Genomic DNA, 65,588 nt, shown 5'->3' with positions numbered 1-65,588 from the left:
TACCAAATAGGGTTATCTTATGTTTACCACCCCTACATTTTATACCACCCCTATCTTGTCACAACGCAACTGATTGGCTCAAACACAAAAAGAACACAAATGATCTTTTAACAAGGGACACTTGTTAATTGAAATGCATTCCAGGTGACTACATTTACATTACATTTACATTTAAGTCATTTAGCAGACGCTCTTATCCAGAGCGACTTACAAATTGGTCCATTCACCTTATGACATCCAGTGGAACAACCACTTTACAATAGTGCATCTAAATATTTTAAGGGGGGGGGGGGGTGAGAAGGATTACTTTATCCTATCCTAGGTATTCCTTAAAGAGGTGGGGTTTCAGGTGTCTCCGGAAGGTGGTGATTGACTCCGCTGTCCTGGCGTCGTGAGGGAGTTTGTTCCACCATTGGGGAGCCATAGCAGCGAACAGTTTTGACTGGGCTGAGCGGGAACTGTACTTCCTCAGTGGTAGGGAGGCGAGCAGGCCAGAGGTGGATGAACGCAGTGCCCTTATTTGGGTGTAGGGCCTGATCAGAGCCTGGAGGTACTGAGGTGCCGTTCCCCTCACAGCTCCGTAGGCAAGCACCATGATCTTGTAGCGGATGCGAGCTTCAACTGGAAGCCAGTGGAGAGAGCGGAGGAGCGGGGTGACGTGAGAGAACTTGGGAAGGTTGAACACTAGACGGGCTGCGGCGTTCTGGATGAGTTGTAGGGGTTTAATGGCACAGGCAGGGAGCCCAGCCAACAGCGAGTTGCAGTAATCCAGACGGGAGATGACAAGTGCCTGGATTAGGACCTGCGCCGCTTCCTGTGTAAGGCAGGGTCGTACTCTGCGGATGTTGTAGAGCATGAACCTACAGGAACGGGCCACCGCCTTGATGTTAGTTGAGAACGACAGGGTGTTGTCCAGGATCACGCCAAGGTTCTTAGCGCTCTGGGAGGAGGACACAATGGAGTTGTCAACCGTGATGGCGAGATCATGGAACGGGCAGTCCTTCCCCGGGAGGAAGAGCAGCTCCGTCTTGCCGAAGTTCAGCTTGAGGTGGTGATCCGTCATCCACACTGATATGTCTGCCAGACATGCAGAGATGCAATTCGCCACCTGGTCATCAGAAGTGGGAAAGGAGAAGATTAATTGTGTGTCGTCTGCATAGCAATGATAGGAGAGACCATGTGAGGTTATGACAGAGCCAAGTGACTTGGTGTATAGCGAGAATAGGAGAGGGCCTAGAACAGAGCCCTGGGGGACACCAGTGGTGAGAGCGCGTGGTGAGGAGACAGATTCTTGCCACGCCACCTGGTAGGAGCGACCTGTCAGGTAGGACGCAATCCAAGCGTGGGCCGCGCCGGAGATGCCCAACTCGGAGAGGGTGGAGAGGAGGATCTGATGGTTCACAGTATCGAAGGCAGCCGATAGGTCTAGAAGGATGAGAGCAGAGGAGAGAGAGTTAGCTTTAGCGGTGCGGAGCGCCTCCGTGATACAGAGAAGAGCAGTCTCAGTTCAATGACTAGTCTTGAAACCTGACTGATTTGGATCAAGAAGTTCATTCTGAGAGAGATAGTGGGAGAGCAGACCAAGGACGGCACGTTCAAGAGTTTTGGAAAGAAAAGAAAGAAGGGATACTGGTCTGTAGTTGTTGACATCGGAGGGATCGAGTGTAGGTTTTTTCAGAAGGGGTGCAACTCTCGCTCTCTTGAAGACGGAAGGGACGTAGCCAGCGGTCAGCGGTTGATAAGCGAGGTGAGGTAAGGGAGAAGGTCTCCGGAAATGGTCTGGAGAAGAGAGGAGGGGATAGGGTCGAGCGGGCAGGTTGTTGGGCGGCCGGCCGTCACAAGACGCAAGATTTCATCTGGAGAGAGAGGGGAGAAAGAGGTCAGAGCACAGGGTAGGGCAGTGTGAGCAGAACCAGCGGTGTCGTTACACTTAGCAAACGAGGATCGGATGTCGTCGACCTTCTTTTCAAAATGGTTGACGAAGTCATCTGCAGAGAGGGAGGAGGTGGGGGGAGGGGGAGGAGGATTCAGGAGGGAGGAGAAGGTGGCAAAGAGCTTCCTAGGGTTAGAGGCAGATGCTTGGAATTTAGAGTGGTAGAAAGTGGCTTTAGCAGCAGAGACAGAGGAGGAAAATGTAGAGAGGAGGGAGTGAAAGGATGCCAGGTCCGCAGGGAGGCGAGTTTTCCTCCATTTCCGCTCGGCTGCCCGGAGCCCTGTTCTGTGAGCTCGCAATGAGTCGTCAAGCCACGGAGCGGGAGGGGAGGACCGAGCCGGCCTGGAAGATAGGGGACATAGAGAGTCAAAGGATGCAGAAAGGGAGGAGAGGAGGGTTGAGGAGGCAGAATCAGGAGATAGGTTGGAGAAGGTTTGAGCAGAGGGAAGAGATGATAGGATGGAAGAGGAGAGAGTAGCGGGGGAGAGAGAGCGAAGGTTGGGACGGCGCGATACTATCCGAGTAGGGGCAGTGTGGGAAGTGTTGGATGAGAGCGAGAGGGAAAAGGATACAAGGTAGTGGTCGGAGACTTGGAGGGGAGTTGCAATGAGGTTAGTGGAAGAACAGCATCTAGTAAAGATGAGGTCGAGCGTATTGCCTGCCTTGTGAGTAGGGGGAAGGTGAGAGGGTGAGGTCAAAAGAGGAGAGGAGTGGAAAGAAGGAGGCAGAGAGGAATGAGTCAAAGGTAGACGTGGGGAGGTTAAAGTCGCCCAGAACTGTGAGAGGTGAGCCGTCCTCAGGAAAGGAGCTTATCAAGGCATCAAGCTCATTGATGAACTCTCCGAGGGGACCTGGAGGGCGATAAATGATAAGGATGTTAAGCTTGAAAGGGCTGGTAACTGTGACAGCATGAAATTCAAAGGAGGCGGTAGACAGATGGGTAAGGGGAGAAAGAGAGAATGACCACTTGGGAGAGATAAGGATCCCGATGCCACCACCCCGCTGACCAGAAGCTCTCGGGGTGTGCGAGAACACGTGGGCGGACGAAGAGAGAGCAGTAGGAGTAGCAGTGTTATCTGTGGTGATCCATGTCAGTGCCAAGAAGTCGAGGGACTGGAGGGAGGCATAGGCTGAGATGAACTCTGCCCTGTTGGCTGCAGATCGGCAGTTCCAGAGGCTACCGGAGACCTGGAACTCCACGTGGGTCGTGCGCGCTGGGACCACCAGATTAGGGTGGCAGCGGCCACGCGGTGTGGAGCGTTTGTATGGTCTGTGCAGAGAGGAGAGAACAGGGATAGACAAACACATAGTTGACAGGCTACAGAAGAGGCTACGCTAATGCAAGGAGATTGGAATGACAAGTGGACTACACGTCTCGAATGTTCAGAAAGTTAAGCTTACGTAGCAAGAATCTTATTGACTAAAATTATTAAAATGATACAGTACTGCTGAAGTAGGCTAGCTGGCAGTGGCTGCGTTGTTGACTTTGTAGGCTAGCTGGCAGTGGCTGCGTTGTTGACACTACACTAATCAAGTCGTTCCGTTGAGTGTAATAGTTTCTACAGTGCTGCTATTCGGGGGCTAGCTGGCTAGCTAGCAGTGTTGATTACGTTACGTTGCGATAAAAGAACGACAATAGCTGGCTAGCTAACCTAGAAAATCGGTCTAGACTACACAATTATCTTTGATACACAGACTGCTATGTAGCTAGCTATGTAGCTAGCTACGATCAAACAAATCAAACCGTTGTGCTGTAATGAAATGAAATGAAAAATGTGATACTACCTGTGGAGCGAAGCGGAATGCGACCGGGTTGTTGAGTGCGGAAGTTCTATTCAGTAGACGTTGGCTAGCTGTTGGCTAGCTAGCAGTGTCTCCTACGTTAAGGACGACAAATAGCTGGCTAGCTAACCTCGGTAAATTAAGATAATCACTCTAAGACTACACGCTCTAAACTACACAATTATCTTGGATACGAAGACAACAAAGACAACTATGTAGCTAGCTAACACTACACTAATCAAGTCGTTCAGTTGAGTGTAATAGTTTCTACAGTGCTGCTATTCGGTAGACGGTGGACGTTTGCTAGCTGGCTAGCGGCTGGGCAGATAGCAGTGTAGACTACGTTAGGACGACAAATACGAAGTTGCAATAGAAGTGCTGACTGTTTCACTTTGTTGTCCTCTTTCTTTTCCTTTTTCTTCTGTCCTTCTTTTGTCCTTATTTTGTCTTCCTTTCTTCTGTTAACTAGATATTTTTTGTTGTTATTCTTTGTAAGCTAGCTAGCTTCTTCCAGGAGAGTCCCTAGCAACTGCTTAGCAACAAGTAAACAATTCTGCTAGCAATTCAGCTAGCTAAGATAACTGTACAATTTTATGAAAAATAGTTAATTTTTCAAAAGCCTGTCTTTTTTGATTTGTTCCTTGTTTTGTCTTCTATTGAGTCTTGCAGTTTTCTCTTGATTTTTTCGATGTACTTCACTCTAAAAAAACATTTAAATCTCAATATATACAGGAGCTCATTTTTCAGCAGCTGCTCAATTTAGAACTCCGGAACAGACTACCTCATGAAGCTGGTTGTGAGAATGCCGAGAGTGTGCAAATCTGTCATCAAGGCAAAGGGTGGCTACTTTGAAGAATCTCAAATATAAAATATATTACTTTTTTGGTCACTACATGATTCCATGTGTGTTATTTCATAGTTGTGATGTCTTCACTATTATTCTACAATGTAGAAAATATTTTAAAAGACAGGTTACCTTACAGGTAAATAGGATGCTTTATGGTTATATACCGTACAGTGTAGTAAAGCTAACAGGTAAATATGATACTTTATGGCTATATACCGTACAGTGTAGTACAGCTAACAGGTAAATAGGATACTTTATGGTTATATACCGTACAGTGTAGTACAGCTAACAGGTAAATAGGATACTTTATGGCTATATACCGTACAGTGTAGTACAGCTAACAGGTAAATAGGATACTTTATGGCTATATACCGTACAGTGTAGTACAGCTAACAGGTAAATAGGATACTTTATGGTTATATTGTCATGTTTTGTCTTAGATTGTCTTGTCATTTTGCTTTTCCCTCTGTTCATTTTCCCCCTGCTGGTCTTTTTAGGTTCGTTCCCCTTTTTCTCTCTCCCTTCCTCTCTCTCTTCTCTCTATCGTTCCGTTCCTGCTCCCAGCTGTTCCTATTCCCCTAATCAATCATTTAGTCTTCCCACACCTGTTCCCTATCTTTTTCCCTGATTAGAGTCCCTATTTCTCCCCTTGTTTTCCGTTTCTGCCCTGTCGGATCCTTGTCTATTGTTCACCGTGCTGTGTCTGTGTATCGCCCTGTCGTGTCGTGTTTCCCTCAGATGCTGCGAGGTGAGCAGGTGTCTGAGTCTGCTACGTTCAAGTGCCTTCCCGAGGCAACCTGCAGTTCTTGATCGAGTCTCCAGTCTGTTCTCGTCATTACGAGTGGAATTATGCCTTATGATTGTAGATTTACTTTACTGGATTAAAGACTCTGTTTTCGCCAAGTCGCTTTTGGGTCCTCATTCACCTGCTTAACAGAAGGATCCGACCAAAGAATGGACCCAGCGACTACAGACGCTCGTAACACTGCCGTCGAGATCCAAGGAGCCATGCTCGGCAGACACGAGCAGGAATTGTCTGCTGCTCGCCATGCCGTGGAGAACCTGGCCGCTCAGGTTTCCGACCTCTCTGGACAGTTCCAGAGTCTTCGTCTCGTGCCACCTGTTTCTTCCTGGCCTGCCGAGCCTCCGGAACCTAGGGTTAATAACCCACCTTGCTACTCCGGGCAGCCCACGGAGTGCCGCTCCTTTCTCACCCAGTGTGATATTGTGTTCTCTCTCCAACCCAACACATACTCTAGCGAGAGAGCTCGGGTTGCTTACGTCATTTCACTCCTTACTGGCCGGGCTCGAGAGTGGGGCACAGCTATCTGGGAGGCAAGGGCTGATTGTTCAAACAATTACCAGAACTTTAAAGAGGAGATGATTCGGGTTTTTGACCGTTCAGTTTTTGGTAGGGAGGCTTCTAGGGCCCTGGCTTCCCTATGCCAAGGTGATCGATCCATAACGGATTACTCTATAGAGTTTCGCACTCTTGCTGCCTCTAGTGACTGGAACGAGCCGGCGCTGCTCGCTCGTTTTCTGGAGGGACTCCACGCAGTGGTCAAAGATGAGATTCTCTCTCGGGAGGTTCCTTCCAGTGTGGACTCTTTGATTGCTCTCGCCATCCGCATAGAACGACGGGTAGATCTTCGTCACCAAGCTCGTGGAAGAGAGCTCGCGTCAACGGTGTTTCCCTGCTCCGCATCGCAACCATCTCCCTCCTCTGGCTCAGAGACTGAGCCCATGCAGCTGGGAGGTATTCGCATCTCGACTAAGGAGAGGGAACGGAGGATCACCAACCGCCTGTGCCTCTATTGCGGATTTGATGGACATTTTGTCAATTCATGTCCAGTAAAGGCCAGAGCTCATCAGTAAGCGGAGGGCTACTGGTGAGCGCTACTACTCAGGTCTCTTCATCTAGATCCTGTACTACTATGTCGGTCCATCTACGCTGGACCGGTTCGGGTGCTACATGCAGTGCCTTGATTGACTCTGGGGCTGAGGGTTGTTTCATGGACGAAGCATGGGCTCGGAAACATGACATTCCTTTCAGACAGTTAGACAAGCCTACGCCCATGTTTGCCTTAGATGGTAGTCATCTTCCCAGTATCAGATTTGAGACACTACCTTTAACTCTCACAGTATCTGGTAACCACAGTGAGACTATTTCTTTTTTGATTTTTCGTTCACCTTTTACACCTGTTGTTTTGGGTCATCCCTGGCTAGTATGTCATAATCCTTCTATTAATTGGTCTAGTAATTCTATCCTATCCTGGAACGTTTCTTGTCATGTGAAGTGTTTAATGTCTGCCATCCCTCCCATTTCTTCTGTCCCCACTTCTCAGGAGGAACCTGGCGATTTGACAGGAGTGCCGGAGGAATATCATGATCTGCGCACGGTCTTCAGTCGGTCCCGAGCCAACTCCCTTCCTCCTCACTGGTCGTATGATTGTAGTATTGATCTCCTTCCGGGGACCACTCCTCCTCGGGGTAGACTATACTCTCTGTCGGCTCCCGAACGTAAGGCTCTCGAGGATTATTTATCTGTGTCTCTTGACGCCGGTACCATAGTGCCTTCTTCCTCTCCGGCCGGGGCGGGGTTCTTTTTGTTAAGAAAAAGGACGGTACTCTGCGCCCCTGCGTGGATTATCGAGGGCTGAATGACATAACGGTTAAGAATCGTTATCCGCTTCCCCTTATGTCATCAGCCTTCGAGATTCTGCAGGGAGCCAGGTGCTTTACTAAGTTGGACCTTCGTAACGCTTACCATCTCGTGCGCATCAGAGAGGGGGACGAGTGGAAAACGGCGTTTAGCACTCCGTTAGGGCATTTTGAGTACCGGGTTCTGCCGTTTGGTCTCGCCAATGCGCCAGCTGTTTTTCAGGCATTAGTTAATGATGTTCTGAGAGACATGCTGAACATCTTTGTTTTTGTCTATCTTGACGATATCCTGATTTTTTCACCGTCACTCGAGATTCATGTTCAGCACGTTCGACGTGTTCTACAGCGCCTTTTAGAGAATTGTCTCTACGTGAAGGCTGAGAAGTGCTCTTTTCATGTCTCCTCCGTTACTTTTCTCGGTTCCGTTATTTCCGCTGAAGGCATTCAGATGGATTCCGCTAAGGTCCAAGCTGTCAGTGATTGGCCCGTTCCAAGGTCACGTGTCGAGTTGCAGCGCTTTTTAGGTTTCGCTAATTTCTATCGGCGTTTCATTCGTAATTTCGGTCAAGTTGCTGCCCCTCTCACAGCTCTTACTTCTGTCAAGACATGTTTTAAGTGGTCCGGTTCCGCCCAGGGAGCTTTTGATCTTCTAAAAGAACGTTTTACGTCCGCTCCTATCCTCGTTACTCCTGACGTCACTAGACAATTCATTGTCGAGGTTGACGCTTCAGAGGTAGGCGTGGGAGCCATTCTATCCCAGCGCTTCCAGTCTGACGATAAGGTTCATCCTTGCGCTTATTTTTCTCATCGCCTGTCGCCATCTGAACGCAACTATGATGTGGGTAACCGCGAACTGCTCGCCATCCGCTTAGCCCTAGGCGAATGGCGACAGTGGTTGGAGGGGGCGACCGTTCCTTTTGTCGTTTGGACAGACCATAAGAACCTTGAGTACATCCGTTCTGCCAAACGACTTAATGCCCGTCAAGCTCGTTGGGCGTTGTTTTTCGCTCGTTTCGAGTTTGTGATTTCTTACCGTCCGGGTAGCAAGAACACCAAGCCTGATGCCTTATCCCGTCTGTTTAGTTCTTCTGTGGCTTCTACTGATCCCGAGGGGATTCTTCCTTATGGGCGTGTTGTCGGGTTGACAGTCTGGGGAATTGAAAGACAGGTTAAGCAAGCACTCACGCACACTGCGTCGCCGCGCGCTTGTCCTAGTAACCTCCTTTTCGTTCCTGTTTCCACTCGTCTGGCTGTTCTTCAGTGGGCTCACTCTGCCAAGTTAGCTGGTCATCCCGGTGTTCGAGGCACTCTTGCGTCTATTCGCCAGCGCTTTTGGTGGCCGACTCAGGAGCGTGACACGCGCCGTTCGTGGCTGCTTGTTCGGACTGCGCGCAGACTAAGTCGGGTAACTCTCCTCCTGCCGGTCGTCTCAGACCGCTCCCCATTCCTTCTCGACCATGGTCTCACATCGCCCTAGACTTCATTACCGGTCTGCCTTTGTCTGCGGGGAAGACTGTGATTCTTACGGTTGTCGATAGGTTCTCTAAGGCGGCACATTTCATTCCCCTCGCTAAACTTCCTTCCGCTAAGGAGACGGCACAAATCATCATCGAGAATGTGTTCAGAATTCATGGCCTCCCGTTAGACGCCGTTTCAGACAGAGGCCCGCAATTCACGTCACAGTTTTGGAGGGAGTTCTGTTGTTTGATTGGTGCGTCCGTCAGTCTCTCTTCCGGGTTTCATCCCCAGTCTAACGGTCAAGCAGAGAGGGCCAATCAGACGATTGGTCGCATACTACGCAGCCTTTCTTTCAGAAACCCTGCGTCTTGGGCAGAACAGCTCCCCTGGGCAGAATACGCTCACAACTCGCTTCCTTCGTCTGCTACCGGGTTATCTCCGTTTCAGAGTAGTCTGGGTTACCAGCCTCCTCTGTTCTCATCCCAGCTTGCCGAGTCCAGCGTTCCCTCCGCTCAAGCGTTTGTCCAACGTTGTGAGCGCACCTGGAGGAGGGTGAGGTCTGCACTTTGCCGTTACAGGGCACAGACTGTGAGAGCCGCCAATAAACGTAGGATTAAGAGTCCAAGGTATTGTTGCGGCCAGAGAGTGTGGCTTTCCACTCGCAACCTTCCTCTTACGACAGCTTCTCGTAAGTTGACTCCGCGGTTCATTGGTCCGTTCCGTGTCTCCCAGGTCGTCAATCCTGTCGCTGTGCGACTGCTTCTTCCGCGACATCTTCGTCGCGTCCATCCTGTCTTCCATGTCTCCTGTGTCAAGCCCTTTCTTCGCACCCCCGTTCGTCTTCCCTCCCCCCCTCCCGTCCTTGTCGAGAGCGCACCTATTTACAAGGTACGTAGGATCATGGACATGCGTTCTCGGGGACGGGGTCACCAATACTTAGTGGATTGGGAGGGTTACGGTCCTGAGGAGAGGAGTTGGGTTCCGTCTGCAGATGACTTCGTCAACCATTTTGAAAAGAAGATCGACGACATCCGATCCTCGTTTGCTAAGTCAAACAACACCGCTGGTTCTGCTCACACTGCCCTACCCTGTGCTCTGACCTCTTTCTCCCCTCTCTCTCCAGATGAAATCTCGCGTCTTGTGACGGCCGGCCGCCCAACAACCTGCCCGCTCGACCCTATCCCCTCCTCTCTTCTCCAGACCATTTCCGGAGACCTTCTCCCTTACCTCACCTCGCTCATCAACTTATCCCTGACCGCTGGCTATGTCCCTTCCGTCTTCAAGAGAGCGAGAGTTGCACCCCTTCTGAAAAAACCTACACTCGATCCCTCCGATGTCAACAACTACAGACCAGTATCCCTTCTTTCTTTTCTCTCCAAAACTCTTGAACGTGCCGTCCTTGTCAGCTCTCCCGCTATCTCTCTCAGAATGACCTTCTTGATCCAAATCAGTCAGGTTTCAAGACTAGTCATTCAACTGAGACTGCTCTTCTCTGTATCACGGAGGCGCTCCGCACCGCTAAAGCTAACTCTCTCTCCTCTGCTCTCATCCTTCTAGACCTATCGGCTGCCTTCGATACTGTGAACCATCAGATCCTCCTCTCCACCCTCTCCGAGTTGGGCATATCTGGCGCGGCCCACGCTTGGATTGCGTCCTACCTGACAGGTCGCTCCTACCAGGTGGCGTGGCGAGAATCTGTCTCCTCACCACGCGCTCTCACCACTGGTGTCCCCCAGGGCTCTGTTCTAGGCCCTCTCCTATTCTCGCTATACACCAAGTCACTTGGCTCTGTCATAACCTCACATGGTCTCTCCTATCATTGCTATGCAGACGACACACAATTAATCTTCCCTTTCCCCTTCTGATGACCAGGTGGCGAATCGCATCTCTGCATGTCTGGCAGACATATCAGTGTGGATGACGGATCACCACCTCAAGCTGAACTTCGGCAAGACGGAGCTGCTCTTCCTCCCGGGGAAGGACTGCCCGTTCCATGATCTCGCCATCACGGTTGACAACTCCATTGTGTCCTCCTCCCAGAGCGCTAAGAACCTTGGCGTGATCCTGGACAACAAACTGTCGTTCTCAACTAACATCAAGGCGGTGGCCCGTTCCTGTAGGTTCATGCTCTACAACATCCGCAGAGTACGACCCTGCCTCACACAGGAAGCGGCGCAGGTCCTAATCCAGGCACTTGTCATCTCCCGTCTGGATTACTGCAACTCGCTGTTGGCTGGGCCCCTGCCTGTGCCATTAAACCCCTACAACTCATCCAGAACGCCGCAGCCCATCTAGTGTTCAACCTTCCCAAGTTCTCTCACGTCACCCCGCTCCTCCGCTCTCTCCACTGGCTTCCAGTTGAAGCTCGCATCCGCTACAAGACCATGGTGCTTGCCTACGGAGCTGTGAGGGGAACGGCACCTCAGTACCTCCAGGCTCTGATCAGGCCCTACACCCAAATAAGGGCACTGCGTTCATCCACCTCTGGCCTGCTCGCCTCCCTACCACTGAGGAAGTACAGTTCCCGCTCAGCTCAGTCAAAACTGTTCGCTGCTCTGGCTCCCCAATGGTGGAACAAACTCCCTCACGACGCCAGGACAGCGGAGTCAATCACCACCTTCCGGAGACACCTGAAACCCCACCTCTTTAAGGAATACCTAGGATAGGATAAAGTAGTCCTTCTCACCCCCCCCCCTTAAAATACTTAGATGCACTATTGTAAAGTGGTTGTTCCACTGGATGTCATAAGGTGAATGCACCAATTTGTAAGTCGCTCTGGATAAGAGCGTCTGCTAAATGACTTAAATGTAATGTAAATGTCTCGGGACGTGCTGGACCGTTCACTTATTGATGATTTCCTCCGTTGCCGCCAGGATTCCTCCTCGAGTGCGCCAGGAGGCGCTCGGTGAGTGGGGGGGTACTGTCATGTTTTGTCTTAGATTGTCTTGTCATTTTGCTTTTCCCTCTGTTCATTTCCCCCCTCCCTCTCTCACTCTCTCGCTCTCTCTTCTCTCTATCGTTCCGTTCCTGCTCCCAGCTGTTCCTATTCCCCTAATCAATCATTTAGTCTTCCCACACCTGTTCCCTATCTTTTTCCCTGATTAGAGTCCCTATTTCTCCCCTTGTTTTCCGTTTCTGCCCTGTCGGATCCTTGTCTATTGTTCACCGTGCTGTGTCTGTGTATCGCCCTGTCGTGTCGTGTTTCCCTCAGATGCTGCGAGGTGAGCAGGTGTCTGAGTCTGCTACGTTCAAGTGCCTTCCCGAGGCAACCTGCAGTTCTTGATCGAGTCTCCAGTCTGTTCTCGTCATTACGAGTGGAATTATGCCTTATGATTGTAGATTTACTTTACTGGATTAAAGACTCTGTTTTCGCCAAGTCGCTTTTGGGTCCTCATTCACCTGCTTAACATATATACCGTACAGTGTAGTACAGCTAACAGGTAAATAGGATGCTTTATGGTTATATACCGTACAGTACAGCTACAGCTAACAGGTAAATAGGATGCTTTATGGTTATATACCGTACAGTGTAGTACAGCTAACAGGTAAATAGGATGCTTTATGGTTATATACCGTACAGTGTAGTACAGCTAACAGGTAAATAGGATTCTTTATTGTTATATACCGTACAGTGTAGCACAGCTAACAGGTAAATAGGATGCTTTATGGTTATATACCGTACAGTGTAGTACAGCTAACAGGTAAATAGGATGCTTCATGGTTATATACCGTACAGTGTAGCACAGCTAACAGGTAAATAGGATGCTTTATGGTTATATACCGTACAGTGTAGTACAGCTAACAGGTAAATAGGATGCTTTATACTGTATAGTGTATACAGCTTATTGCAGCATGTATTATCAACTAGTTTCATTTTTATCTTTCTCCCCCTCTCTCTAGTCCTGTCTCCCTGACCTCAGGTCAGCTACCCCAAAGCCCAAAAGGTTTTCACAGCTATTACTCTGAACAGTATCAGTTCTGCAGCTTCAGTTCCTCCAAGGTTCCTTCAATATTACACATTTTCCCTGGCCAACCAACCTGACTCAAACTGTTCGCTTTAAGAAAGCTGATATTTTTTTCTTTCTTTCTTTTGAAAAGATGTCATTAATGAGGCTCTTGCTGCTAACCTTGACTAGGCAGAGATGGAATGGGAATGATGCATCAAACTGACATTCCACAGATGGTCCTCATCATGTTGTGTTTTTCATTATCTCAGGTGTGGCTCCCACCTCCCCAGGCCAGTTCATTAGCAGTAAAAAACAATTGCAGGCAGACCCACATCGGTCACACACACTGAGACACACTCATGCACGTACGCTCAGACACACACAGACGTAAGCATGCATGCTCACACACACACACACACACACACACACACACACACACACACACACACACACACACACACACACACACACACACACACACACACACACACACACACACACACACACACACACACACACACACACAAAGGGGGACTTAGTCTGAGTAGGGGCTGGAGGATAAGGCTTGATTGTCCCTTGCCTCTTTGAACCAACAGCAGTCATTCGACAACCCTCTCCATGTTCTCAAAAACAACAGATCCGATTCCCTCAGGCTATAGCAGGTTAAAGCTTGCGGGGTACAACGTAATCACACGATGGAAAACAAGACCGTCGTGCCACATACTGTGTTCTACATTGCACGCCATATAGAATGATTACATCCTTCTGCGAGCCTGAAAACCAACAGTTAAATCATGAACTTTGACAACAGGCACCCACTACTGTAGACCTAGAGCGGTACAAGGTGAAATGAAACCGTCGTCCCTAAGCTATGATAGAACGTTGGGGGGTTCATCTCCAGAGGGGAATCAGTCTGTGATGCAGACAAATCAGGCTTTAGAGATTTCACATCCACAGTGAGGGGAATGGAGGCGCTGGTACACTGGGGACGGTAGATAGATGCAGTTGAAGTCGGAAGTTTAGTCAAATATATTTAAACTCCATTTTTCACCATTTCTGACATGAAATCTAGTAAACAATTCCCTGTTTTAGGTCAATTAGGATCACCACTTTAATTTAAGAATGACTAATACCAGAGACAATTATTTATTTCAGCTTTTATTTCTTTCATCACATTCCCAGTGGGTCAGAAGTTTACATACACTCAATTAGTATTTGGTAGTATTGCCTTTAAATTTTTGGGTCAAACGTTTCGGGTAGCCATCCACAAACTTCCCTCAATAAATTGGGTATATTTTGGCCCATTCCTGCTGACAGAGCTGGTGTAACTGAGTTAGGTTTGTAGGCATCCTTGCTCGCACACACTTTTTCAGTTCTGCCCACAAGTATTCTATAGGATTGAGGTCAGGGCTTTGTGATGGCCACTCCAATACCTTGACTTTGTTGTCCTTAAGCCATTTTGCCACAACTTTGGAAGTATATGCTTGGGATCATTGTCCATTTAGATACCCATTTGCGACCAAGCTTTAACTTTCTGACTGATGTCTTGAGATGTCGCTTCAATATATCCACAATGTTCCTACCTCACGATGCCATCTATTTTGTGAAGTGCACCAGTCCCTCCTGCAGCAAAGCACCCCCACAACATGATGCTGCCAGCCCTGTGCTTCATGGTTGGGATGGTGTTCTTCGGCTTGCAAGCCTCCCCCTTTTTCCTCCAAACATAACGATGGTCTTTAAGGCCAAACAGTTCTAGTTTTGTTTCAACAGACCAGAGGACATTTCTCTAAAAAGTACAATATTTGTCCCCACATGTAGTTGCAAACTGTAGTCTTGCTTTTTATGGCGGTTTTTGAACAGTGGCTTCTTCCTTGCTGAGCGGCCTCCCAGGTTATGTCGATATAGGACTCGTTTTACTGTGGATATAGATACTTTTGTACCTGTTTCCTCCAGCGTCTTCACAAGGTCCTTTGCTGTTGTTCTGGGATTGATTTGCACTTTTCGCACCAAAGTACGTTCATCTCTAGGAGACCGAACGCGTTTCCTTCCTGGGCGGTATAACGGCTGTGTGGTCACATGGTTTTAAAACTTGCATACTATTGTTTGTAAAGATGAAGATGGGACCTTCAGGCATTTGGAAATTGCTCCCAAGGATGAACCAGACTTGTGGAGGTTGGCTAATTTATTTTGATTTTCCCATGATGTCAAGCATAGAGGCACTGAATATGAAGGTAGACCTTGAAATACATCCACAGGTACACCTCATTTACATTACATTACATTTAAGTCATTTAGCAGACGCTCTTATCCAGAGCGACTTACAAATTGGTGCATTCACCTTATGACATCCAGTGGAACAGCCACTTTACAATAGTGCATCTACATATTTTAGGGGGGTTAGAAGGATTACTTTATCCTATCCTAGGTATTCCTTAAAGAGGTGGGGTTTCAGGTGTCTCCGGAAGGTGGTGATTGACTCCGCTGTCCTGGCGTCGTGAGGGAGTTTGTTCCACCATTGGGGAGCCAGAGCAGCGAACAGTTTTGACTGGGCTGAGCGGGAACTGTACTTCCTCAGTGGTAGGGAGGCGAGCAGGCCAGAGGTGGATGAACGCAGTGCCCTTATTTGGGTGTAGGGCCTGATCAGAGCCTGGAGGTACTGAGGTGCCGTTCCCCTCACAGCTCCGTAGGCAAGCACCATGGTCTTGTAGCGGATGCGAGCTTCAACTGGAAGCCAGTGGAGAGAGCGGAGGAGCGGGGTGACGTGAGAGAACTTGGGAAGGTTGAACACTAGACGGGCTGCGGCGTTCTGGATGAGTTGTAGGGGTTTAATGGCACAGGCAGGGAGCCCAGCCAACAGCGAGTTGCAGTAATCCAGACGGGAGATGACAAGTGCCTGGATTAGGACCTGCGCCGCTTCCTGTGTGAGGCAGGGTCGAATTCCAATTGACTCAAATGTCAATTAGCCCACCAGAAGCTTCTAAAGCCATGACATCATTTTCTGGAATTTTCCAAGCTGTTTAAAGGCACAGTCAACTTAGTTGATGTAAACTTCTGACTGGAATTGTGACGCAGTGAATTATAAGTGAAATAATCTGTCTGTAAGCAATTGTTGGAAAACTACTTGTCATTCACAAAGTAGATGTCCTGATCGACTTGCCAAAACTATAGTTTGTTAACAAGAAATTTGTGGAGTGGTTGAGAAACGAGTTTTAACGACTCCAACCTACGTGTATGTAAACTTCTGACTTTAACTGTATGTAGAAAGTCAAAGCCATAGACTGTCTGCTCTGAGGGAACTATAGAGTTATTAACAGTGTAAAGTCTAGGGGGAATTCGTGTCACTCTGAACTTATCCATCTGTGATTTTGAGATTCAAAATTGACTGTGGGTAGAAAGGGAAATGTGAGATTTGACTGCATACCAGAAATTAAATTAAATTGTAACTCTGTACTCCAGTTTGGATGTAGGCCTATTCAACCTGTTTAAATGTAAGACATACTGTACGCACACACACACACACACAGATGGTTCCCTGCTTTTTAAACCTCTTAAGGATCGGACACATTTTAAACATTTTCGCCTAAAATTACATACCCAAATGTAACTGCCTGGAGCGCAGGACCTGAAGCAAAGATATGCATATGCTTGATACCAGAGATGGAAACTCGAGTCTGAGACTCGGATTCGAGTCGCACTTAAGTTGCAAAGAAAATTACTTGCGACTTGGCGTAGACTTGTGATCAATTGACTCTCCTCAAACAAAAGCATGATATTTTTTCACTGTAATAGCTACTGTAAATTGGACAGTGCAGTTAGAATAACAAGACTTAAAGCTGCTAGGCAAATAGAAAATATAAGGCAAATAGAAATCTAATATGGATGGTGTTAAGAGATAGATGGGGAGGGGTTGATAGAGCTGAAGGTTGGTACTAATAACAACAAGATAACTAATGTAAACCATACTGTTTCTGTCAAATTTACACCACTGTTCAAAAATTTGGGGTCACTTAGAAATGTCCTTGTTTTTGAAAGAAAAGCACTTTTTTGTTCATTAAAGTAACATCAAATTGATCAGAAATACAGTGTAGACATTGTTAATGTTGTAAATGACTGTTGTAGCTGGAAACGGAAGATTATTAATGGAATATCTACATGGGCGTACAGAGGCCCATTATCACCAACCATCACTCCTGTGTTCCAATGGCACATTGTGTTAGCTAATCCAAGTTTATACAAAAAATATATGGGTGATTGGAAGTGATGCAGACAATTACATTAATGGAAGCTACAATCTATCTGCAATATTAAAGCTGATCAATCCCCTAAGAAAAAAAGAAAAACATTTTGGTTCCTTTAGTGAAGACCTGGCTCTGTTGGTGACAGTAGGAAAAGGTCATCTGCGTAGAGCAGGAGTCTGACCTCATCTTTTAAGGTGAGTCCCGGGGCTGCAGATGAGTCCAACAACACTGGTTCTTTGATGTAGATGTTAAACAGGGTTGGACTTAAACTACACCCTTGTCTCACCCCTTGCCCTTCTGCAAAAAACGTAGTTATTTTATTGTTCAGTTTAAACTACATGTGTAAATATATTTTATTATATCGTATACTTTACCCCCAACACCGCTTTGGAGGGTTTTGTAATACAATCAATCCATCATATAATCCATCCCTGTCTCTCTCTCTCCCTTCTCTTTATCCTCTCTCCCCTCTCTCACTCTCCCTTCTCTTCTCTCTCTCTAAAATTATGTTTGCTTTATTGGCATGAAATACAATTTGTAGATATTGCCAAAGCAGTATAATGGTACATCATTTCAGTGAATACAGTACAATTACAATGAGGTTGTGTCACGCCTTGGTCATTGTATTTTGTGTTTTCGTTATATGTTTGGTCAGGCCAGGGTGAGACATGGGTTTATATGTTGTGGTTCATATTGGGTTTTTTGTATTATTGGGATTACGGCTGAGTAGGGGTGTTGCATAGGCTTGGCTGCCTGAGGCGGTTCTCAATCAGAGTCAGGTGATTCTCGTTGTCTCTGATTGGGAACCATATTTAGGTAGCCTGAGTTTCGCTTTGTATTTCGTGGGTGATTGTTCCTGTCTCTGTGTAGTGTTCACTAGATAGGCTGTAATAGGTTTCACGTTCCGTTTGTTGTTTTGTATTTTGTTAGTTATTCCATGTGTCACTTTTCCATTAAAGTCATGAGTAACCACCACGCTGCATTTCGGTCCGACTCTCTTTCGACAAACGAAGAACGCCATTATAGGTTGATTATTTATTTTTATTATTATTTTTAAACTTTATTTAACCAGGCAAGTCAGTTAAGAACAAATTCTTATTTTCAATGACGGCCTAGGAACAGGGGGTGAACTGCCTGTTCAGGGGCAGAACGACAGATTTGTACCTTGTCAGCTCGGGGGGTTTGAATTTGCAACCTTCCGGTTACTAGTCCAACGCTCTAACCACTAGGCTACCCTGCCTAAATAATAATAGGACATGTGATCATGCACACAGTACAACACTACTGCTGTTGTATTGTGTAATCTTTGGTCAATTTTTAAATATAATGAACAAAAATATAAAAACAACATGCAGCTATTTCAAAGGTTTTACTGAGCTACAGTTCATATGAGGAATCAGCCAACTGAAATGAATTCATTAATGATGTGATCTTCCTGTCTGGGTTGGCGCCCCCCCCCCCCCCCCCTTGGGTTGTGCCGTGGCGGAGATCTTTGTGGGCTATACTTGGCCTTGTCTCAGGATGGTAAGTTGGTGGTTGAAGATATCCCTCTAGTGGTGTGGGGGCTGTGCTTTGGCAAAGTGGGTGGGGTTATATCCTTCCTGTTTGGCCTTGTCCAGGGGTATCATCGGATGGGGCCACAGTGTCTCCTGACCCCTCCTGTCTCAGCCTCCAGTATTTATGCTGCAGTAGTTTATGTGTCGGGGGGGCTAGGGTGCAGCCATGGGTGGACCTTGGAGGGCATAGACCAAACCACTGACCCACTGGGGAGCCAGGCCCAGGCCCAATCAGAATGAGTTTTTCCCCACAGACAGAAATAATCCTCAGCACCCCTCATATCCGGTACAATTACTTTTATTAATGTAAACTGTCTACATTTTAAGAGGAAATTATTTTGATTTAAATAGCGCCTGATGTGCTTTCTTTCATTCACGTATGGACTAATGAACAAGGGAGTCTCTTCAAATAATGTGAACATCACAGCTTGATACAATTTGAAAGGAAACACTTTGAAGTTTGTGGAAATGTGAAATTAATGCAGGAGAATATAACACATTAGATCTGGTGAAAGATAATTTGCAAGAGAAAGGCCATAATATAATTTTGTAGTTTAAGTTACATTTAGATTTTGGCCACTAGATGGCAGCAGTGTGTGTGCAAAGTTTCAGATTGATCCAGTGAAGCATTGCAATACTGGACAATATTTTGTATCAAGTCTGCCCAAATGTGCCGAATTGGTCAATTGATACATTTTCAAGTACATAACTATAGAGAACATACACAAATAGTATGGTGATACAAAATGTAAGTGTACACACTCCAAGGAATGTCATACATGATTGATCATTAGGGGGTTGGTGTGGAGCTAGAGACAGCAGGGGTTCAAACTGTAGAAACTAGTTCCTACATTTGAATATAAAAATGGATCTATGCTACGATTGATCTCTGGGACCCTCAGGAGGACAAATCAGAGCAAGATTACTGAATGTAAGTACATTATTTACCTTCAGATGTAAAAAAGTTTTTATTGTTGTGCACTCTCCTCAAACAAAAGCATGATATTTTTTTACTGTAATAGCTACTGTAAATTGGACAGTGCAATTAGATTGACAAGACTTAAAGCTTTCTGCCCATATAACACATCTCCGTGTCCTGGAAAGTTTGCTCTTACTTACAACGTATGATATAATTTCCCAACATAACTATAAATAATGATGTATCGCCATGATGTATCGCTCCCTGCACAGATGATTCATAGATCCCCTGGTGAAGGAAGACTACTGACATGTAACTGGCTCCCACACCTGACAGCTAGAGTGGTGGACGCTGCCTCAACCTCAGCTGGGGCTCAGACTGGCCCCCAGCCTCAGCCCAGGCTTCAGCCTCTGCCTCAACCCCCTCAGGCCCAGCCTCTGCCTCAACCCACAGCTGCAGCTTCAGCCCTACCCTATCTTCCCAGCCACATCCCCGACCCTATACCTCATCCCCAGCCTCAGGTGGCGTATCCGCCCATCCCTTTTTGAGCCGAGGAGAGCACAGCTGCAGCCCAACAGGCTGTTGATACCGCTGAGTTGTCCCGGCCGACAGCCATGTGAAGGTTGCAAGGCTCTGGGCCAGTAGAAGACAAAAATGAAAAAGGCAGTAGTTCAGACTCAGGGTGTGTCCAAAATGGCACCCTATCCCCTCTACAGGCTCTGGTCGAAAGTAGTGCACGATATAAGGAATAGAGTGCCATTTGGGATGCATGCTGACTCAGAGCTATGGAATGACTGACCTACAAACCTGTCTGTCTTCTCTCCGCAAAGAAATATCCACCACAAAGTATTTTCATCTGTTTATTAGTTATTATAGCACTGGTAAAAATAATCAACATATTAATGACATAACATTAGGTGTATTATGTCATGGGTGCAAGAATAGCATAACGGCTTGAATGAGTAGCTGCAATAATCTTTGGTTGTATAGTATTGGAGAATGAATAGTGTTTATTATTGCTGAGCTGTGTGGTTGGTGGGTCAGATCATGGCAGCAGATGTCTCTCCTGAGGGAGAGCATAGCATGTGTTTAGTGGTTGAGAGTCTGGGTCTGGCTCAGACCTGGGTTCAAGTAGTATTTGGTTTCTGTCAAATGCTTTGAGCAGTTTGATCGAGCCTATCTGGAGTGCCAGATGGTTAGATGCACACGTTTGGAACTACCCCAATCGGTTCAATTGCGCCGCGCCAGCTCAATCAAGTGTAGCTTAAACATTGAAAGAAAACAAATACTATTTGAATCCAGGTCGTCTAGCTCATCGAGCAGTCATCAAACCCTGCCTGTTGTGTGGAAACTTTAACATTGTCTGACAAAAGAAGTGGGGGAACGAGAAACACATTGAAGGATTTTCAGAGACACTGTGTGTGCAGGAAATCAAATTAGAGTTGCTGAACACTGTGAATGCATTAGATTAAATAAGGAGTAGTGCTAATTAAAATCTGAAAGAAATAGTTTCCCATCCAGTAAGTTTTATTCAACAAATATACTCAAATTTAGGTGTACATTGTATTACATAAAATAAAAAGCAAAAGCATTTCCCTATTGTAGATTTCCTCTTTCTTTAGTTAATTATATTTACTCACCAACCTGGTTAGAAGTAGTTTTAACTATAGTTATATGGAATGGCTGTTGTCGAACATACTGAGGTACATGCAAGCTCTGAGATTAAGTAGCATGTCAAATGGAAATCCTGTCATTCAATTTAGTGCAGCCAGGTAACACAAAGCAGCTCCCTGTTCTGAATGACACCTGTCAAACCCCATTACACCTGGACATGGTTGGGTGGTTGGTAAAGTTTTACGTCTCTACATGAGGTCACAACCTTCGTAAGACCCAAACAGGAAAGAAGTGAGAAATGTAATCAGTTCTGAGATGTTTCTGGACCTTTCTGGATGAGGTAGAACACACGTTGAGCAGGTGGGCGTTGTGATGAAGGTCTTTCTGAAAGGTGAGGAGGTCACCAAGAATTTTCCACTGATCTGCATGGTTCTGTTATCTCTATGATTCAAAGGCTGTTTCTACAACATGACAGATTTATGGAGAGTTTACCTTGGCCTCTGTAGCGACTTATGCTTCTTCACAAAAATCACATTGCTCTTGCATACTCAGACTTGCAGACGGGCTCTGCAGACGGGCTCTGACTTATATAGAGTTTTGAGTGTCTGAAGAACGGTGTCCTTTGTTAAAGTTAACTTAACGCATGGAAGGACCTGCCCCGGTCAGACCTGGGTTCAAATATGATTTGAAATCTTTCAAATACTTTCAGCGTTGGCTTCAGCATGGCTGGAGAGCGACTTTTCTATTGTTTTCATTGCAACAGGCAAGCTCAATCAAGCACAGCTTTACAGTGCTGAACCAAGGTCTTGTTTCAACCATACACAAGGTCTTTCTCTGAAAATCTACTTCAAGACTTGAAGGATAGCACAGGTCATAGATCCCTTTCTCCCCTGTCAACATCATGACATTGGAACAACTAAAATGTATGAGACTGCAGAATGCAGGATTTCATGTCTCTTTCCAAGCATTCGCATCCTACCCTTCTCCCCTGGTGTTTGTGAGATGTCCGAACTCAATCCAAACACTCAGTAGCCTCGAAGAGAATTATTCTGCTCTAACAAGCCAACATCTCACCCTATTACCTATAGTGCGCTACATTTGGCCAGCGCCTCTGAGAGACTTCTAGTTCTAACAGGCTTTTTCCATGCATGTCCAAAACATGCTGTGTCCAAAACATCACCCTATTCCTAAGGCCTATGCTCTGGCCAAAATATCTGCACTGCTCTGGCCAAAAGAAGTGCACAATATAGGGAATAGGGTGCCATTTCAGACACGCGGCCAGTGAGATACAAAGATTTCTTATTTCTGAGTAGTTCTGAATAGTGTATCTAGGACACATGCGAGAGCCATATGTCTCGGTGAAAAAGACACTCCCCCTTGGTTTATTTTCTCGGATCGTTCGTCATGGTGCCTTGTTGGGTACAGTACGCCCCGCTCATTCACTGTACCTCTGTGTATCCGGCCACACTGCTGCCATGGCGAGGAACGAGGAACTAGAATAGTCTGGCATCCATTGCATCCTGACTCTCTCTGTGAGTCTATTCAACACACATTAAACACAGTCATGGTGTATGACTGGTCTAGCTCAGTTGACCTCTACGCCCCTATGGGTATCTACCAGGGTGAGGCAATCAATTCCTGTACTTTTTTTATGGCCATCGTATGGATGGAGTTTATTTTTTACCCATTGCTGGCTCCGTGATATGTGGACAAAGAAGAAGTCGAAACTGATTTTAATTCAGTCAAATCAGGAAGTGAACAATTCCAAGACAACAGAACATACATGAGAACCACTTCACATGCCTGACAGTACTGTATTGTCCAAAATGGCATGGACAAAAACGTATTGGTTGTCAGTCTGCCTCGATTGGTAAGCTTGATTAATTCATTATAATGCTATAAGGCTAATCATCCCACTGGGCCTAATGATAGTATATAAAGGCCTTTAAGTTGGCTATTGGGTTTTCTTCCTCAACAAAGCTATAGATTTCCCCTCTCCTTAATGACAGCTTTGTTATTCTATAATTGTCCATCATTAAAGCTTTCCTAAAGGGTTTATGGATTCTGTCTCAGGGTAGATGTTGATGTTTACTCAGCTAACTGAATGCCTGTTGTGGTCGATGAGAGAGAGAGAGAGAGAGAGAGAGAGAGAGAGAGAGAGAGAGAGAGAGAGAGAGAGAGAGGGAGATTAAACACTGTAAACACAATTAACCCAAGTACATTGGTTTCTTAAATAAACACATTTATTGTAATTAAACAAGCAAAATACCTTTCTACAGGAAACTTCTTTGTGTATCGTAAATACAGTGTGTTTTCTTCACCTTCTGCATAGCGCTGCATCATAATATAAAAATGCCAAATACAAGTTATGAGTTTTAATTATGCTGTATCTGAACCTACACTAGAAAGCCAAAAATAATATTAATGGCATGTTAAGAGATAACACTTTGTAGTGACTTGCAAAAGACAAAGTAATGCAAGTGCATAGCCATAATTCACAATATCTTTCCACTCTTGGCAAAGGGTATGGAACCAGTAATTATTCTATGAGGGGAAGGTATCATTTTAATGGCATGCATATTCGCCATCAATCAAGTATTTCCGATATTAATTTCACAATATATTTCTCCTCTTCTTTTACAGATCTCCAGAGTGGAAATCCCAGAGCATTAACCCTCATCAAATGAAATCTACTATATGTCTATGTATGCCCATTAGAGGATATCTTGCACAAGCTATCTGACTTTTGGGCCAACTTGTCAAGAAGACGCAATGTGTGTGGTACTTGACTGAGTTGACTCTGTACTTTAGGCCCCCCTTCTTGGCACTTTGATATTGGCCGCACCTACATGTGGCTTTGGTGCAGCTGTGTGCTATTGGCTGTTGAAGTGACATGGTGATGGATGTCAAGGACAGGATCACAGTCTGACGCATCTCAGGCGTTTGGTTGAACACACAGGCTTCTCAAGCTCTCTGACCCCCTGGGAAACTGAATTCTTCGCTCCTCAAGGTTGACATGATCACACACAGCAGGTCAATAGGGTCCACTGCCTCCCTTAACCACAAGGCATCCCACTGGTGGGTTAAAGGACTATTGTGAGGTCAGTCCACAGGGGTCAGGTTTTCTGAGCTTTTATATAGACCTCACCCTACAAGCACACACACACAGACACACACACATACACACTTGATCTGATTTAGAGGGACCAGTGTAACAGACTGTTTGTGGTTCCTGGAATGCTTGCAAATGACACATGTGCTTGCTGATACAGTACTGTGTGTGATAGAGGGGGAGATGTTAAATGACAGGGCTGTAAAACCAACATAAACTTTACATTGGTCTGTCTGCTCCCTTCACTTAGTAGGTTACCTCACATGACGGTCTACAGCAGAGAAGTACAACAGAGAAAAGGAGTAGGCTACTGGTATCTCCCTCCACAGCAGATAAGTATAATTTTTTTTAAATATTAGGCAAGTCAGTTAAGAACTAATTCTTATTTTCAATGACAGCCTAGGAACAGTGGGTTAACTGCCTGTTCAGGGGCAGAACGACAGATCTGTACCTTGTCAGCTCAGGGACTTGAACCTGCAACCTTCTGGTTACTAGTCCAACAATCTAACCACTGGGCTACCCTGCCGCCCCAAATAGAGAAAAGGAGTAGGCTACTGGTATCTCCATCCACAGCAGAGAAGTAGAATAGAGAAAATGAGTAGGCTACTGGTATCTCCCTCCACACCTGAGAAGTAGAATAGAGAAAATGAGTTGGCTACTGGTATCTCCCTCCACAGCAGAGAAGTAGAATAGAGAAAATTAGTAGGCTTCTGGTATCTCCCTCCACAGCAGAGGAGTAGAATAGAGAAAAGGAGTAGGCTACTGGTATCACCCTCCACAGCAGAGAAGTACAACAGAGAAAATGAGTAGGCTACTGGTATCTCCCTCCACAGCACAGAAGTAGAATAGAGAAAAGGAGTAGGCTATTGGTATCACCCTCCACAGCAGAGAAGTACAACAGAGAAAATGAGTAGGCTACTGGTATCTCCCTCCACAGCAGAGAAGTAGAATAGAGAAAAGGAGTAGGCTACTGGTATCTCCATCCACAGCAGAGAAGTAGAATAGAGAAAAGGAGTAGGCTACTGGTATCTCCCTCCACATCACAGAAGTAGAATAGAGAAAATGAGTAGGCTACTGGTATCTCCCTCCACAGCAGAGAAGTAGAATAGAGAAAATGAGTAGGCTACTGGTATCTCCCTCCACATCAGAGAAGTACAACAGAGAAAAGGAGTAGGCTACTGGCATCTCCCTCCACATCAGAGAAGTAGAATAGAGAAAAGGAGTAGGCTACTGGTATCTCCCTCCACAGCAGAGAAGTAGAATTGAGAAAAAGAGTAGGCTACTGGTATCTCCCTCCACAGTAGAGAAGTAGAATAGAGAAAAGGAGTAGGCTACTGGTATCTCCCTCCACAGCAGAGAAGTAGAATAGAGAAAAGGAGTAGGCTACTGGTATCTCCCTCCACATCAGAGAAGTAGAATAGAGAAAAGGAGTAGGCTACTGGTATCTCCCTCCACAGCAGAGAAGTAAAATAGAGAAAAAGAGTAGGCTACTGGTATCTCCATCCACAGTAGAGAAGTAGAATAGAGAAAAGGAGTAGGCTACTGGTATCTCCCTCCACAGCAGAGAAGTAGAATAGAGAAAAGGAGTAGGCTACTGGTTTCTCCATCCACAGCAGAGAAGTAGAATAGAGAAAATTAGTAGGCTACTGGTATCTCCCTCCACAGCAGAGAAGTAGAATAGAGAAAATGAATAGGTTACTGGTATCACCCTCCACAACAGAGAAGTACAACAGAGAAAATAAGTAGGCCACTGGTATCTCCCTCCACATCAGAGAAGTAGAATAGAGAAAAGGAGTAGGCTACTGGTATCTCCCTCCACAGCAGAGAAGTAGAATAGATAAAAGGAGTAGGCTACTGGTATCTCCCTCCACAGCAGAGAAGTAGAATAGAGAAAAGGAGTAGGCTACTGGTATCTCCCTCCACAGCAGAGAAGTAGAATAGAGAAAATGAGTAGGCTACTGGTATCTCCCTCCACAGCAGAGAAGTAGAATAGAGAAAAGGAGTGGGCTACTGGTATCTCCCTCCACAGCACATAAGTAGAATAGAGAAAAGAAGTAGCCTGTGGTATCTCCCTTATTTTTAAATAAATGAATTCTTTCATTTAGTGAAGATAAAGTCTCAAAGCAGCGATTCTTGTAAGTGGCCAACCGTCAATGTGAACGCACAATGATTATGCACGTAGTTGAATGGAAAAACGATATCCTTATTGTAACGACCTACTGTAGCCGACTTCGCAGTTGCCAGTCTCTTACCTCTATCTCACTTTGTCACCCCTCACTGGGTCCTTCTGCTTCTCCAAACTGACTGTATGTTGGAAACGATTAGCCATTCACTCACCCCTTGCTGTCGGTGGAAGGCGCATCCTGCACTGTAAAGTTTTGGGCAAAAGTGTAATTTTCTTTACAAAGTTTCTCAAGGGCTACACACGAAACAAAACGGATACTTCAAACAGTCTATCGAAGCCCTGTGCGCATTTCTGTCTACGGATTTTACATCGGAATTTCTTGTAACTATGTTATTCTTTGGGGAGTTTGTCATTATGGGACTTTATAACTATGGAGTTCTGCGCTTCATGAAGAATGGCATTGAGGAGAAGCCAAAGCCATGGTAAAATGGGATACATTGAGTCTGGATCTAAATTAAGGTTAATACAAATTATAAGGTGAGATGTTTAACATTTTCCTTTCGGTTCAGGTCAGACCATGTTTGATGTGCGTAACGATGCGTCCATACAGTGGTCCCTAATTTCGCGCATAGTCTATCGATTTTCTCTACTGTGAAGTATTTTGTCAGAGAACATATTTTCATTTGTATTTGGGTACTACTGAAATAGGCCTATAATGAATCTGTAACCCTCGACCAGCTCCAGTGATAGGAACACTTTGTGGTGGATGGATGCGCAGCTGAAGATGGCCCGTCCCGCCGCATTCATATTGATACTGTCCATGCTGATCGTGCCAGTTACAAGTCTCCCCTGCCCGCGCCAGTGCACGTGCCCTCAGGCCACAGAGGTGCACTGCACGTTCCGTTCCCTGCTCGCGGTGCCCGCTGGCATATCCAGACGAGTGGAGCGCATGAACCTGGGGTAAGCCTGGTGGATTGGCTTTATTCAATGACCCGCAATGAGACCGTAGGGCTAAAAAACAAGCATCATGCACAATAATTTATACCGATAGACGTACAGTATGGGTAAAATGTGAAGTGCATAAAGTATACGATTTTTATTTATGCATGTGCATTGTAGACCACTAAAAATAAATAATGAGCAATCAAAAAGTCACTTTTCATTAGAGGCCTTTAGAATTGTTTACAATTAAGTACTTGTTCAAATGTGTTTAGCATGTGACTGAAATTAATCTCTGCAACTCACAAGTAAATGTGCATAATGCAATATGCCTACAGTGAAGTCTGATGTAATCTTATTATATGCTTATTATATACCCCATGCTTTTTACTGAGTCATTTCACTTATGAGCTTGAGCCATTTCTTAAAAAGAACAGAGAAGCCCACCCACTGTGTATGTTCCCAAATACAATACCACTTTTAATTGACAATGTTTTGATCACGGAGGTCTTAAGTTCCGTCTGGTCTTTAACACTGTCTCCTCACACCGTCAGAAATGAAGGCACTTTGCTCCACAAAGAACAAGTCAAGTAAGTTAATAGTCAGTCATGAATTGCTTGTGTCATTGTTGTTTCTTTTAGGTTTAACACCATACACCATGTGACTCAAACTTGTCTGGCTGGGTTGAGGAAGCTGGAGCTTCTGATGATGCATGGGAATGATCTCTACAACATTCCCAACGGGGCCTTTAGGGATCTCATGTCCTTACAGGTACAAATCAAATCAAATTGTATTTGTTACGTGCGCCGAATACAACAGCCCTTAAACAACAATGTTTAATTTTTTAATAAAAAATTGTGTTGAGTAAAAAAAAAGATAAGTAAACATTTTTTAAATAAAATAACATATAATGAAAAGGCAGCAGTAAAATAACAGTTGCGAGGCTATATTTTTATTTACCTTTATTTAACTAGGCAAGTCAGTTAAGAACAAATTCTTATTTTCAATGACGGCCTAGGAACAGTGGGTTAACTGCCTGTTCAGTGGCAGAACGACAGATTTGTACCTTGTCAGCTCGGGGGTTTGAACTTGCAACCTTCCGGTTACTTGACCAACGCTCTAACCACTAGGTTACCCTGCCGCAGGGGGTACCAGTACAGAGTCAATGTGGAGGCTATATACAGGGGGTACCGGTACAGAGTCAATGTGGAGGCTATATACAGGGGGTACCGGTACAGAGTCAATGTGGAGGCTATATACAGGGGGTACCGGTACAGAGTCAATGTGGAGACTATATACAGGGGTACCAGTACAGAGTCAATGTGGAGGCTATATACAGGGGGTGCCGGTACAGAGTCAATGTGGAGGCTATATACAGGGGGTGCCGGTACAGAGTCAATGTGGAGACTATATACAGGGGGTACCGGTACAGAGTCAATGTGGAGGCTATATACAGGGGGTACCGGTACAGAGTCAATGTGGAGACTATATACAGGGGGTGCCGGTACAGAGTCAATGTGGAGGCTATATACAGGGGGTACCGGTACAGAGTCAATGTGGAGGCTATATACAGGGGGTACCGGTACAGAGTCAATGTGGAGGCTATATACAGGGGGTACCGGTACAGAGTCAATGTGGAGGCTATATACAGGGGGTACCGGTACAGAGTCAATGTGGAGGCTATATACAGGGGGTACCGGTACAGAGTCAATGTGGAGGCTATATACAGGGGGTACCGGTACAGAGTCAATGTGGAGGCTATATACAGGGGGTACCGGTACAGAGTCAATGTGCGGGGGCACAGGTTAGCCGAGGTAATTGATGTAATATATACATGTAGGTAGAGTTAAAGTGACTATGCATAGATAATAAACAGAGAGTAGCAGCAGTGTAAAGGGGGGGGGGGACAATGCAAATAGTCTGGCTAGCCATTTGTTTAGCTGTTCAGGAGTCTTATGGCTTGGGGGTAGAAGCTGTTGAGAAGCCTTTTGGACCGAGACTTGGCCCTCCGGTACTGCTTGATGTGCGGTAGCAGAAAGAACAAGCAGCGAGACCATTTTTAGGGCTTTCCTCTGACACCGTCTGGTATAGAGGTCCTGGATGGCAGGAAGCTTGGCCCCAGTGATGTACTGGGCCATTTGCACAACCCTCTGTAGTGCCTTGTGGTCAGAGGCAGAGCAGTTGCCATACCAGGCAGTGGTGCAACCAGTCAGGATGCTCTCGATGGTGCAGCTGCAGAACTTTTAGAGTATCTGAGGACCCATGCCAAATCTTTTCAGTCTCCTGAGGGGGAATAGGCTTTGTCGTGCCCTCTTCACAACTGTCTTGGTGTGTTTGGACCGTGATAGATTGTTGGTGATGTGGACACCAAGGAACTTGAAGCTCTCAACCTGCTCCACTACAGCCCCATCAATGAGAATGAGGGTGTGCCTGGTCCTCATTTTTCTGTAGTCCACAATCATGTCCTTTGTCTTGATCACGTTGAGGGAAAGGTTGTTATCCTGGCACCACACGGCCAGGTCTCTGACCTCCTCTGTATAGGCTGTCTCATTGTTGTCGGTGATCAGGCCTAACACTGTTGTGTCATCTGCAAACGTAATGATGGTGTTGGAGTTGTGCCTGGCTATGCAGTCATGAGTGAACAGGGAGTACAGGAGGGGACTGAGCACGGACCACTGAGGGGACCCCGTGTTGATGATCAGATGTGTTGTTACCTGTCCTTACCACCTGGGGGCGGCCGGTCAGGAAGTCCAGGATCCAGTTGCAGAGGGAGGTGTTTAGTCCCAGGGTCCTTAGCTTAGTGATGAGCTTTGAGGGCACTATGGTGTTGAACGCTGAGCTGTAGTTAATGAATAGCATTCTCACGTAGGTATTCCTTTTGCCCAGGTGGGAAAGGGCAGAGTGGAGTGCAATAGAGATTTCATCATCTGTGGATCTGTTGAGGCGGTATGCAAATTATGGTGGGTCTGGGGTTTCTGGGATAATGGTGTTGATGTGAGCCATTAACAGCCTTATTAAGCACTTCATGGCTACAGACGTGAGTGCAATGGGTCGGTAGTCAAAATGTCAGTGAAGACACTTGGCAGTTGGTCAGCGCATGCTCGGAGTACACGTCCTGGTAATACGTCTGTGAATGTTGACCTGTTTAAGGGTCTTACTCACATCGGCTACGGAGAGCATGATCACACAGTCGTCCACAACAGCTGATGCTCTCATGCCTGCTTCGGTGTTGCTTGCCTCAATCGAATATAGAAGTAATTTTGCTCATCTGGTAGGCTCGTGTCACTGGGCAGCTCGTGTCTGTGCTTCCAGTAATAAACAGGAAATGTTGATTAACATGAAATATCACCTCAGTACTGTACAGTAGGATATATAGTACCAGGCAATTGTTCCATTCTATTATTATATTCTACTCTATTCTACTATGCTCTATTCCAGAGTTTCCCAAACATGGTCCTGTTTTGGTTTTGGTTTTTGCCCTGGCACTACATAGCTGAATCAAATAATCCAAATTTGACGATGTTTTGGTTATTTGAAACCCTGCTCTATTCTATTAGGATGATAACTCACTCCCCTCTGCCTTTCTCCCCCTCAGATGCTGAAGATGAGCTATAACAAACTGAAGGAGATCAACAGACACACTCTCCAGGGTCTGTGGTCTCTGACCAGACTCCACCTGGACCACAACCGTCTGGAGTTCATTCACCCAGACACCTTCCAGGGCCTCACCTCCCTACGTCTCCTACAGCTGGAGGGGAACAGACTGCAGCAGCTCCACCCCTCTACCTTTTCCACCTTCTCCATGATGGGACACTTCCACGTCTCCACCCTCAGGTGAAGCCTAGCATGAGGAACTACAGTACCAATAATGCTCTGGACAATATTTGGTTTTATCTTAGTATCGGGCGCTTTCTCAATTCGTCTTTCGTAGATTATTTGCGTCCTCTCTCCTCACCGCCTTCTCAAAACCCATTGTAGAAGAAGGTCAGAGGGGCGGGACCTTGTACCTTCTCTAAAATGAAAATGAGGCAAGGAAATATGATGTGAGGAATCACAGAAAGAGGAATTGAGATGGAGACAAGATGTTCCTGAAGCTAATGTTATAATGTCCCTCCTGTCTCTTTATCGATACATCAGGCACTTGTACCTGTCGGAGAACAGGCTGACCTCGCTACCCCAGAAGCTGCTGGGAGGAATGCCCCAGCTGGAGAACCTCTTCCTGCATGGGAACCCCTGGACATGTGACTGCAGGATGAAGTGGTTCGCCGACTGGGAAAAAAACTCACCAGGTTATGTAAACTCAGCTAAAAAAGAAACATCCTCTCACTGTCAACTGAGTTTATTTTCAGCAAACTTAACATGTGTAAATATGTGTTTGAACATAACAAGATTCAACAACTGAGACATAAATCTCCTCCTCATGGACTACACCAGATTTGCCAGTTCTTCCTGTGAGATGTTACCCCACTCTTCCACCAAGGCACCTGCAAGTTCCAGGACATTTCTGAGGGGAATGGCCCTAGCCCACACCCTCCAATCCAACAGCTCTCAGACGTGCTCAATGGGATTGAGATCCTGGCTCTTCGTTGGCTATGGCAGAACATTGACATTCCTGTCTTGCAGGAAATCACGCACAGAACGAGCAGTATGGTTGGTGGCATTGTCATGCTGGAGGGTCATGTCAGGATGAGCCTGCAGGAAGGGTACCACATGAGGGAGGAGGATGTCTTCCCTGTAACGGACAGCGTTGAGATTGTCTGCAATGACAACAAGATCAGTCCGATGATGCTGTGACACATCGCCCTAAACCATGACGGACCCTCCACCTTCAAATCGATCCCGCTCCAGAGTACAGGCCCCGGTGTAACGCTCATTCCTTTGACGATAAACGCGAACCCGACCATCACCTCTGGTGAGACAAAACCGCGACTCGTCAGCGAAGAGCACTTTTTGCCAGTCCTGTCTGGTCCAGCGACGGTGGGTTTGTGCCCATAGGCGACGTTGTTGCCGGTGATGTCTGGTGAGGACCTGCCTTACAACAGGCCTACAAGCCCTCAGTCCAGCCTCTCTCAGCCTATTGCAGACAGTCTGAGCACTGATGGAGGGATTGTGCGTTCCTGGTGTAACTCAGACAGTTGTTGTTGCCATCCTGTACCTGTCCCACAGGTGTGATGTTCTGATGTACCGATCCTGTGCAGGTGTTGTTATACGTGGTCTGCCACTGCAAAGACGATCAGCTGTCCATCCTGTCTCCCTGTAGCGCTATCTTAGGCGTCTCACAGTACAGACATTGCAATTCATTGTCCTGGCCACATCTGCAGTCCTCATGCTTCCTTGCAGCATGCCTAAGGCATGTTCACACAGATGAGCAGAGACCCTGGGCATCTTTCTTTTGGTGTTTTTCAGAGTCATTAGAAAGGCCTCTTTAGTGTCCTAAGTTTTCATAACTGTGACCTTAATTGCCTACGGTCTTTAAGCTGTTAGTGTCTTATTGACCGTTCCACAGGTGCATGTTCATTAATTGTTTATGGTTCATTGAACAAGCATGGGAAACAGTGCTTAAACCCTTTACAATTAAGATCTGTGAAGTTATTTGGATTTTTACGAATGATCTTTGAAAGACAGGGTCCTGAAAAAGGGACATTTCTTTTTTTGCTGAGTTTATTTGATTTACTAGCTACTCAGTGAATGTACCTATTCGTCAGTGATGTCAGATACAATTGGATCAATGCTCAAAGCATAATGCAGCTGTCATTTTACACATTTGTTCCTTGAAAATGTATGTCCAAACCCTAACCAAACTTCACATTTGGAATTTCAAACATTGAATAATGATGCTAATGTTCCCTCTCCTCTTCCTTTCTTCGTAGGTGTGCTGAAGTGTAAAAAGGACAGGGCCTACCCAGGAGGTCAGCTCTGCTTTATATGTTACTCCCCAAAGAACTTACGAATGAAAGAAGTCCTGGGCCTGGACACACTGGTCTGCTCCAGCCCCGTTATCACCTCCCCTGATCGACCTACGACCCAAGAGGACACCGAGACCGAGGTCATGACCCTGGAGGAGTTCAAGGGGTCGTTCGGCAACATTACCCTAGGCCTGACGGACGAGCATGGGAACAAAGTGGATCTGGAGTGCAGCATCGGAGAGCCCCGCAGGGAGTCGTCTAAGGTCAGCTGGGAGCAGGTCAACCCTCTGCAGCTGGCCTATAATGTGAGTATCTCCGTGGATCTGGAGTGTCCCATCAACAGGGACAATTATGAGAGACTCTGGAGGCTGATTGCCTACTATAGCGACACGCCCGCTCACCTGCAGAGAGAGATCATGCTGACTAAGGAGCCGGTGCCCAGCTACAGGTAGGCTGGATTAAGAAAACGCTTTTTAATTTATCATTATGGGCCAAATTCCAACTTCTACTTGAGTAACATTTTCACTTAGTCATGCAATGAGACCAATGCACGTGAACATTTGTGGAAGTTAGGATTTGCCCATATGTGATTATTATGTGATTTTATGTGTTCATTTTAGAGTGGTCCTCGATACAGGGCACGGTTGTCAAACTAATTTTCCCCAAAGGCCGCATTCGGTTTTCACCGAGGTCCGGAGGGCCACACTTATGATGAATTGTATTTCCTCGCCATCAAAATGTGCAAATAATTGTCCTCACTCCATTTTTTGATGCTCCCTGACTGTCTATCTTTCGTTTCGATGACTGTTAGCTAGCTAGACAGAGTGAAGAGACTGTAAATGTGGGTCCATTATCATTTCTACACAGTCTTGATTTGGTTTTAGTCATTTAAATGTTGATTGAGATCGTTTTTTCCCACAAAAAACTAAATACATATACAGTACCAGTTAAAGGTTTGGACACACCTACTCATTCCAGGGTTTTTCTTTATTTTTACTATTTTCTACATTGTAGAATAATAGTGAAGACAATCAATTCTATGAAATAACACATATGGAATCATGTAGTAACCAAAAAAGTGTTAAACAAATCAAAATATATTTTATATTTGAGATTCTTTAAAGTAGCCAAATCAAATCAAACTTTATTTGCCACATGCTCCAAATACAATAATTGTAGACTTTACTGTGAAATGCTTACTTAGAACATATTTACCAAGTAGGCTAAAATAAAAAGTAATAATAAAAAGTAACACAATAAAAATAACGAGGCTATATACAGGGGGCACCGGTACCGAGTCAGTGTGCAGGGGTACAGGCCAGTTGAGGTAATCTGTACATGTAGGTGGGGGAAAAGTGACTATGCATAGGTAACAAACAAACAGCAAGTAGCAGCAGTGTGCAAAAGGGAAGGGGGGTCAATGTAAATTGTCCGGTTGCGATTTTTAGGAATTGTTCAGCAGTCTAATGGCTTGGGGGTAGAAGCTGTTGAGGAGCCTTTTGGTCCTAGACTTGGCGCTCCGGTACACCTTGCCGTGCGGTAGCAGAGAAAACAGTCTATAACTTGGGTGACTGGAGTCTCTGACAACCCTGGCTTTCCTCTGACACCGCCTATTATATATGTCCTGGATGGCAGGAAGCTTGGCCCCAGTGATGTACTGGACCATTCGCACTACCCTCTGTAGGGCCTTACGGTCAGATGCCGAGCAGTTGCCATAGCAGGCGGTGATGCAACCGGTCAGGATGCTCTCGAAGGTGCAGCTGTAGAACATTTTGAGGATCTGGGGACCCATGCCAAATCTCTTCAGGCCCCTGAGGGGGAATAGGTTTTGTCGTGCCCTCTTCACTACTGTCTTGGTATGTTTGGACCATGATAGTTCATTGGTGATGTGGACACCAAGGTACTTGAACTCTCGACTCACTCCACTACAACCCCATCAATGTTAATGGGGACCTGTTTGGCCCACCTTTTCCTGTAGTCCACAATCAGCTCCTTGGTCTTGCTCACATTGAGGGAGAGGTTGTTGTCCTGGCACCACACTGCCAGTTCTCTGACCTCTTCCCTATAGGTCGTCTCATAATTGTCGGCCTCCCACTGTTGTGTCGTCAGCGAACTTAATGATGGTGTTGGAGTCGTGTTTGGCCACGCAGCTGTGGGTGAACAGGGAATACAGGAGGGGACTAAGTATACACCCCTGAGGGGCCCCAGTGTTAAGGATCAGCGTGGCCGAAGTGTTGTTGCCTATTCTTACCACCTGGGAGCGGCCCATCAGGAAGTCCAGGATTCAGTTGCACAGGGAGGTGTTTAGTCCCAGAGTCCTTAGCTTAGTGATGATGGTGTTGAATCCTGAGCTGTAGTCAATGAACATCATTCTCACATAGGTGTTCCTTTTGTCCAGGTGAGAAAGGGCAGTGTGGCATGCGATTGAGATTGTGTCATCTGTGGATCTGTTGGGGCGGTATGCGAATTAGAGTGAGTCTAGGGTGTCCGGGAGAGTGTGTTGATGTGAGCCATGACCAGCCTTTCAAAGCACTTCATGGCTACCGATGTGAGTACCACAGGGTGGTAATCATTTAGGCAGGTTACCTTCACTTCTTTGGGCACATGGACTATGGTGGTCTGCTTGAAACATGTAGGTATTACAGACTCGGTCAAGGAGAGGTTGAAAATGTCAGTGAAGACACTTGACAGTTGAGCTTTGAGTACACGTCCTGGTAATCCATCTGGCCCAGCGGCTTTGTGAATGTTGACCTGTTTAAAGGTTTTGTTCACATCGGCTACCGAGAGCGTTGTCACACAGTCATTCAGAACAGCTGGTGCTCTCGTGCATGCTCAGTGTTGCTTGCCTCGAAGCGAGCATAAAAGGCATTTAGCTCATCTGGTAGGCTCGTGTCACTGGGCAGCTCGCGTCTGGGTTTCCCTTTGTAGTCCGTAACATTTACATTACATTACATTTAAGTCATTTAGCAGACGCTCTTATCCAGAGCGACTTACAAATTGGTGCATTCACCCTGTAACAGTTTTCAAGCCCTGCCACATCCGACGAGCATAGAGTCGGTGTAGTAGGATTCAATCTTAATCCTGTATTGACGCTTTGCTTGTTTGATGGTTCGTCTGAGTACATAGCGGGATTTCTTATAAGTGTCCGGATTAGTCTCCAGCTCCTTGAAATCGGCAGCTCTAGCCTTTAGCTCGATGTAGATGTTGCCTGTAATCCATGGCTTCTGGTTGGGATATGTACGTACAGTCACTGTGGGGACGATGTCATCGATGCACTTATTGATGAAGCCGATGACTGAGGTGGTGTATTTCTCAATGCCATTGGATGAATCCCGGAACATATTCCAGTCTGTGCTAGCAAAACAGTCCTGTAGTGTAGCATCCGCGTCATCTGATCACATCCGCATTGAGCGAGTCACTGGTACTTCCTGCTTTAGTTTTTGCTTGTTAGCAGGAATCAGGAGGATAGAATTCTGGTCAGATTTGCCAAATGGAGGGCGGGGAGAGCTTTGTATGCATCTCTGTGTGTGGAGTAAAGGTGGTCAGGGTTTTTTTCCCCCTGGTTGCACATGTGATATGCTGGTAAAAATTTGGTAGAACTGATTTAAGTTTGCTTGCATTAAAGTCCCCGGCACACTAGGAGCGCCGCTTCTGGGTGAGCATTTTCTTCTTTGCTTTTGGCCTTATAGAGGTGGTTGAGTGCGGTCTAAGTGCCAGCTTCGTTTTGTGGTGGTAAATAGACGGCTACGAATAATACAGATGAGAACTCTCTTGGTCGATAATGTGGTCTGCAGCTTATCATAATGTCCTCTACCTCAGGCGAGCAATACCTCGAGACTTCTTTAATATTAGACATCGCGCACCAGCTGTTATTGACAAAAAGACACACTTCTCCACCCCTAGTCTTATGAGAGGTAGCGCCTCTGTTCTGCTGGTGCATGGAAAATCCCGCTAGCTCTATATTGTCCGTATCTTCGTTCAGCCACATCTTGGTGAAACATAAGATGTTACAGTTTTTAATGTCCCGTTGGTAGGATAATCTTAATGGTAAGTCATAAATTTTATTTTCCAACGATTGCACGTTAGCAAGAAGAATGGAAGGCATTGGGAGTTTACTCTCTCGCCTCCAGATTCTCAGAACGATCCCCAATCTGCGTCCCCTTTTCCGGTGTCTTTTCTTCACGCATAAGGCTTGGATCTGGACCTGTTCCAGTGAAAGCAGGATATACCTCTTGTCGGACTCGTTAAAGGAAAAAGTTTCTTCCAGTCCGCGGTGAGTAATCGCTTTTCTGATGTCCAGAAGTTATTTTCGGTCATAAGAGACGGTAGCAGCAACATTATGTACACAATAAGTGAAAACATAAGTTACACCAAACGGGAAATTAATTAATAAAATGGCACAATTGGTTGGGAGAATGTAAAACGTCAGCCATGTTCTTTGGTGCCCTTTGCCTTGATGACAGCTTTGCACACTCTTGGCATTCTTTCAACCAGCTTCATGAGGTAGTCACCTGGAATGCATTTAAATTAACAGGTGTGCCTTGTTAAAAGATAATTTGTGTAATTTCTTTCAATCTTAATGTGTTTGAGCCAATCAGTTGTGCTGTGACAAGGTAGGGGTGGTATACAGAAGATAGCCCTATTTGTATCAGGAATCAAGGTAAGACCCAGATGCAGACACGTCGAATGAACAATGGTTTAATAATCCAACAGGGGCAGGCAATAGACAGGTCAGGGCAGGCAGGGGTCAGTAAACCAGAGGTGGGGCAACGGTACCGGACAGACGGCAGGCTCAGGGTCAGGGTAGGCAGAGGTCAATAATCCAGAGGTACGGCAAAGGTACAGGTCGGCGGTCAGGTGTTGGCAGGCAGGTGGGCTCAGAGTCAAGACACGCAAGGGGTCAAAACCAGGAGTGCGAGAAAAGAGAAACTGGGGACAAACAAGATGAACTGGCAACGGACAAACAGAGAACAAAGGTATAAATACACAGGGGATCATGGAGAAGATGCGCGACAACTTGAGGGGAGTGGAGACAATCACAAGGACAGGTGAAACAGATCAGGGTGTGACAATTTAGTAAAAGACCAAGCCAATATTATAGCAAGAACAGCTCAAATAGGCAAGAGAAACGACAGTCCATCATTACTTTAAGACATTAAGGTCAGTCAATTTGGAAAATTTCATGAACTTTTAAAGTTTCTTCAAGTGCAGTTGGAAAAACCATAAAGCACTATGAAGAAACTGGCTTTCATGAGGATTGCCACAGGAAAGAAAGACCCAGAGTTACCTCTGCTCCAGAGGATAAGTTCATTAGAGTTACCAGCCTCAGAAATTGCAGCCCAAATAAATGCTTCACAGAGTTCAAGTAACAGACACATCTCAACATCAACTGTTCAGAGGAGACTGCGTGAATCAGGCCTTCAGGGTTGAACTGCTGCAATGAAACCCCCACTAAAGGACACCAATAATAAGAAGAGACTTGCTTGGGCCAAGAAACACGAGCAATGGAAATAGACCGGTGGAGATCTGTCCTTTGGTCTGATGAGTCCAAATTTGAGACTTTTGGTCCAACCACCGTGTCTTTGTGAGACACAGAGTAGGTGAAAAGATGAGTGTGGGGGTGCTTTGCTGGTGACACTGTCGGTGATTGATTTAGAATTTAAGGCATACTTAACGAGCATGGCTACCACATCATTATGCAGTGATACGCCATCCCATCTGGTTTGCACTTAGTTTGTTTTTCAACAGGACAATGACCCAAAACACACCTCCAGGCTGTGTAAGGGCTATTTGACCAAGAAGGAGAGTGATGGAGTGGTGCATCAGATGACCTGGCCTCCACAATCACCAGACCTGAACCCAACTGAGATGGTTTGGGATGAGTTGGACCACAGAGTGAAGGAAAAGCAGCCAAGAATTGCTCATCATATGTGGGAACTCCTTCAAGACTGTTGGAAAAGCATTCCATGTGAAGCTGGTTGAGAGAATGCCAAGAGTGTGTAAAGCTGTCATCAAGGCAAAGGGGGGCTACTTTGAAAAATCTCAAATATAAAATATATTTTGATTTGTTTAACACCTTTTTGGTTACTACATGATTCCATATGTGTTACGGAATTGTTTTGATGTCTTCACTATTATTCTACAGTATAGAAAATAGTAAAAATAAAGAAAAATTAGTAGGTGTGCCGAAACTTTTGACTGGTATTGTATATATTAATAATAATCAAACCACCCGCAGGCCGGAATGAATGGGGCTTGAGTTCAATACGTGATATAAAGCATGTAATTTCATACTGCTATGTTATGTTTTATGTTATGTGTTTTTTCCTTCTTGATCTCCAGGTACAGACAGGACCTGGAGAGAGATGCATTGTACTACACAGGGGTTAAGGCTAACATGGTAGCTCAACCATCCTGGCTGATGCAGAGCTCTGTGGACCTGCAGTTGAACAGGCCCCAGTCCACTGGGAAGAGCGTCAAGCTGATCCTCAGCACCCACCTCACACAGACCGTGGAGCCTGAGCTGGAGCGCAGACACCGTAGGACATGGGTCATGATAGAGAACACAAACACTACTAGGACAGTGCTGAGTGTTGTAGTGGGCAGCCCTGCTGTGATGGACTGTAATGTGTTGAGCTCAGGAGACACTGCGGTTCGATGGATGCTGCCAGACGGGACCCAGCTGGAGGCACCGTACAGCAGCCCAGACAACAGGGTGTCAGTGTTGAGCACCGGTAGATTGGATATTAAAGCTGTAGGACACTCAGACTCAGGGATATATTACTGTATCGCCCAGGTCTCTGACGACCTCACTGTCCTCCCTTTCCGCCTGACGGTCGAGGAGTCCTCCAGTCCTCCCCCTCTTGTAGGGGATGAGATGGCGCCTACCCTCGTGGAGGGGTTCACCGGTGTCCCTCTCACTCTGAACTGTGTCGTGTCTGGCTCTCCTGACCCTGAGATTAACTGGATCCTTCCTGACAGCAACATAGTGAGTCACAGAGCCAACTCTTCTAGAGCGCTGGTGTATTCCAACGGAACTCTGAGAGTCCCAGAGAGTCGACTGACAGACAGTGGATATTATAAGTGTGTGGCCATGAACCAGCATGGTGTGTATTCCCTGGCTACTAAGGTGACTCTCACCAGACAGTTAGGAGCAGAGATACGACCACTGAGGAGAATGAGGCCACAGTCTGCTTCAGGGGTCAACACCAGGGTCAAAGCTCCCATGGAGGACACTGAGGAGGTATCAGGGAACGATGAGGACACACAGGAGGAAGTCCCCTCCTCGCCTTCCTCCTCATCTTTCTCCTCCTCCTCATCCCCGAGCCGTGTGGAGCTAATGAAACGGAGGAGAGGTCAAAGTTCAAGCAGGGGTGGTGGTCATCCATTTAGAAACACGTGGAGGCGACCTGCTGTACCAAGAAAACCAACCATGACAGGGACAAAGGATAAAGACAAGAAAAACACAGTGGAGATGAGAAGGAGGATTAACGTGGCAAACAAAAATATAGACCCGGAGAAGTGGGCGGACATTTTGGCCAAAATCCGTGACAAGAACGGACAGGGTAACACTAACATAACACCCAGCTCAACTCACCTCACCACAAGGAAGAAGCAGGAGTCAACAACAACAGCTAGCGCTAAGCAGACACAGTCTCCGGACAACATAGAGGGATCAACAGACAACCTACATGAGGAAGAGGAGGAGGAGCTATACACACCCACTACTGTACCGCATATATCCACACGACACACTACTTACACTACAGACTCAGATGTGGATACAGCCACAAATCATGCACTTTTCACGCAGCCGGTCACAGAGCCTGTCACATCTGTTCCCCAGCAGCTCAGTAACACTGTCACACACACAGACACAGAAGGCAGGCACACCGTCACACACACACACTCCCAGACCCTGGGTCAGCTGCATGTGAATGTCTGGACCAGTTCTTCGCACAACAACTCTTTACAAGGAGAAAATCAAAGCACCACCACCACTGCATTAACTACAGATGTTGACGCGGTTACAGATGTTGACGCGGAGTCTGATATCTCACCCACGTCTGAGGATAATCAGGGGGCGAAAGACGCTAACGGACCCAGTGTTGTTAACAGCTTTAATGAAGGAAGTGACGCATATTTAGACAGAGCTGAACTTGACCCATCCCTCGCCACCACCACAGTTCGAGGGTACTCTGAATCGGAAACAGAGAGAGAAGAATTTGATCACTCTCTCACCGAGACTCAGAGCACAACTGCTAAACCAGACACACATACTCAGCTAAAGCAGCATTCAAGGTCTAATATAACTCATCTTCCACTCAGCTCACCCTCTCCCACGGCCGAGCTCACTTCAGCTGTGTATATGAGGAAGGAAACTCCAGGGGAGGTGGCTACTCGACTCAGAAACCAGAACTCCAGGAGGAGGAATGGGGGCGGGGGCAGGAGAAGACGGCCCAATACGGGCAGAAAGAAGCCAAAGCCAAATAATCCATTGAGAAGTGATTTTACAACCGCAGCCACACAGAAGGACGCGCTCTCAACAACTACCAAGGCAACCACTGCCACGTGGACTAAAATAGAAGCGTTCGACAAGGCCAAAAGCATGACGGACAGGTTTAACACCGCAGTTCCATCGACGGGCAGCCAAGCAACGTCATCAGGCCGAGTGAGTCACGAAGAGAACACAGTAGTCTCTTTATACCAAGACAGGATTGACCCTTCAGTGAAACCGACAACTCGCGCCGAGACAAAGGACACCCTTTCACCACACGCCAAACCACTGTTCGGGAGCACAACAGCCCCACCGGCGTCTCCTACAGCCTCTTTAACAGAAACATATCAACCTACGTCCCAGAGCAGCCATCACAGAGCAGCCATCACAGAGCAGCCATCACAAAGCAGCCATCACAGAGCAGCCCCAGAAAGAGCCTCTCAGACTCGGAACACTCCGAGCCCGGTCCCAGAGCACTCGGTTGTGCACACGACAGCCATTCAGGGGAATATTACAAGCGTCCCCCTTCCTGCAGTTAAACCAACTGAGACAACACAAAGGGGAGGCAGCGCTACTGTAGACCTTCACCCTGTTCCAAGTCCTGACAAGTACCCGGAGAATCGCAACACTCGCCCGGGATTGCCAGCAGATGGACAGCTCAACACACCAGACTATCGATATACAACAGGTACTACTGAGGTTAAAAAGGCGCCAGTCAAAGAGATTGACAGCATGTCTCCATCTATCCGGCATGAAATAACCAGAGCACACGGCACAACACACGCCCCGGGTGCCTCAACAAAAGAGTCCTTCCATGAGGAGGCAGAACATGAGGAGGCTCGGGTTAGCACCACTGAAAGGCTGGTGACATCTGAAAGCTCTTATCGCGGATCCGGTCCCGATAAAACAGACGCTATTAAGCCCAGAACAACCTTTGATGGGCACTATAACATCAGAGAAAGCACTTCCACCACAGGCAAAGACCAAACACCAGTGGAAAATGTTGCAGTTTCTGTTGCTGCTACTACAACAAAGGATGTTACTCCCACTATGTCACCTGTCACCTCCACATCAGTTAGGACATCCATAGTTTTCCCCTCTAGGGTGAGGCCTCAGATCCCTGTACTAAACACTCCATCCACTAGGGTCAGGACCCAACCTTCATCCAGAACAGTGGAGGTTCCCTCCAACTCCAACCACATCCCAGACAGTCACAGAGAGAGAGTCCTCATCTCTCAACCCGACCAGAGAAACAACCCGATCCTCAACAGAGGAGACTCCATCCTAATCACCAGATCTGACCCCAACAGACAACCACCACCAGCCGACTCCCACACCACGACTAAACTAGAGTCAACTGACATCAAGCCTGATCCAGTCACCGGTGTTAAACCAACCACCACAGAACCCAGAACACCCCACAGGACAGTCACAAACACAAACACCCAGATGATCAGACAGACGACCATTACAACCACTCTTGCGTCCACCACCACAAAGAGCTTTTCGCAGACTTCATCAGTGTCTTCATCGAGTCTGTCCGGTGGGGGCCAGAGAACAGAGACCCCTACTCAGACACAGGGGTTATCAGGTGGGGTGTCGGGAGGTGGTCAGAGACCCCCCGTAGCAGGGTCTGTTGTAACAGGGAAGCCCCGGATCACCAATGTGGATGTGCGGACAGTGACAGTGAATGCAGAGATGGATGCACAGCTGCCCTGTGTGGCTCTAGGGGAGCCCAAGCCTTTCCTCTCCTGGACGAGAGTCTCCACAGGTATGTATAACAGTACTTCCTTTACTGTTCTCCCCTCTTCCTAGAACATCCTCCTTCACCCTCTGTTACAGAACGACACGGCTGTATGTAAGCCTGTTAATGTAACAAAAAAGGAGAACCCTATTTGTCATGATATAAGCTATGCTCCATTCTTATGCGTTTCAACAGACAACATGTTGTAGAAATAACCCTTTATCTGCATTGTTTTAATCTGTTCGATGTCTTGAAACACACATTGTTTTGATTCATGCAGGAGCGACAATAGCCCAGAACACTCGGGTCCAGAGGTTCGAGGTCCATCTCAACGGCACGTTTATCATCCGTAACAGCCAGCCCCAGGACCGAGGCCAGTACCTCTGTATGGTCCAGAACCAGTATGGCGTGGACAAGATGGTGGTCTCCCTGATGGTCCTGGCCCAGCATCCCAGAGTGCTCCAGCCACGCTACCGCGATGCTACCGTGTACCACGGGGACGGCATCGATCTGGAGTGCCAGGTACAGGGACATCCCATGCCCCGGGTCACCTGGGTGCTACCTGACAGGGTCCACCTCACTGCGCCCCCAGCCCCGGGCCCTGCCAGCCCAGCCAGTGGCCCCCAGCCCGGCCCACAGTCTGGCCCTAAGCACGTGGAACTCCTCAGTAACGGTACTCTTCGGATAACCCAGGCCAGCTACACAGACAGAGGGATCTATAAATGTATCGGCAGCAGCGTGGCGGGAGCCGACACCGTCTCTGTCCGTCTCCATGTGGCAGCCTTGCCTCCAGTCATCCAACAACCTCGCTATGAGAACATGTCCCTCCCCGAGGGCAGCACGGCCTACATCCACTGCACCGCCAAAGGAGCCCCTACGCCTGTCATGCGCTGGACCACGCCCGATGGAGTCCAGCTCCTCACCTCACAGTTCGTCAACGGACGTAATTTCTTTGTCTTCCCCAACGGGACCCTGTACGTCCGTGGGCTAGGCCAAGGCGACGCGGGGAGATATGAGTGTGTGGCCAGTAATGCGGTAGGAGCCTCCAGGAGAACCAGCGTTCTGACAGTACTGAGACTCCCATCCTCCACCAAGGCCAGGATTACCTCCTCGTCTCCCCAGAGGTCTGACGTGGTCTACGGGGGGCTGCTGAGGCTCGACTGCATTGCCACAGGAACACCGGAGCCCAGGATCATCTGGAGGACCCCCTCTAAGAAACTAGTGGATTCCCAGTACAGGTATGCATCTTCTGGCATCTTTTTCACTCACTGTCTAATATGCCCTTCAGGCCATTGTCTGTATGTATAGTGCCTTCAGAAAGTATTTACACTTTTGATTTTTTCCACATTTTGTTCTGTTACAGCATGAATTTAAAATTGATTCAATTGAGATGCTATGTCACCCAATACCCCATTATGTCAACGTGGAATTATGTTTTTAGACATTTTTACAAATGAATAAAAAATGAAAAGTCAATAACTATTCAACCCCTTTGTTATGGCAGGGGTAAAAATGTGCTTAAAAAGTCACATAATAAGTTGCATGGACTGTGTGTAATATTAGTGCTTAATGTGATTTGTGAATGACTATCTCATCTCTGTACCCCACACATACAATTATCTGTAAGGTCCCTTAGTCTAGCAAACACAGATTCAATCACAAAGACCAGGGAGGTTTTCCAATGTCTTGCAAAGAAGGGCAACCTATTGTTAGATGGGTAAGAATGTAAAAAACAGACTTTGAACGTCCCTTTGAGCATGTTGATGTTATTAATTACACTTTGGATGGTGTATCAATGCTCCAAGTCACTACAACGGTACAGGCGTCCATCCTGCCGGAGAGGAAGGAAACCACTCATTTCACCATGAGGCCAATGGTGTCTTTAAAATAGTTCAAGTTTAATGGCTGTGATAGGAGAAAACTGAGGATGGATCAACAACATTGTAGTTACTCCACAATACTAACCTAAATTACAGAGTGAAAAGAAAGAAACCTGTACAGAATTAAAATGTTCCAAAACATGGATCCTGTTTGCAATAAGGCACTAAAGTAAAACTGAAAAAAATGTGGCAAAGAAATTCACTTTATGTCCTGAATACAGAGTGTTATGTTTGATGGCAAATCCAACACAACACATCACTGAATAACACTCATCATTGTTTTCAAGTTATGATTAAAAAATGTATATCACTAACCACAGGCAAAATCCTAGAGGAAAGCCTGGTTCAGTCCGCTATCCAACAGACACTGGAAGACAAATTCACCTTTCAGTAGAACAATAACCTAAAACACAAGGCCAAATATAGAGTTGCTTACCAAGATGACATTGAATGTTCCTTAGTGGCCTAGTTACAGTTTTGACTTGTATCGGCTTGAAAATGTATGGCAAGACTTGAAAATGTATGGCAAGACTTGAAAATGTATGGCAAGACTTGAAAATGTATGGCAAGCCTTGAAAATGTATGGCAAGCCTTGAAAATGTATGGCAAGACTTGAAAATGTATGGCAAGACTTGAAAATGTATGGCAAGACTTGAAAATGGCTCTCAATGGTCAACAATCAACTTGACAAAACTTGAAGAATTCCTTCAAAAGTAATGGGCAAATATTGTACAATCCAGGTGTGCAAAGCGCTTAGTGATTTACCCAGAAAGACTCACAGCTGTAATCGTTGCCAAAGGTGATTCTAACATGTATTGACTCAAGAGTGTGCGTATGTAAATGAGATATTTCTGTATTTTATTTTCAAGATATTAGCACAAATGTCTAAAAACATGTTTTCACTTTGTCATTATGTGGTATTGTGTGCAGATGAGTGAGAGAAAAAAATGTAATCAATTTTGAATTCAGGCTGTAACACAACAAAATGTGGAATAAGTCAAGGGGTATGAATACTTTCTGAAGGCACTGTATATCAACTATCATCATCAGATGTTATCATGAATGAGAAGGTTTACTAGGAAATCATACAGGCACATTTTCTATTCCCTAAAGGTTAGCTGAAAAACCATCAAAGGAAGACCTAACATGGTTGCTTTTAACAGCAGGAAAAACTGTTATTCACAAACAATAACAACTTGTTTTTTTGGGGGGTTCAGCTTTGACCCCAGGATAAAGGTGTTCACCAACGGTTCTCTGACCATCCAGGCCACGACAGAAAAAGATGATGGGGACTACCTGTGTGTGGCCCGAAACAAGATGGGGGACGACTACATGCTTCTGAGGGTTAACGTGCTGACCAAGCCGGCCAAGATTGAGCAGAAGCAGCTGCTGGCCAGTCAGAAGGTCTGTCTTTTGTCTTAGGTTTCTATTTAAATAATGGGTTACATCCCAAATGGCACTCTATTCCCTGTATAGTGCACTACTTTTGACCAGAGCCCTATGGGCCTTAGTGAAAAATTGTGCACTATATAGGGGTTAGGGTGCCATATGGGGCAGAACATTGGTGTTTTTAATGTGATATTTTAATGTGTTGCATGTGAGTGCAAATATTTTGGTCGGTTTTCTGTCTGATGTACGATTGGATAGACAATAAATATTTTTGAATTTGAAGGTGATGTATGGAGGAGACCTGAAGGTGGACTGTGTAGCGTCTGGCCTCCCCAACCCTGAGATCCGCTGGGCTCTGCCGGACGGCACCATGATCAACACACTGAAACAGATGGATAGTAGTGTTAGAGGTGGGCGCACCCGCAGGTACTTGGTGTTTGTTGAATCTGCATCAACTTTACACATACCGTAAAATGTTATTGAATCACATAATACAGTATGTACATCCGATCTGTTATTAAATCTCATTAACTGCATAACAATCACACAACCCCCCCCCCCTCCCCCCTCCCCCTCCCCAGATACGTGGTGTTCGACAACGGGACATTGTACGCCAACGACGTGGGGATGAGAGAGGAAGGAGACTACACCTGCTACGCTGAGAACCAGATAGGGAAGGATGAGATGAAGGTTCACGTCAAGGTGGTGGCGGACCCTCCGATCATCAGAGACAAAACTCAAAGCCCTGAAGTCATCAGGGTTCTTTATGGGGAGACCGTGTCTCTGAAGTGCAGCGCCAAGGGAGAGCCGACCCCAGTCATCACGTGGCTCTCCCCCCACTAACCGGGCCATTGCCTCCTCCCCCACTAAGTACCAGGTCCATAATGATGGCACATTAGTGGTCAAGAAGGCGCAAAGCTTTGATGCTGGTAACTACACCTGCATAGCTAGGAACAGTGCCGGCCAGGACCGCAAAGTCACCAGGGTGGAAGTCCTTGTGACGCCGCCGACCATCAACGGACTGAGAGGTATGGTCAATACTATCAGAGTGACGGCTATAAGGGACCAACGGACAATGCTGGCCTGCGAGGCTGTGGGGACACCCATCCCCCGGGTCATGTGGGTGTTACCGGAGAACGTCATCCTCCCGGTGCCATACTACGGCAGCAGAATGACGGTGCATCGTAACGGTACGTTGGATATACGTTCGCCGAAGGGGACCGACTCGGCTCAGCTGGCCTGCATCGCACACAACGAGGGCGGGGAGGCCAGGCTGATAGTCCACCTGGAGGTTAGAGGGATGGTAGAGAGGCCGCAGCTCAGAGGGCCCAAAACAGAGAGCCTCTCTCTAACGGTAGGCAGTACCATGACCCTGAACTGCTCCTTTGAAAGAGGCCCAGCACCCCCAACGGTAACCTGGATCCTCCCTAATGGTTCCCCCCTCATGAGGGGTGCCCAGTTCTCCAAGTTCTTCCACCGACCTGACGGCTCCTTGGTCATCACTAACCCCTCTGTCTCTGAAAGTGGTATGTACCGCTGCCTGGTGAGGAATGTCGCCGGGCTAGTGGAACGTACTATTTCTTTAGCCCCGGAGAGGAAACCAGAGATCAATAACCGCTACAACTCCCCCATCAGTATTATGAATGGGGAGAGCCTCCAACTCCACTGTCTCTCCACGGGGGACCCCCTCCGGCTGACGTGGACCCTGCCCAGTGGGGTGGTCCTGGGACGGCCACAGAGAGCTGGTCGCTACGCCGTATTAGCCAATGGGACGCTCGCCATCCAGCAGGTGTCCGTCTACGACCGCGGCTCCTATGTCTGCCGAGCTGCCAACGAATACGGCAGCGCCCTGCTCTCCGTGCCCGTCATCGTCATCGCGTACCTGCCTCGCATCACCAATGGCCCGCCCCCTGTAATGTACGCTCGCCGCGGCGTGGCGGTCCAGCTGAACTGTGTTGCCACGGGGATCCCCCGAGCTGAGATTGCCTGGGAGATGCCGGATAGGGCACGGCTAGCGGTCAGTGCCCAGCCACGCCTCTTTGGCAACAAGTACCTCCACCCACAAGGCTCTCTTATCATCCAGAACCCCACACAGAGAGACCAGGGCTCCTACAAATGCACCGCCAGGAACGTGATAGGGGTCGATACTAAAGCCACCTATCTACATGTGTTCTGATTAGCCTTAAAAATCATATGCCCAAGAAACTGCGAAAGGAGCTGAGCACGGCCAATGCTTTTCATCCATCCACATGATGTTGAAGAGACTTTGCATCACTGTCAACTCAAAGTAAAGATACACTTTCCAATCGGTAGCTAAACAAACGAGCCTCTGTGTGCGCAGTAGCTGTGCTGTATGTGTCCTGTGATGTCATTCAAGGCCATATTTCAGCTGCGTTTAAAAAAAAAAAAAAACATTTTGCGACAAAGCCATTTTTCACTCATCAAAAAACACTTTGCAATGAAGGACTTTAATAGAGAGCAAAAAACTGTAGTGTTACTATTTGTAGCATTTATACAGACTGTATATGAGAGCATGTGACTTTTCATCTAGGCTGCTTCTCTTTTCCATCTCCTGCGCTGACAATGACAATTGTGTGTCAAACTGTGTAGATAAGCGTAGCTAAATATCTTGTTACGTTCGATTAATGCAAATATTCGAAACGATATACTGTTGACACAGAAAATGGGGACGATCTCAGGGCTCCAAGCAACAACGGCTGGTGTTACAATTATGAATAACTGCTTCACGACCATCCATATTATCTTACTACCTTAACCAAAGGTCTTTTTTAAGGACCGCTAACCCTGCTATTTACAGGAGCGACTCACACAGTACCGCTACTGTGATTATTGTACATGCAATATGGTTTAGATCTGCTTGCAACCCTCATAGGTGTCAACATCAGCTACTAAAATAATTAAATTATTTGTCTTTAACAGACTCTGATGTATAGGACTATTACACGTTTTTAATAAAGAGACGCTCAAAATCCATCGTAATCTTGGAGAATATCACTTCTGTAAAGATTGAGAAAAGACTATGGATGCATCCCAAATAATGCACTATATGGGAAATAGGGTGCGTTTTAAGGTGCAGCCATAGTTTATGGGCCCCGGTCCAAGTAGCACACCACAAAGGGAATAGGGGGCAATTTGGGAAGGGGGTAAGAACTTCAAACTAGGTCAGGACAGATTAAGGATCCGTCTTCCAAGAGTAAACATTTTCAAACGTAGCTCTGGGATTTATTATACAGTCATGGTCCCTCTCTTGCTAAAAGGAGAACCATCTGGTTGTGTGGGAAATCCCCTATTAGTTCACTGTTTTCCCTCTGAAAGAATTACTGCTTTAACTATACAGACTTAATTGTAATCGGCTTTCATGATTTATGAAATCCACTCACAACTTGAAGTGGTGCAGTACCGCTGCGACAGGGATGACATAGAAAATGTGTTTATTTGACTGTTGATGGACCTGCTCTTCAGGAAATGGGCCGTACAATTGGCTGTTGAGCCCAAAGAATACATTTTCCCTCTTTTGTTTGAAATAATCAAAGAAGTAAAGGCTTTAGCTGTCTCTCACTGACCCATGCCCAGGTCAAACACAAAGCAGAAACCACCCAGGGCAGCTGCTCACATCTTGGACACACTTGTGGTCATGTCTCCCCCAGTACTATAGAGATGAAGTCATCCATTTGCCATTACAGTACCATATTGTCATCAGCACTAAGTACTGCAGTCTTGCTGTGTTTATATGAACTATTTCTTTCCATTTCCACCTCCGCTCTGCTCTGTCTTTAACATGGTTAACGTAATACCTTATTATGCAAATGGTGAGACTGATGACATCCTAGGAGAGAGTGAGAAAGACAGAGAGAGGATGAGAGAAAAAGCGAGAGAGGTAGTGAACCTCATGGGCTCCTGAGTTCTTCTGCAAAAAGATAGAAATAGAGTTGGATAAATGTAGATCAACTTGAAATGTTTTGCAAGGACTTCTACAGGATACTACCCTCAACATCAAAACCTTCGATCCAAATCCAAATCCCATGCCTAAAATGACCTGGATGAACTATTGCTACAAAGGACTAACCTGTACGTATATAGCCGCGTTATTGTTATGTAATTTCTTGTTACGTTTTGATTATATATATATTTTTTTTTATTAAAAAGTACTTTAGTTTATTTTGTTTATTCTTAACTCTATTTCTTAAAGCTGCATTGTTGGTTAATGGCTTGTAAGTAAGCATTTCACGGTAGGTCTACACCTGTTGTATTCAGCATTTCACGGTAGGTCTACACCTGTTGTATTCAGCATTTCACGGTAAGGTCTACCTACACCTGTTGTATTCAGCATTTCACGGTAAGGTCTACCTACACCTGTTGTATTCAGCATTTCACGGTAAGGTCTACCTACACCTGTTGTATTCAGCATTTCACGGTAAGGTCTACCTACACCTGTTGTATTCAGCATTTCACGGTAAGGTCTACCTACACCTGTTGTATTCAGCATTTCACGGTAAGGTCTACCTACACCTGTTGTATTCAGCATTTCACGGTAAGGTCTACCTACACCTGTTGTATTCAGCATTTCACGGTAAGGTCTACCTACACCTGTTGTATTCAGCATTTCACGGTAAGGTCTACCTACACCTGTTGTATTCAGCATTTCACAGTAAGGTCTACCTACACCTGTTGTATTCAGCATTTCACGGTAAGGTCTACCTACACCTGTTGTATTCAGCATTTCACGGTAAGGTCTACACCTGTTGTATTCAGCATTTCACGGTAAGGTCTACCTACACCTGTTGTATTCAGCATTTCACGGTAAGGTCTACCTACACCTGTTGTATTCAGCATTTCACGGTAAGGTCTACCTACACCTGTTGTATTCAGCATTTCACGGTAAGGTCTACACCTGTTGTATTCAGAGCATGTGGCAAATACAATATGATTTGACTATCAAGAAAAAACTTCTAACAAACCAAAACCTGCAAAAGAAACACAGCGGAACCTGGAAACACCATCAAACACAAAACTGAGTGAGTAATGTTCAGTCTGAACCTACTTCTGAAGCCAAAAAGACTATAATAGGAACGCAAAGGGTCGAAAATGTTCCAGTAAATTCCGGAAAGTTAAGCCCGGAAATTTTGGGAATCTTTCTTAAATTGGTAAGTTTTGATTAGAATACTGGGTGGGGTGAATATATTTTATATGACATACATTCTTTTTTTGTTAACAAGTAAATAGTAGCCTACAGCAAACTGTGTTTAAATCATTTCTAACTTGTTAACAATTTCTGCTAGTTAGTTTTTGCTACCATGTCGGTTTTAGCTTGCTTGAGCCTGCTAACTGAGGAGTGTTAATTCACCTGTTTCCATACGTTTCATTTTAGAACATTTATCTTTTCCATACGTTTCATTTAAAACATTTATCTTACAAAGGAGTTGTTTAATCTAACTGCTAAACTATTTATTTGTACATGGAATTGTATTTGTTTTTTTTTTACTCATTTTTTTCTAATCTTTACAGGAAAATGCCACGGCACTATCTGATGTGTGGAGACATTTCACTGCAGCTAATGTAGAAGGAAAAGCTGTGTACATTTGTAAATACTGTGCCAAATCATATGTGAAGAATGCAACAAAGATGCAGAATCATCTGGCTAAGTGCATAAAGTTCCCTCAGCGCTCACAACAAGCAACCTCTGACAAAAGTCCCTCTACTTCTATTCGAGGTGAAAATGATGAATCAGACACCTTATCAATAGCAACAGCTCATTGTCCTCCTGGAATCATAAGTTTTTTGGACTCAATGGAGGAACGTAGTCAGAGAAATTCTGATGAATGTCTTGCTCGAGATGTGTATGCAACTGGTTCAACTCTGATGCTCACAGGCAAAGTGTATTGGAAGAGATTTCTGAATGTTCTTTGCCCAGCATACACCCCTCCAACCAGACATGCTTTATCTACTCATTTGCTGGATGCAGAGTTCAACAGAGTTCAAGTTAAGGTCAAGCAAAGCATAGCGAAAGCAGACTAAATTGCAATCATCTCTGATGGGTGGTCGAATGTTCGTGGGCAAGGAATAAAGTGGAAGAGTCCTACTCTCACATCACACCCATTGTCTGTGCTGCTCATTGAATCTGCTCCTCAAGAACATCATGGCACTGAAAACAATGGATACACTCTTACAAGAGAGCCAAGGAAATGGTTAGGTATGTGAAGGGTCATCAAGTTATAGCAGCAATCTGCCTCACCAAGCAAAGTGAGAAGAATAAGAGCACCACATTGAAGCTGCCCAGCAACACCCAATGGGGTGGTGTTGTCATTATGTTTGACAGTCTCCTGGAGGGGAAGGAGTCTCTCCAAGAAATGGCCATATCACAGTCTCCCGATATGGACAGCCCCATGAAGAGGATCCTCCTGGATGATGTATTTTGGAGGAGAGTGGTAAGCAGCCTGAAACCCCTGAAACGTATAGCAGTAGCCATTCCACAGATTGAGGGAGACAATGCCATCCTGTCTGACGTTCATCCTGACTCTGCTTGCAGATGTAAGAGAATAAATTCGTACTGCCCTGCCCACTTCACTGTTGCTCCAAGCAGAGGACACTGCAGTTCTGAAATACATCAAAACGTGTCAAGATTTCTGCCTGAAGCCCATACAAATTTGAGTCTTTTTGAGCCTGACAATGAGCCATCCTCAACAAGGTTGGAAAGTGACAGTGAAGACGAGGCCTCAGAGTCTGATGTTCAAGAGGTGGACTTTGAGGAGGTCCAGGGAGAAGACATGGAAGCCTGAGAGGAAGACAACCAAAGCTTTAGTTGCTAGACTATCTTTTCTCAGATGTGTGTTGAAAACATTTTTGGGAGATGCGATGGATCATTGAGGATCATTTAATATTCCCTTTGTTTTGTCGTTCAGTGAAATCATCCCATGTGAAGAGTTGCCAAGAGCTTCCAAAGGAGGGTCAATCTTTTATTGAATCACATACTTTTCCTAACCTGCATTGTGAATGTTTACACGGTGTGTTCAATAAAGACATGAAAATGTAGCATTGTTTGTGTGTTATTAGATTAGATCAAATTTTATGACCAATTTATGTACAAATCCAGGTAATTCCAAAGGGTTCACATACTTTTTCTTGCCACTGTATATTTCCGTTAATTCCCATATATTCCCGTTAATTCCCACAGAAAGTTCCACCTCTGAATATTCCCCAAATTGTGCAAACAGACTATAATCTCCAGGTAATTTTGTTATATAAATCTTAAATTAAATAAGGCTACTAAGCTACCAAGCTGTTAGGACAAAAACTGACCTGGCTGCAACTTCAATTAGCACTGAAGTGTGAAGTGAGAGGTGTGAAAACTCTTGAGCCCAAAAATGGCAGGAGTTTCACACACCCTCCCCCAAATGCAGAGGCCTTTGAAGCCCCCATGGCGTATCCCTGTGCAGAGGTCATTACAATACAGTACCCCATGGATATAAAAAAAACACTGCGAAAAAAAGCTCATCAAGAAAAAATCCAGAGACACTATTTGCTGACTGCTACAAAGAGAGGAACGTAAGCAACGTAATTTTCCACACAGACTATACCCCGGCATGGCACAGTGCTATAAGAGCACACTACCCCTATGTCAAGAGAGAGGATATTGGCCCAGGGTGGAAGCTCTGCATACTAGACATTGAGGAAATTGAAAAAACCTCTGTCAATGTGTACAAGTCTGGGACAGTAATTGTGCAGGGCATCCTCATGCAATTCCAGCAGAATTTTTACGGGATCAAAGAGAGAAGACAGCAGGAAAATCCCTCTCTCTGTGACGACTCCCTCGTCCTGAGTGTGTCTGATCACACCTCTTCAAACTGTCCTGCAGACGAGGATAGTCACCCCCCCCCCCCAGCACTGAACACACCCATGTCCCACAACTGCACTGTTCCTCCATCATTGAGAGGGATACATTCACAGAGCTGGAGAGAGACATGGTGGAGCTCAGTCCACACAACTCAGACAGAACAAACCCACAAAACAGACCCCACAACAACCCCCCTCAACAAGACCCGGAGGGCAGGAGGTGGAGATGGACGGCTGTCTGAGAGAGCTGGCAGTTCTACGGACTGAGGTGAGAGAACTTAGAGGCACAACATGGCACTGAAGGAGGTGAGAAAGTTGAGGGTAGTGGTCCTTCTGTAGCTCAGTTGGTAGAGCATGGCGCTTGTAACGCCAGGGTAGTGGGTTCAATCCCCGGGACCACCCATACGTAGAATGTATGCACACATGACTGTAAGTCGCTTTGGATAAAAGCGTCTGCTAAATGGCATATATTATTATATATTATTATTATATTAGGTGTGACAGAGAGTAGCACACTCCCCCCAAAAAGCCAGCAGAATACCCCACCTCAGATCTGGACCAGACAACATAGGACCCACCACCCCAACAGACCCAACACCCTCCTAACAGCCCCCCTGTCAGCTCCCCTGATCAATCAATCAATCAATCAATCAAATGTATTTATAAAGCCCTTCTTACGTCAGCTGATGTCACAAAGTGCTGTACAGAAACCCAGCCTAAAACCCCAAACAGCAAGCAATGCAGGTGTAGAAGCACGGTGGCTAGGAAAAACTCCCTAGAAAGGCCAAAACATAGGAAGAAACCTAGAGGAACCAGGCTATGAGGGGTGGCCAGTCCTCTTCAGTCTGTGCCGGGTGGAGAATATAACAGAACATGACCAAGATGTTCAAATGTTCATAGATGACCAGTAGGGTCAGATAATAATATTCACAGTGGTTGAAGAGGGTGCAACAGGTCAACACCTAAGGAGTAAATGTCCATTGGCTTTTCATAGCCAATCATTCAGAATATCTCTATCGCACCTGCTGTCTCTAGAAAGTTGAAAACAGCAGGTCTGGGACAAGGTAGCACGTCCACTGAACAGGTCAGGGTTCCATAGCCGCAGGCAGAACAGCTGAAACTGGAGCAGCAGCACGACCAGGTGGACTGGGGACAGCAAGGAGTCATCAGGCCAGGTAGGCTTGAGGCATGATCCTAGGTCTTAGGTCCTCTGAGAGAAAGAGAGAACAGAGAAAGAGAATTAGAGAGAGCACACTTAAATTCACACAGGACACCGGATAAGACAGGAGAAATACTCCAGACATAACAGACCGACCCTAGCCCCCCGACTCATAAACTATTGCAGCATAAATACTGGAGGCTGAGACAGGAGGGTTCGGGAGACACTGTGGCCCCGTCTGACGAAACACCGGACAGGGCCAAACAGGCAGGATATAACCCCACCCACTTTGCCAAAGCACAGCCCCCATACCACTAGATGGATATCTTCAACCACCAACTTACTATCCTGAGACAAGGCCGAGTATAGCCCAAGAAGATCTCCCCCACAGCACGAACCCAAGGTGCGGGGGGGGCAACCCGGACAGGGAGATCACATCAGTGACTCAACCCACTGAAGTGATGCACCCCTCCTAGGAACGGCATGGAAGAGCACCAGTAAGCCAGTAACTCAGCCCTGTAATAGGGTTTAAGGCAGAGAATCCCAGTAGAGAGAGGAGAACCGGCCTTTCCGTTCACCTTCACACTCCTGGGCCAGACTACACTCAATCATAGGACCTACTGAAGAGATGAGTCTTCAATAAAGACTTAAAGGTTGAGACCGAGTCTGCTTCTCTCACATGGATAGATATACCAGTCCATAAAAATGGAGCTCTATAGGAGAAGGCCCTGCCTCCAGCAGTTTGCTTAAAAATTCTAGGTACAGTAAGGATGCCTGCGTCTTGTGACCGTAGCGTACGTGTAGGTATGTACGGCAGGACCAAATAGCTCTCTTGACAAACCCCACACATCCACTGAGGTCACACAAAAGCCAGATATTGTGCTTCTCATTGACTCAAATGGCAAATACATTGAAGAGGATTAACTTTTTCCAAAACATAAAGTGCCCAAACACTAGGCAAGCCCTGGACCTGTTGTCAAAAGACAGGCTAGGGTCCCACAGCCACATCATAATTCACACAGGCACAATGACCTGAGGGCCCAGCAGGAAAGGGTGGCCACAGCACTTAAGGGAGTGATTGAATAAGTGGTTATCTCCACCCTGCTACCATGAAAATACTGTACTTTCACCCTGCCACCATACAGCAGGTGAATGCTGTATAGCATTCTGTGAGACTGTGCTTTAAAACCCAATGTCTACCTGGCCCACCACTCCACCCTGGATTTGAACAGCCTTTACGACCAGGTCCACCTCTACAAGGCAGCAATCCCAACTTTTGCCAGGACCCTGAAGGACGTCACCCTCAACCGTAGCGCCAGCACCTTACACAGGAGCAACAGAGCAACGGACACCCCGCCCCAGACCAGCAAGACACCCTCCCAGCTTTGCAAGATCCCCTCCAGGAGAACCTGCACCGAGACCACAGCATCATCAGCCACACTCAAACCAGCTAAGACCACCCCAAGCAAACCCTGTCCACACCCTATATAGCCCCCCCCCCCCCATATCAGACCTCTGCCCCTTCTGCCCACCCCATGCACCCCTGCCCCTGCAACAAGAACCTCAACATGACAGCAGGACATATGCCCTGGCCGTGAGCAGAGCAACAGGCCCGACCCCCACTATTACACCCTCCCAAGCCCCATCCTGGGACCTAAGCAGTATGTATCAGATGCTCAACATGCTCTGATCACACCTACTGTGATGGTCCGTGCCTTAACCACACAAAAACAACACTAGACACTATGGAACACAAAGCTTTTACTATCTCATCCTGGAATATAGAAAGGCTGAGGTCATTTGCCTTCGGCCTAAAGAGCAGGAACCTAGACTTCATCAAAAAATGGAAATACAGACATTGTCATCATACAAGAAACATATAAAGGAGACGGTAGGGCTGGGCGATATGGCCTAAAAGTAATATCTCTATTTTTAACAGAGGTTTGGAAGATTCATGATATATATCTCGATTATTCTTGCTTCTCTCTAAACAAATGAAAACGGGCCATAATTATTAATTGAATTTTCTTTATTAAAATAAAAATATATATATACAAGGCCTCAAGGCTTATTTGTGCAAAACAAATGAACAACACTGCTTGCCAGGCTGTCATCATTGTATCCAAATCAAATAAAAAATGTAGAATGAAAAAATGTATTCATAAGAAGAATTTGCACAATAATAAATCAAATTATAAAAAATATCTTCCTTTACTTTGTTCTTCACAAGTTTCTAGCGAGGAACACAAGCCTGTCTACTGACTCTGACTTGAGGCATGCCCTGTGACATGTCACAATGTTCACACCTGTGCTAAAGACCCTCTCTGAAGGGGCACTTGTACAGGAATGCACAAGTACTTTTTAGCAAGCTTACTCAGTCTTGGGAAGTTGGCCTCATAGAGCCTCCACCACTCGAGTCGGTCTTTGTCTGAGTCTGTGTCAGGGGACGTCATCACGTAACTTGACAACTCAGTTTTGATGTTGTCCTCCTCAGACTGTGGGCTAGACAGCACGGTCGTCTTGAAGAAGATTGCAAGTGTTTTCTTGCCCTTCTCAGACACAGGTTCACTTTCTTCTTCTTGGAGAACAGTTGTGACCAGGGTGACATGTGCTTCCCTCAGCTAGCAGAGACTTCAGCTCCAAAACAGCTCTTTGTTTGATGCTCTCACTCTTGTCATCTGCTTTATATGTTGTCCTGAACCGAGGACCCACACGCCAGGCCATATCAAGGAGTTAAACTGTGGCAGGATCTTCATACTTGTCATTGAGATACTGTTGTGTAGCACTCCTGATTTTCTTTGTGAGCGTGCCCTCACCTGCTGTTGAACAGGTTCAGCACAGGCCTGAGGTAGGAGACGCTAGCGTAGTTCTCCCCAGACAGCGTGTCAGTGAATTCCTGTCGTGGGCCTATGGCTTTGTTCACTGACTCCAACTCGTCGATATCCTGATAGTTGGGCACCAGGTGCCTGCTTTTCTTCTCTGTGAAGAGGAGAGTCCACTATATAAATGAAGACTGGAAATTGCAAAATGTCTTACGTCCCCGATGATCATACGGGTGAAGTAATAGCCCAGGGTCTCAAAGACTCTCTGGCATCGTGGAAGATGAGTGAAGACAGAGAGGTGTGCATGACTACTGACAGCGGGAGCAACATAATTAAAGCATTGTGCTTGAACAACTGGACCGGCCTGCAGTGCTTAGGCACAGGCTTCACCTCATCATCTATTTGTGGTCATCTGTACCTAGCAGATTTTTAAAGCATGGCTTTTCTACTGTAAAGATTGGGACCATATCTTTCGCTATGTAATAGGTCACTGCATCCATTATCTCCTTCCACCTCAAACGTTTCTTGTCATAAGGGATTACGTTCGAAAAGGATGCAGCTATGGAGGTTTGTCTTTTAGCAGACTTTTTGAGAATCGGACGACTGGAATCGGCATTGCGTAGTTTCACGCATTCCTCCCATTCCACCGCATGTTTCAGTTGCAGGTGATGGAAGAGGTTGGTTGTGCTGCTGCTTTTCGTAGCAATTGTTTTTTCGTATGCTGAAAATCAGACCTCTTAAACCCGAACCACTTCCATATTACTGGAAAAACATTGCTGCCCTTTTTGGGAATGATTTCATCCTCACGAGAGGCTGAGTTGGCTTCCTCACTTTCCATTTTGGTTGAACTCTTACCGCCGCTAGACTTCTCCGACCGTGGTCACAATTTGTGAAACGCTGTCTAGGGTTGTGATTGGTGGATAACCTCTGTGCACGTGTTGTCATGCAATTGGGACATGATTCGACATTGGGTTGACAGAGAAGAGACAGTGAGATGCTGCATTTGTACAATTTTACAACATTATAACAGAATCTCGATTCATGCAATACAGGCATTTTCCATATCGAGCTAAAACATAAACTCGAATATATTGAAAAAACTCGATATGTCGCCCAGCCCTTGGAGACGAACCTTCTGGTTGCCCTCTACTGTAGATTACAGAGAGCTGGAAGTTCCATCCACCAAACTACCAGATGTGAAACAGGGAAGAGACTCAGGGGGTATGCTAATTTGGTATAGAGCAGACCTAACCCACTCTATTAAATTAGGAAAAATGTTCATCTGGCTAGAAATGAATAAGGAAATTATCTCAACAGAGACAAATGTCCTCATGTGTGCTACCTATATCCCCCCAATAGAATCCCCATACTTTAACGATGGCAGCTTCTCCATCCTAGAGGGGCTGCTCTGGCAGCTCAGGACAGACGGCAGCACCTGTATGGAGGAGACGGAGAGACAGCCTGGTGCGGGGGGCTGCCACCGGAGGGCTGGTGCGTGGAGGCGGCACCGGATTAACCGGACCGTGAAGGCGCACTGGAGGTCTCGAGCACCGAGCCTGCCCAACCCTACCTGGCTGAATGCTCCCCGTAGCCAGGCCAGTGCGGCGAGGTGGAATAGCCCGCGCTGTGCTGGCGAACCGGGGACACCATGTGTAGGGCTGGTGCCATGTACCCCGGCCCGAGGAGACGCACTGGAGACCAGATGCGCTGAGCCGGCTTCATGGCACATGGCTCGATGCCCATTCTAGCCGAGCCGATACGAGGCGCTACTATGTACCGCACCGGGCTATGCCTGCACACTGTGCGCCTCACGGCATAACGCGGTGCCTACCCAGTCCCTCTCTCTCCACTGTAAGCAGGGAGAGTTGGCGCAGGTCTCCTACCTGACTTCGCCACACTCCCCGTGTGCCTCCCCCAATACATTTTTTGGGCTGCCTCTCAGGCTTCCAACCGCGCTGCTGTGCTGCCTCCTCATACCACCGCCTCTCGGCTTTCGCTGCCTCCAGCTCTGCCTTGGGGCGGCGATACTCTCCAGCCTGTGCCCATGGTCCCTTACTGTCCAGAAACTCCTCCCATGTCTCCTCCCATGTTCCTGAGATCGCTGCTGCTGCCCGTTACCACGCTGCTTGGTCCTTTGGTGGTGGATGCTTCTGTAACGTTCGTCGTTGGGAGAAAGAGAGGAGGACCAAGGTGCAGCGTGGTAAGTGTTCATCTTGTTTAATAAGATAATTGAACACTAAAGCAAAACAATAAAACAACAAACGAACAGTCCTGTATGGTGCTGAGAAAACACTGAACAGAAAATAAGCACCCACAACTCAAAAGTGAAACCAGGCTACATAAGTACGGTTCTCAATCAGGGACAACGATTGATAGCTGCCTCTGATTGAGAACCATACCAGGCCAAACACAGAAATCCAAAAATATAGAAAAAATAACATAGACAACCCATCCAACTCACGCCCTGACCATACTTAAAACAAAGACATAACAAAAGAACTAAGGTCAGAACGTGACATTCTCCAATATTTTTGGATCTATAATAAGGTACATGATCAAATACAAATACAAGTCTTATAATCAACTATTAAACACTACCAAAACCCTCTCAATTACATTGAATGAACTACAGGCAAAATACAACCCAAAAAGGCCTGTGGGGTTGATGGTGTCCTAAATGAAATTATAAAATATACAGACCACAAAATCCAATTGGCTATACTTAAACTCTAACATCATACTCAGCTCTGTCATATTCCCCAATATTTGGAACCAAGGACTGATCACCCCAATCCACAAAGGTGGAGACAAATTTGACCCCAATAACTACTGTGGGATATGTGTCAACAGCAACCTTGAGAAACCCCTGCATTATCATTAACAGCAGACTCGTACATTTCCTCAGTGAGAACAATGTACTGAGCAAATGTCAAATTGGCTTTTTACCAAATTACTGTACAACAAACCACGTACTCACCCTGCACACCATAATTGACAAACAAACAAACCAAAACAAAGGCAAAGTCTTCTCATGCTTTGTTGTATTCAAATAAGGTTTTGACTCAATTTGGCATGAGGGTCTGCTATGGATGGAAAACGATGTTGGGAGAAAAACATAGGACAATATAAAATCCATGTACATAAACAACAAAAAAGTGTGTGGTTAAAATTGATTAAAAACGCACACATTTCTTTTCACAGGGCCGGGGGATGAGACAGGGATGCAGCTTAAGAGCCACCCTCTTCAACATATATATCAACGAATTGGCGAGGGCACTAGAACAGTCTGCAGCACCCGGCCTCACCCTACTAGAATCTGAAGTCAAATGTCTATTGTTTGCTGATGATCTGATGCTTCTGTCCCCAACCAAGGAGGGGCCTACAGAAGCAACTAAATCTTCTGCACAGATTCTGTCAGACCTGGGCCTTGACAGTAAATCTCAGTAAGACAAAGAAAAATGGTGTTCCAAAAAAGGTCCTGTTGCCAGGACCATGAATATAAATTCCATCTAGACAGTTGCCATAGAGCACACAAAAATTATATATATACCTCGGCCTAAACATCAGCACCACAGGTAACTTCCACAAAGCTGTGAACGATCTGAGAGACAACCCAAGAAGGGCCTTGTATGCCATCAAAAGGAATATAACATTTGACATACCAATTAGGATCTGTCTAAAAATACTTGAATCAGTTATAGAGCCCATTGCCCTTTTTGGTTGAGAGGTCTGTGGTCCATTCACCAACCAAGAAATTCACAAAATGGGACAAACTCTGCATGCAGAATTCTGCAAAAATATCCTCTGTGTACAACGTAAAACACCAAATAATGCATGCAGGGCAGAATTAGATCGATAGCTGCTAATTATCGAAATCTGAAAAGAGACGTTAAATTGTACAACCACCTAAAAGGAAGGGATTCCCAAACCTTCCATAACAAAGCCATCACGACAGTGAAATTAACCTGAAGAAGAGCCCCCAAAGCAAGCCGGTCCTGGGGATCTGTTCCCAAACACGAACAGAACCCACAGAGCCCCAGGACAGCAACACAATCAGACCCAACCAAATCATGAGAAAACAAAAAGATAATTACTTGACACATTGGAAATAATTGACCTGACCACTGTGACTGACCCAAAATTAAGGAAATATTTGACTATGTACAGATTCAGTGAGCATAGCCTTGCTATTGAGAAAGGCCACCGAAGGCAGACCTGGCTCTCAACAAAAGAGAGCCTATGTGCACACTGCCCACAAAATGAGGTGGAAACTGAGCTGCACTTCCTAACCTCCTGCCAAATGTATGAAAGAATTCGAACACAAATCCAATTTTGATAAACTCCCATATCTATTGGGTGAAATACCACAGTGTGCAATCGCAGCAGCAAGATTTGTAACCTGTTGAAAAAAGAAAAGGGAAACCAGTTAACAAACACCATTTTCCGTATGTTTATTTATTTTCCATTTTGTACTTTAACTGTTTCCACATCATTACAACACTGTATATATATATACATAATTTGACATTTGAAATGTCTGTGTACACAAACAAGTTATTTTGGAACTTTTGTGAGTGTAATGTTGACTGTTAATTTTTTATTGTTAATTTGAATTTTGTTTATTATCTATTTCACTTGCTTTGGCAATGTAAACATATGTTTCCTATGCCAATAAAGCCCTTAAATTGAATTGAAATTGAATTGAGAGAGGGACAGAGAGAGAGAGAGAGAGAGAGAGAGAGAGAGAGAGAGAGAGAGAGAGAGAGAGAGAGAGAGAGAGAGAGAGAGATGGGAGAGAAGCTAGACAGATCATTTGTATTCCAGAGGCAACTTTTACCCAGATTATGTTGATGTTACAGAATCAAGTGGATGGTGATTGAGGAAGGTCTTTCCATGATCTGATTAAACACACAAAAAAACGTGGAGCACATTGTGGAAAGATTAACTGAGTTGAGTGAGGAAATTACGTGTCACTTTTAATAGGTTTATTTACCTGCATTTCCCTATGCTTATCAATCAACTATTTTTATTAGATACTGTCATGATCGTTTGTGAAATTAACGGACCAGGGCGCAGCGTACGCAGAGTTCCACATGTTTATTCAGATGAAATGCACAAAAACAATAAACAGCAAATGAAACGTGCAGAAAATGGTGTGCTCACAGGCAACTAACCAAAAACAAGATCCCACAACAAACAGGTGAGAAAAGGCTGCCTAAATAGTATCCCCAATCAGAGACAACAATAGACATCTGCCTCTGATTGGGAACCATACCAAGCAAACCTAGAAATAAAGAAACTAGAATGCCCACCCTAGTCACACCCCGACCTAACCAAAATAGAGAGTAAAGGATCTCTAAGGTAAGGGCGTGACAGATACAAGTGATAATGAATAGGGAAAACTAGTGTTAGAGGTTCCTAAATCTGAAAGACAAAATCAGCTAAATATTTACAAAATGTGGTCGTTTTGCTGTGTTGTGTTTGTAGAATCATAAATGTGACATCATTTTAAAGAGATTCCAAGTAATAGTCTGTGTTCAGAACAACTCTAATCACAGGAGACAATCATCCTCAGTGTCATGTGTTCCAGAGTCATGGGAACAGAATACAGGCCCTTTGGAACAGGCTGTGAATGCTAAATTCCACAATGATGAAAGCTGGAGTGTACTAAAACCCTCTTTCTCCCTGTGGTCTCTTAGATGTTCACAACTACTGTTAGATGTAGTGTGTGTGTGTGTGTGTGTGTGTGTGTGTGTGTGTGTGTGTGTGTGTGTGTGTGTGTGTGTGTGTGTGTGTGTGTGTGTGTGTGTGTGTGTGTGTGTGTGTGTGTGTGTGTGTGTGTGTGTGTGTGTGTGTGTGTGTGTGTGTGTGTGTGTGTGTGTGTGTGAGCGTGTGTGTGTGAGCGCCTGCGTGTGTATGTGATGATCATGCACATGGGGGTTGTATGTGATTCATGTAGGCCTATGTGTGTGTGAGATGTATGCCTCAGTCTGTCTTTGCTAATTCATGAAATAGAGCCAAAGGTCTCCAATTACATGGTATTCAATCAACTCAATCTCAGGACAAGCAGCATCCCTCAAACGTTTTCCCATGATGCAGTTGCCTGCCTCACCCACAGACAAACCCAAAGTCAACTCAAAAGACTGCCTGGGCGGTGATGTCATTCGCTCCTATGGCTAGAGCAGGAGATGTTTTGGGAGTGGTGTGTTCCGTGTTGAGGTGTGACCAGTGCACATTTATAACTTAACAGTCTCCGAGCTTGCAGGATAACATATGGCCCATAGATTACTTTAGTACCACAGGGAAGTGTAGCACCTGTAAACGCAAAAACATCTTCAGTGTAAAATGTCATCCTTTTACCATACATAGGAAACAATGTCTGGGGAATAACTGCTAGGGCTTTGTTGAGTGAGGGCTAGTTTCAACAGTTCAAACTGAAGAGCCCTCACAACAGTACAGTGGCCGGCAGCCAACGACATAAGGTCATTTAACCAAATTGAAATGTTTAACCAAAGACTCAGTAAAGGGTATTTCAAGAGGCCAGCAACCTCCATATGCTGATAATGTTGTTGATTATGACGTACAACCACTATGCTGTCATAAATGCGTTAAACTCTGAGGTCTGCGCATAAACTAAACTATGATTTTATAATGTGTTATGCCAAGTTCACGTGCTAGTCTTTTCTAGGAAACCCGTACATTTCCGACAAGCTAACTGAATGCGGCACGTGTATAACTACAACCAGTTCTGGCATTTCAGAGTTGCCTAGTTTTGACCAACAAATAATTATTACTAATTTATCGTTTTCACAGAGTGAGGTAAGCATACTGTAACTGAATGCACATGGATTTAACCCTTGTCCACTCTCTGATTGTGACCTCATCTCGTTCTAGAGCAGGGGTATTCAACCTGGAGCCTGCTGGCCCTCTAGTGGTCAGCGAAAATATATCAATACAGCAACAAAATAACTCGATACATATTTTTTTAATGAGTATTGCTAGCAACAACAGAATAAACACATTTTGAATTACATAACCTACAGTAGGAAATAGGACAATATCTTATTTCTAAGGATGTCAACTTTATTTCTCAGCTGCCAATTACATAGGGGAGAACTGGGACGAAAGTAACACTTTTGTTTTTGTTTCTAATTACTCAGAGATCGATAGAGCTAGAGACGCCATACTGTATGACAAACAACGTATGTG

At 45.9% G+C, this 65,588-nt stretch overlaps 1 protein-coding gene across 1 annotated transcript; it reads left to right on the top strand.

Moving 5' to 3' along the window:
* Positions 1 to 25,965: 25,965 nt before the first annotated feature.
* LOC124011254 (matrix-remodeling-associated protein 5-like) lies at positions 25,966 to 50,719 on the top strand. The gene is given in 12 exon segments (XM_046324438.1): positions 25,966 to 26,729; positions 26,931 to 27,152; positions 27,773 to 27,902; positions 30,727 to 30,965; positions 31,269 to 31,420; positions 33,002 to 33,485; positions 39,380 to 43,305; positions 43,559 to 44,516; positions 46,376 to 46,562; positions 46,831 to 46,973; positions 47,129 to 47,381; positions 47,383 to 50,719. Coding segments are annotated over 12 exon segments (8,118 nt in total). The 5' UTR covers positions 25,966 to 26,646; the 3' UTR covers positions 48,724 to 50,719.
* Positions 50,720 to 65,588: the final 14,869 nt, after the last annotated feature.

The sequence above is a fragment of the Oncorhynchus gorbuscha genome, linkage group LG23 (genome assembly GCF_021184085.1).
Source record: "Oncorhynchus gorbuscha isolate QuinsamMale2020 ecotype Even-year linkage group LG23, OgorEven_v1.0, whole genome shotgun sequence".
Taxonomy (NCBI): domain Eukaryota; kingdom Metazoa; phylum Chordata; class Actinopteri; order Salmoniformes; family Salmonidae; genus Oncorhynchus; species Oncorhynchus gorbuscha.
Note: the sequence above shows the minus strand (reverse complement) of the source record. Positions and strands in the feature narration are given on the sequence as shown.